Source organism: Zingiber officinale, chromosome 11B, assembly GCF_018446385.1.
Source record: "Zingiber officinale cultivar Zhangliang chromosome 11B, Zo_v1.1, whole genome shotgun sequence".
Classification (NCBI taxonomy): domain Eukaryota; kingdom Viridiplantae; phylum Streptophyta; class Magnoliopsida; order Zingiberales; family Zingiberaceae; genus Zingiber; species Zingiber officinale.
The window spans coordinates 87,533,238-87,604,341 of NC_056007.1; the positions used below are offsets into that span (position 1 = coordinate 87,533,238).

The 71,104-nt window shown below is 40.2% G+C and overlaps 6 protein-coding genes and 2 long non-coding RNA genes across 14 annotated transcripts; 4 read left to right on the top strand and 4 right to left on the bottom strand.

Annotated features, from left to right (window-relative positions):
* The first annotated feature begins 7,600 nt into the window (after positions 1-7,600).
* Positions 7,601-9,036, top strand: LOC122034302. The gene is made up of 3 exons (XR_006126677.1): positions 7,601-7,760; positions 8,381-8,470; positions 8,961-9,036. It is a non-coding gene; the product is annotated as an uncharacterized LOC122034302 (long non-coding RNA).
* Positions 9,037-11,379: 2,343 nt separating this feature from the next.
* Positions 11,380-13,792, bottom strand: LOC122034301 (RING-H2 finger protein ATL40-like). Of its 2 annotated transcripts, none has more exons than XM_042593495.1 (2): positions 13,527-13,792; positions 11,380-12,502 (listed from the first exon to the last, which is right to left on the bottom strand). In XM_042593495.1, the coding sequence occupies exon 2, from the start codon at positions 12,412-12,414 to the stop codon at positions 11,518-11,520; it is 897 nt and encodes a 298-aa protein (XP_042449429.1). In that variant the 5' UTR covers positions 12,415-12,502; positions 13,527-13,792; the 3' UTR covers positions 11,380-11,517. The 2 variants fall into 2 exon arrangements, with proteins under 2 accessions (XP_042449429.1, XP_042449428.1); XM_042593494.1 differs by having other exon boundaries at positions 11,380-13,403.
* Positions 13,793-20,750: 6,958 nt separating this feature from the next.
* Positions 20,751-29,597, top strand: LOC122034765 (protein MALE DISCOVERER 2-like). 2 transcript variants are annotated; one of them, XM_042594107.1, is made up of 14 exons: positions 20,751-20,887; positions 21,064-21,347; positions 21,420-21,552; positions 22,127-22,198; positions 22,865-23,008; positions 23,099-23,239; positions 26,682-26,777; positions 26,870-26,946; positions 27,027-27,470; positions 27,806-27,996; positions 28,094-28,226; positions 28,317-28,471; positions 28,560-28,748; positions 28,915-29,597. In XM_042594107.1, exons 2-14 carry the CDS (start codon positions 21,251-21,253, stop codon positions 29,173-29,175), a joined length of 2,133 nt encoding a protein of 710 aa, XP_042450041.1. In that variant the 5' UTR covers positions 20,751-20,887; positions 21,064-21,250; the 3' UTR covers positions 29,176-29,597. The 2 variants fall into 2 exon arrangements, with proteins under 2 accessions (XP_042450041.1, XP_042450042.1); XM_042594108.1 differs by having other exon boundaries at positions 20,768-20,887; positions 21,039-21,347.
* An 81-nt stretch (positions 29,598-29,678) lies between these two features.
* On the bottom strand, positions 29,679-31,236 carry LOC122034766 (CBL-interacting serine/threonine-protein kinase 12-like). The gene has a single exon (XM_042594109.1). It carries the CDS (start codon positions 31,191-31,193, stop codon positions 29,748-29,750), a length of 1,446 nt encoding a protein of 481 aa, XP_042450043.1. The 5' UTR covers positions 31,194-31,236; the 3' UTR covers positions 29,679-29,747.
* Positions 31,237-41,808: 10,572 nt separating this feature from the next.
* Positions 41,809-45,396, bottom strand: LOC122034811. Its single transcript, XM_042594168.1, has 5 exons — positions 45,116-45,396; positions 43,244-43,810; positions 42,521-42,827; positions 42,354-42,431; positions 41,809-41,986 (listed from the first exon to the last, which is right to left on the bottom strand). Exons 1-5 carry the CDS (start codon positions 45,151-45,153, stop codon positions 41,930-41,932), a joined length of 1,047 nt encoding a protein of 348 aa, XP_042450102.1. The 5' UTR covers positions 45,154-45,396; the 3' UTR covers positions 41,809-41,929.
* Positions 45,397-48,238: 2,842 nt separating this feature from the next.
* Positions 48,239-51,163, top strand: LOC122034181. Of its 5 annotated transcripts, XR_006126643.1 has the most exons (6): positions 48,239-48,802; positions 49,007-49,066; positions 49,333-49,421; positions 49,894-50,305; positions 50,433-50,485; positions 50,588-51,150. It is a non-coding gene; the product is annotated as an uncharacterized LOC122034181 (long non-coding RNA). The 5 variants fall into 5 exon arrangements; XR_006126644.1 differs by adding an exon at positions 48,877-48,915 and having other exon boundaries at positions 49,894-51,163; XR_006126645.1 differs by adding an exon at positions 48,888-48,915 and having other exon boundaries at positions 49,894-51,162.
* Positions 51,164-51,528: 365 nt separating this feature from the next.
* Positions 51,529-53,361, bottom strand: LOC122034180 (aspartyl protease family protein 2-like). The gene has a single exon (XM_042593313.1). It carries the CDS (start codon positions 53,320-53,322, stop codon positions 51,739-51,741), a length of 1,584 nt encoding a protein of 527 aa, XP_042449247.1. The 5' UTR covers positions 53,323-53,361; the 3' UTR covers positions 51,529-51,738.
* An 11,505-nt stretch (positions 53,362-64,866) lies between these two features.
* LOC122034159 (zinc finger CCCH domain-containing protein 37-like) lies at positions 64,867-65,835 on the top strand. The gene has a single exon (XM_042593283.1). The coding sequence runs from the start codon at positions 64,867-64,869 to the stop codon at positions 65,833-65,835; it is 969 nt and encodes a 322-aa protein (XP_042449217.1).
* The last annotated feature ends 5,269 nt before the right edge of the window (positions 65,836-71,104 follow it).

The window sequence follows — 71,104 nt, forward strand, 5'->3', positions numbered from 1 at the left end:
GGTCACTCGCAGATTCTTCAGATCGGAGGTCAGGGTAGTCAACCGACCGTCCTTTTCATCCAGTTCAACTACCAACGAACGACGCCTCTCCACCTCAGAGGCCAATATGGACTCGCTTGTCTGTAGAGCCGCTTCCAAGGTCTTTATTTTGTCAAAAGCCGCATGGGAGATGTTGCGGGCGGACTCTGCAGACTCCCCAATCAGTCAGAGATAACTCGCTAAGTCCCCAGGGGTCGGGTTGAAGGGATCGTGGGGAGTTAGCGACAGCTCCAACTCCTGAAGATGAGTTTTTAACACTTCATTCTCCCTCTGCAAACGGGAGGCGTACTGAATGGCGCTCAGGTTCGGAACAGGCCTGCGTCAGATATATGAAGAAGGGTTATAAGAGATGCCAATAGAGGAACCTTGCTAAAAGAAAACTTACGGAAACTATTTGGCGAGAAGCTTGATCTAGCCCTTCCATCAGCGGATTGTTCCAAAATTTCCGATTTCCCGAGCGCCAGGACACAGCCAAATCGCCCTGCAGCTGGACCAGGGCAACAGGGGGACGAGCCTCTTCAGCAGTTTCTTCGGCGGCGGCGGACTCAGTGGAGGAAGGCAAGCGCCAAGAGTCAGTAAAGGCATAATTCTTGTGAATTTTCCCCCGAGATCGAAAAATAGAGGCCGGAGCAGTCGCTGGAAGGGAGGCGGATAGAGTTGCAGAACTCCCGGGCTGATCCATTATAGGAAGAGGTAGCTGCCCGGGAGAGGAGACCTGAGCGGGAAGAGTAGTCTGTTCAAGAGATAAATCCCGACTGGGTGTGGGGACGGATGTTCGTGGCGACAGAAGGGGAACCTCTGGCCCCATAGTCGTCTCCCGGTCGGGAGTAACAGTCCTGGCTTCCGAAGATTGAGAGGCAGCGAATGAGCGACAGCCTGAAGGAAGCGGTGGAGGTGACGCCTGAGTCGCTGGAATAACCTTCTTCCTCTTGTGCTGAAGTTGTAAACGTTTGGCTGGAAGGGGAGACGTGGCTCGTTCTTCTTCGACCTGCTCTACAGTGATCGGGTCTTCTACAGGAGTCACATCCATGGGAAGAGCCGAGGAAGCTTCCTCCTGAGCTGGTATCGGGGGAGTAGGTTGTGAGGCGGATGGAATAGACTGTGCGGCAGAAGGGGCAGACCGGGAAGAGGCCGCTAAGCCCTACTTAAGCTCCGCACTTAAAGCTTTCAAAAGAGTGAAAGATTGGCATTTTATATCTGAAGAATAAGTCCGGAGCATGGCAGCCTCTGCAAAGTGAAAGAGAGATACCTCAGTTAGCGAAGAATAGTAAAAAAGAAAACGGGGTCTTACCTAATGGAGCCCCTATCTCCGCCTGAACTGGGCTGAGCCCGAACAAATACAAAAAGTCTTCCAACAATAATATGGACAAGTGAACGCTCACGCCTTGAAGTTTTTCTGAAGCGGCGTCGCAGGAAGGCTGATGGTGATGTACAGGAAGGTTGGAGGAAATATCAGGGTGCCAAGGGATCGGCTCGACCAAGGTTGAGGATGTGGATAATCTAATAAAGAAGAAGCGTGACTTCCACCCCTTGTTGGAAGAGGGCATGCCAGAAAAGAACTTATAGTCAGGCCTAGCTTATACTATAAACACTTCCTGTTCCAAGCGTTTGAAAGAATAAAAATGATGGAAGAGCTGAACGGTCAGGGGAATTTGGTATATGCGACATAGGATGACAGTGTCGTATACAACTCTAAAAAAGTTGGGAGCAAATTGAGAGGTGGAGATACCAAAGTAGCGGCTTAGTGAGGAGATGAATGGAGGTATAGGAAAGCAAATGCCTCCTAAAAGCTGGTATCTAAAAATAGTCATGAAGCCTTCAGGAGGGTTCGCGAGATGTTCATGGGATATAGGAACTCGAAGTTCATAAGCATTACTAAGTCGCAAGTCAAACCGAATCACAGACAGGTCATGATCATCTATGCCAGAAATGAAACACGAATACCACAGGGAGGCCTTACCGTCAGCCATTATCAAGGTGAGAAAGGTTGAAGAAGAGGTCGGTCGAAAGGAATAAGAGCACCAGGCGTAAGGAGTCGAGAGGGGGAAGGGCTGAGACACCAAGAACGGCGAAGGAACGGGAAAACGAAGGCAGTCGAAACGCTCAGGGCAACGACGGCGGACTGCTTTTAGGGTTTATAAAAGGGGTTTTCCTAGGGAATATCGAAAAGATGTGTCGAATATATTTTTAAGTAAAGCGCCCAAAGCCGTCCAATCGTAGAGGGACATGCTCTTATGGAAATCGTGTACAAAAAGGAGTGGCGTCGGCGACGTCATACTACATAAACAATAAAGGCGTGGGATAGGTGTCGATCCCCTAGGAAGCGTATTAATGATGGACGTGATAGAAATCATGAGATGAAGCGGGGGTACGGAAACGCTTACCATGCGATTTCCTCGCGAAGCGGCGAAGAAAAGTGGCGGGAAAGAAATTTGAATGTGGCGAGGCCATCAGACATCCTTTCCACAAGCTGAGCAAGATTTTAATATTTCTATCTTCGCAATACATCTAATACTAAGTATCTTTTGCTTGCAGACGAAGTAGAAGCGGTCCCTTCAAACAGTCCCTGGTCGGGAAATCACCCCTAGGTCGGCAATAGCTATCCTGGTCGGGAAGTCATCTTCAGGTCGGCAATATCTATCCTGATCGGGAAATCACCCCCAGGTCGGCAACATTTATCTCTGAACAGGTTTTCATAAGAAGTCCCGGTCGGCTGTCCCAAACTCTCGTCCCAGTGCGAGTTATAAGTGAACAAGGCTCTCAAGTCCAACGACCTTACCGGTCGGCTGTCCCATACTCTCGCCCCAGTGCGAGTTATAAGTGAGCAAGGCTCTCACGCCCAATGACCTTCCCGGTCGGTTGTCTCAGACTCTCGCCCCAGTGCGAGTTATAAGTGAGCAAGACTCTCACGCCCAACGACTTTACCGGTCGGTTGCCCCAGACTCTCGCCCCAGTGCGAGTTATAAGTGAGCAAAGCTCTCACGCCCAACGACTTTACCGGTCGGTTGCCCCAGACTCTCGCCCCGGTGCGAGTTATAAGTGAGCAAGGCTCTCACACCCAACGACCTTCCCAGTCGGTTGTCCCAGACTCTCGCCCTAGTGCGAGTTATAAGTAAGCAAGGCTCTCACGCCCAACGACCTTATCGGTCGGCTGTCCCAGACTCTCGCCCCAGTGCGAGTTATAAGTGAGTAAGGCTCTCACGCCCAACGACCTTCCCGGTCGGTTATCCCAGACTCTCGCCCCAGTGCGAGTTATAAGTGAGCAAGGCTCTCACGCCCAACGACTTTACCAGTCGGCTGTCTCAGACTCTCGCCCGAGTGCGAGTTATAAGTGAGCAAGGCTCTCACGCCCAACAACCTTCCAGGTCGGGTCCCAGACTCTCGCCCTAGTGCGAGTTATAAGTGAGCAAGGCTCTCACGCCCAACAACCTTACCGGTCGGTTGTCCCAGACTCTCGCCCCAGTGCGAGTTATAAGTGAGCAAGGCTCTCACGCCCAACGACCTTCCAGGTCGGGTCCTAAACTCTCGCTCCAGTGCGAGTTAAAAGTGAGCAAGACTCTCACGCCCAACGACCTTACCGGTTGGCTGTCCCAGACTCTCGCCCCAGTGTGAGTTATAAGTGAGCAAGACTCTCACGCCCAACGACCTTATTGGTCGGCTGCCCCAGACTCTCGCCCGAATGCGAGTTATAAGTGAGCAAGACTCTCACGCCCAACGACCTTACCGATCGGCTGTCTCAGACACTCACCCCAGTGCGAGTTATAAGTGAGCAAGACTCTCACGCCCAACGGCCTTACCGGCCGGCTATCCCAGACTCTCGCCTCAGTGCGAGTTATAAGTGAGCAAGGCTCTCACGCCCAACGACCTTCTAGGTCGGGTCCCAAACTCTCGCCCCAGTGCGAGTTATAAGTGAGCAAGGCTCTCACGCCCAACGACCTTACCGGTCGGTTGTCCCAAACTCTCGCCCCAGTGCGAGTTATAAGTGTGCAAGACTCTCACGCCCAACGACCTTATCGGTCGGATGTCCCAGACTCTCGTCCCAGCGCGAGTTATAAGTGAGCATGCTCTCTCAACTAACGACCTTCTCAGTCGGGGCAATGATTTTATCGGTCAGTACTCCCTATATTCGTCGACGCAAAAGGCAGCAAGCCAAGTTATCATGTCGGACTGGTCAGTAAGCCATATTTTAAGGTTCTTGCTAAATATGAAATCTTGCAGGCACATCCTCAAGCGTCTCATTTGCTTTGGCCAAAGGCTCATATGTTATGAGGTAAAAGGAAGATGGGGTAAGCAAGCTATCTTTATTATTTTTGTTATTTTTGCTAGAAATATTAGACAAACGTAGGTGTTCTATAAAAACATGATGATACCCGAGCAATAACCATGAGTGACGCGCAGAAAACAGGTTTTATTTCGTTAAATCAGAGGTACATTTTTCAAGGGTTTACATGACTACCAGAGCTGGAGGCTTGATCCTTTCTAGCCAGATGAGCTCGGGCTTTAGTTAGATCTTCTTTAATAAGATCGATGGCGCGCTTCAGTTGCCCGATAGTCTCATCTTTGATCTGTCCTTCCTCTTTCAGAAGAGTCACCTCGTCTTCATGCTTCATCTTCAGATAAATAATATAGTGCACCTGGCTCTGGAAGTCCGATTGAGCTTTAAGCTTGAGGGCGATTTCGGCTCGGGATCTGGATTTGGCGGCCAGCAGAGGCTTTCCATTTCATGAGTAAGGGACGCTTGAAGATCTCTGCTTGTAGTCATCTCCAGCAGGATTTCTTCTTTTTGAGCCAGTAATTCCGTCAGATCGGCAATTTGCTGAAGCGAGGCTTCCTCTTTTTTAGCCGATAACTCCGGTAGATGGGAAGTTTGCCGAAGTAAAGAAGCAAATTCGCTAGGTTTTGTCGTGGGTTCCATGAAGGCAAGATACTATATTGGTAAGCGGATAGCTTGAGGTATGAGATGCTTGGACCTTTTATAAGGGAGGGGAAGGTGAAGGGATTTTCTCAGAATTTGAGTTGATGTTCGGAGAACCGTGTAACATTTATGAGAAAATAGTACGCTCGGAAGTTGAGGAGTCAGCATACGCATAGAAGGAGTCCGTTCCTCTCCCAGGACAGAGGGGAACTTGGTAGAATACAGATGGAAGACAGGTCAGCGGGGAACGCGGAAACCAGGTCAGGTAACTCAAGGACATGGATCTAGTCAGTCGGGCTAGAGCCTCCTTCGACTAGACTTGAGGGGAAGGCTTGTGATACGGTGCATGTTCGTGGGGTCAGTGAGATGATGTGGTTAGGAGTCAAGACCGCAGGATGGTCATAAGTCAGACTTACGTGGAGGTCAGAAGTTTGGCTTACGTGGCTGGTCAGAAGTCAAGCTTACGTGGAAGTCAGAAGTTTGGTTTACGTGGCTGGTCAGAAGTTAGGCTTACGCGGAGGTCAGAAGTTTGGCCTCCGTGGTTGGTCAGAAGTCAAGCTTACATGGCCAGGGTCCAAGTCTCAGCTGATGGGGCGGTCAAAGGATGAGAGTATAAGTCAGATGAGGGCCAGCCCTGATAGCGGTCAAAGACAGGGCCCACAGGCCAAGTACAACTGAGGACTGAGCCCACAAGTCGAGTAAAGGTAAAGGAAAGAAGGCCCTAGGTGTAGAATAAACAGACCTGGCGTACGGGTCGGGACATACGAGCCACGGATAACGATAAACAGAAGTAACTCAGGAAATACACCTGACGTACAGGTCGGGATATACAAGGCAAGGATAACAGTAAACAAAAGCAGATCGGGAAATAGACCTGACGTACAGGTCGGGACATACAAGCCAAAGATAATAGTAAACAGAAGCAGGTTAGAAAATAGATCTGACGTACAGGTCGAGACATACAAGCCAAGGATAACAGTAAACAGAAGCAGATCGGGAAATAGATCGGTCGTGCAGGTCAGAATGTGCAAGCCATGGATTACAGTAGGCAAATGCAGGTCAGGAAGCAAACTGGTCGGGAAGGTCGGAATGTGCAAACCGTGGATAACATTAGGCAAATACAGTCAGGAAACAAACTAGTCGGGCAGGTCAGAACGTGCAAACCGTGGATAATAGTAGATGAATGCAGGTCAGGAAACAGACCGGTCGAGCAGGTCGGAACATGTAAGCCATGGATAGCAGTGGATCGAAGCAGGTTAGAATACAGACCTAGCGTTTAGGCACTACAGGATAAACAAGCCAAGGAATCGTAACCACTTATCAGAGAATGTCAGAGAACAATCAATATTTCAGGGAATATGCTAACAGTCAGGACTCGTTACGTCTTCGATTTTGCCGCCAGCCTATTAGGAAGAGCCACGTGTCAATCACCGCCAGACAAAGCCTGACAGCCGACATTCCCTGACAATCGTCAGGTCCCAGAGACATCTATTGCAGTATAAAAAGGGATCCTTTATCCTTTATCCCTTATGCAGAGCCACAGTGTCATCATCCTGACCACCGTCCTCCGTCAGCCGCCTGTGCGAACCTTTCCAGGGGGTGTAAGGTAGATCCGACGCTTCAGCGACTTTCCGTCAATTTCCAGTCCATCAAGCACTACAAGAAAATTGGGATTCTACAACACTTAAACGACAACGCTTTTTATAAAAAGCGTTGTCTATTTTTTTTTAACAACGCTTTTAGTGAAAAGCGTTGTCTATTTCATTGTTTTCTTATTAATAGACAACGCTTTTCTAAAAACCGTTGTCTATTAGTGATTTTTATGGGTCAAAGACAACGCTTCGTAAAAAGCGTTGTCTATTAGGCTTTTTTTTAGTGTCTACGACAACGCTTTTTAAAAAGCGTTGTCTACTATCAAGTTATCATCTCAATCTTAAGTGATCTAGACCGCTTATCTCAAGATCTGACGGTTGAATCTTCATCCATCTTCATCACAATATGGACGACCCAGATTAAAGGAGGAGAAAACTTCGTTTCTTTTACCCATGCGACGACACAGTGCTAGTGTTTCCTTTCTGTTCGCGACATCTCCTCTCGCGCGGCTAGGGCACGCGACCTCCCACCGCCAGCCGTCTCTTCTTCCTCACCACCAGCCAGCAGCTCTTTCTTCTCTTCACTGCCGCACAGACCCCTCTCAGGAATCGAGAAGTGCGGTGGTGGATTTCATCGGCGATGACGACGCCCAACAACCTTCCCAACGGCGGCCACCACCAGCGCCCACACCCTCCGCCAAACCCTCGGAGGCAGTGCCACTACCTCGGCACGCCCATCGCCACCCCTTCCTCCTCTTCCTCCGCCGCCTCCTTCAAGGGTTGTTGCTGTTGCCTCTTCCTACTCCTCACCTTCCTCGCCCTCCTCGCCGTCGCCGTCGCTCTCGTCATCGTCCTCGTCCTCAAGCCCAAGAAGCCCCAGTTCGACCTCCAACAAGTGGTCGTGCAGTACCTCCTCGTCGCCCCAGTTTCAGCTAAATCAGGATGAAAGCTGAATAGATAATGGTTGAGATGGAAAATGAAAGCTGCATGATCGGTAGCTGGCTTCCTCCAAATCCAAGCTCGAGAACCCTATTGTCAATCTCTTCAACTGAAGATTTTGGCTCTAGATCGTTACCAGCTTTCTTGGTAGAGAATGGAAATTTGGGGCTTTCATGGAACCCTAGAAACCAAACGGTGGGTGTGAGCTCAAAAACAGAAGGTGAGGTTGGAGCCATTTTCTCTACAATATGAACCTTCTTGGGCTCAAAAACGAGGTGGTTCTTTCTTCTCTTCTCTCCATTTTCTCTACAATATGAACCTTCTTCTGTTCTCGCATCTGATTGCTTTAAATTTGCATTTTAATTTCTATTTGGCTCACTTTTAGCCATCATCTGTTCAGGAGTCGAGGAAAGTCTTCAAGTATAAACAAAAAGGAACAAAAAAAAAATCATGGATTATACTTGCTCCAAAACATGTTTGTGTGTGTGTATGCATGTCAGTATTTTACAATTCTACTAATAGCTTTTGCTGATCGAACTTTGCATTGTTAATCAATCTTCTCCCATCTCAACTTCTGTGATTGCCAAAATGCCTTCAATAAGCATTTGCTATGCACTAAGCAGAGGTGTTTATTTGCTTCAATAACCTTTCCAGGCAGAAAACTACATACTTGAGGTCGTGGGAACTGATGTCTCCATTTTGATTCAGCAATTTCAATTGATAGTTGTTCATGCTTTATTTAACCATTTGCAGCAAATTTGTTGTAATAACTAAGAACTAAGATCAAATTTTGATCGTGAGTCCGTGATACAAAGAAGAATTAGGATTAACATCATGATTATATCTTTCTTTTTTATTTTCCGAGTGTAAACATGGATGAATTCTACTGTTTCAGTGTCCAATTCCAATCAAAAGTGCAATCCTACAAAGTTTGTGACAGGGGACTGTGGTGGATCTACCAGCAAATATCGCACTCTTATTGCTGGTAATTTTCCTTGTTTCTGCTAGCTTATGTAGTGTTGTGTTACTGGTTGTAGTGTTGTGTTACTGGTTGTAGGGGATGTTCATTATTTTTAAATAATATAATCTGTAGATGTATCTTACTGTTGCTTTTTCAATAGACGAGGACTACTTATTATCTTGTCAAACATTTGACAATGAGAAAGAATTTCAGTAATGCGAGAAGAATATATCTATGTGATTTATAGTATTAATATGTCTGTAAAGAAATGTAGCCAATAAAATATAAAACCAATCCAAGATATCATTCTAGGTTCTATGTATAGAATCATGTGTGGCTTTGGTTGCCTTTTTTCTTGCGCACTAATTTACTTGCCAAAGATCCATTTCTTTCTTCTGTCTTTCTCAATCCAAATTTTTTCATTGCTGTATGGTGTGAACTGTGACATTTGTTTTCAACTTTAAGAGTGAAAATTTCTTTTGCATAATACTGATGGTATTATTTTCTGTGGCAGATACACAGTGGTAGGTGTTTTGTCCAAGTCTCAAGCCAACAATCCTTTTTGATCAGTATATCTAGTAAAAGTAAGACTGCAGATAGTTGTCTTCGAGGCCGACTAGTTATTTTGTGTTTTTTTTTGTTTTAAATTCGAATGTCACTATCTACTTTGAAACAGAACTATTTAGTCTTTGTGTATAGTTGAATTCTCCTGTAAATACTAATACTTTGTAATTGAATTCTATTGTTTTGGTACGAGTTTGAAATCATTAGTTGAGCTAATTAATGTTATTTTATATGTCAAATTCAAATCTAGACATGGTAAAAGAAAATTAATAGTTTTGTAAATATAAAAAAAATGATTTTGTAAATAGATTTTTTTAAAAATTTTATTTTAAAAAGACAACGCTTTTAAAGCGTTGCACAAGTGTTGTCTTTGCCAAAAACAACAACGCTTTTAAAGCGTTGTAAAGATGATATTTTTGCAAAAAATACACAACGCTTTTAAAGCGTTGTCTTCGCTACAAACGACAACGCTTTAAAAGCGTTGTCGTTGAGCAGACTTTTAACAACAGTGCCTTTAACAACGCTTTTTCAGGCACAAAGACAACGCTTTAAAAGCGTTGTCTATTAGCTTTTTTCTTGTAGTGAAGGCCCGCCTCCATCCGACTCAGCTTACGTGGCTGGTCAGAAGTTAAACTTACGTAGCCAGGGTCCAAGTCTCAACTGATGGGGCGGTCAAAGGATGTGAGTATAAGTCAGACGAGGGCCAGTCCTGATAGCTGTCAAAGACAGGGCCCACAGGCCAAATATAGCTGAGGACTGAGCCCACAAGTCAAGTAAAGGTAAAGGAAAGAAGGCTCTGGGTGTAGAATAAACAGACCTGACGTACGGGTCGGGACATACGAGCCACGGATAACGGTAAACAGAAGTAACTCAGGAAATACACCTGACGTACAGGTCAGGATATACAAGGCAAGGATAACAATAAACAAAAGCAGATCGAGAAATAGACTTAACATACAAGTCGGGACATACAAGCAAGGATAACAGTAAACAGAAGCAGATCAGAAAATAGATCTGACGTACAGATCGAGACATACAAGCCAAGGATAACAATAAACAGAAGCAGGTCGGGAAATAGATCGGTCGTGCAGGTCGGATTGTGCAAGCCATGGATTACAGTAGGCAAATGTAGGTCAGGAAACAAACTGGTCGGGCAGGTCGGAATGTGCAAACCGTGGATAACACTAGGCAAATGCAGGTCAGGAAACAAACTAGTTGGGCAGGTCGGAACGTGCAAACCGTGGATAACAGTAGACGAATGCAAGTCAGGAAACAGACCGGTCGGGCAGGTCGGAACGTGTAAGCCATGAATAGCAGTGGATCGAAGCAGGTCAGAATGCAGACCTAGCGTTTAGGCACTACAAGACAAACAAGCCAAGGAATCGTAACCGTTTGTCAGAGAATGTCAGAGAGCAATCAATATGTCAGGGAATATGCTAACAGTCGAGGCTCGTTACGTCTTCGGTTTTGCCGTCAGCCTATTAGAAAGAGCCACGTGTCAATCACCGCCAAACAAAGTCTGACATCCGACATTCTCTAACACTCGCCAGGTCCTAGAGACATCCGTTACAGTATAAAAAGGGATGCTTTGTCCCTTATGCAGGTACGCTCACTCGTCATTTTCTCACCAGTCTTTACTTTTCGTCATTTCTCTATGTTTTCTGGGGAAAAAGTACCTGACTTGAGCGTCGGAGGACCTGATCCGGGAACTTTTTCCCTGGTTTCTGGTCTCTAACGACTGGTGGGCTCGTCTGAGTGTGCGCAAAGCCGCAATGTCATCATCCTGACCACCGTCCTCCATCAGCCGCCCGTGCGAACCTTACCAGGGGTGCCAGGTAGATCCGACGCTTCGGCGACTTTCCGTCAACTTTCAATCCATCAAGGGCCGCCTTCATCCGACTTAGCTTCCGGACGGAATCACTCTTCTTTCAACACGTGGCATTCCGTGGATGGAAATGTAGCTAACGGCCGTCGGATCTGGTCCCCTCGTTGGCCCATACGAGAATGATGGCAAGGGAATATGCAATGTCTGTGTAGAGCATGCTCTCTTAATAACTATAAAATCCTAGAGAATGTCAATACCAAGGATCCCAATTTCTAAACCTACAGTAAGTTTTCTTCTTCTCCCGCATACTACATCATGGAAATCCTAATTTGAATGTCAAAATGGCCTGCTGCCAGGGCTTCCGATGCCAACCTAACTCTCTATTTAAGTTTATTTCTAAACTTAGTAATCATCCACACCAGCCATCTCTCGAGAACACGAAGTTGGATCGTCCGTTAATTGATTGTTTGATCATGTTCTACAATATTTAACCGGAACACATGGCAAACGATATCAGCAAAATTAGATTTACAACTACGGGGAGTTGCTAAATGAAAAATAATTCTCGTTTGATTTTATGAAATTTTCTGCACAGAACAATACTAACTATTAATCTCGATATACACACACGTAATGAAACAAACTATTTGCCAGGAGCTTATTGTCCACTGCTGCAATTCAATCACAATCTCTCTAGATTAGGCGGAAGATCTTCCGTTGTCTCTTCCTGCACTTGCTGGTTCGACGAGGGCCGACTCCGGCTCACCATCCTCTTCAGCGACGCGCTCAAGTCGAAGCGAAACGACGGCGACCCGCTCTCCTCCGTCCCCGACGTCCCTTCCTGCGGCAAATCTTCCGTGGTTTCTTCCTGCACTTGCTGGCTCGAAGAGGACCGATTCCGGCTCACCATCCTCTTCAGCGACGCGCTCAAGTCGAAGCGAAACGACCCCGACCCACCCTCCTTCGTCCCCGACGGTCCTTCCTGAGATGGCCACTTCTCCGCTGTCGCTGCCGGCCGAGAAGGATCCCCTACTTCTACCACTGCGGCGTCGGGTGACGTCGGCTCCACCGTGGCGCGGCAGACAGGGCAGGTTACGTGCGACGCCAGCCACATGTCGACGCAGCCCACGTGGAACACGTGCTTGCACGCAGGTAGCCGCCGGACCATTTCTCCTTCCTCGACCACGCTAAGGCACACCGCGCACTCTGGTCCGCCGGTTCCGGAGGCCTCCTCTTCCTCCTCGCCGTTCGCCTTCCGATAGGGGAAGGACGGGAGGTTGGCGATGGCTGCGGGGTCGAGCCCCGCGGCTCCCGGGGTCTGGTCGAGGCCGGCGACGGCGGAGTCGAAACGGAACAAGTCCATGGCGGTGGTGAGGCTGCTGCGGCCGCCTCCGCGAGGGTACCGGCGGCGGAGGACGTAGCGGACGTAGAAGTGGAGGAAGACGAGTACGGCCACGACGAGCGCCAGGGAGATGAGGCCGGTGGCGAGGATGCCCGAGCTCATGTCGTAGGAGCTGCTGCGGCCCTGGTCGGAGGGCCTCGACCACCAATCCGGCGTCGGTTGTGCGGGATTGGACATGGCGGCGGCGGCGGGGATTGGACGACGAAGAGCGGATCGAGTATAATTGATGGGCAAGAATCGCCGTTTGGATTTGGGAGTTGTAAATCTAGTCGAATTAATTCACATATTTAACATTCAGTCTGAATCCGTGACTGGTCAAACATGTGGAACTTAACCGGGGAATTTACGGGAGTAGATCTTCTGCTAAAAACAAAAAACTAGAGCACGGTTGAATCGTAATCTTATTATAATTATGATTCGATCATAATTAATTATGATCTTTTTAAATTCATCATCCTCATCAGATTATACTTTAGATTAAAACTGACGATCTACTCAAAGGTCGTCTTTCACTCAACGCCTAATAACCTGATCATTTATTCACTTCTCACAATTTTAAATGAAATTTAACATGAGAGAATGATAAATTTAAAAAATCATAATAATCAATTATGATCATCCAGCTATAATGATAAGTGATTCGTTTTTTAATCTATTTGTCTGTGGACCACGAGATCAGTCTCAGAATTTAAAGACTAATACACGGTCTTAAATTCTACGGAATTGAAATATCGTGCTCGATAAATCAACGGAGCAGTTTGAATTGATCAATACAACGTGGGGTTTGCGGCACCGATTTAAGTTAGACTTGACTACTAGTCTAACCCGTGACCGATTTACACTAGATCTCACCATCGTCTACCGAGCCCCCTTCCCTGCAATCGTCCGTGGCATCTTCAAACCGGACTGCCGTAACTTGGTCGGCAGGGTAGCGAAGGTGAAAGAGACTCTCAGGAAGAGTGGTCTTCCATCACAGTTCGCATCTTCATAGTTTTATCGCCCCACTTAATTCACAATTCAGCGATTGCGGCACCGCACAATTAGGCGATCTTAGGAAAAGTGGCCTTCGAAGCGGGCAACAACGCTAGGCAACACCACACAGAGTTCCTCAGAAATGGAAGCTTCTGTGATTCCACATGGTTTTGGGGGTTTGGGGAAATCGATGCCTTACGATACGAGACAAATAATGTCAGGTTGTGGACATATCAGAGGGCAAAGAAAACAACTAACGAAATGAATCCGGCATTAGATCGAGGGAGACAAGGACAAAAAGAGGGAACTCCGTGTACCTGCTTGTGGATCAGATCGCCTCCGGCAGAATGGATGAAGAGGAGTCCGACAGAGGTGCCGAGGGCAAGGGCGAGGATGTCGTCGAAGGGACGAAGAGGACTATTGGGCGAGTGGTGGTGCGGAGGAGGGAGGGGTCCTCGAACCGCCCCCGCTCTCTCGCCGGCTCCGCCCTCGGACAGGTCGTCGCGGGCGATGCACCTGATCTCCGTCGGATGCGATCGCTGAGCCATTGTTGCTCTTCCGTCTTCCCGTGTAAAAGCGCTGGGACTTCGAAAGGGATTGGTGGGCCGGCCCGTTAAGTTTGCAAATTTCGCAAACTAAATTGCTTTATAACTTTCTCAAATAAATATTTTATTTTATTATATTATTCCAAACAGATTTATTCATCTAATTTATTGTTCCATGTCAAGGTTAATTTTCGCATTATTCCATGTTCGATTCAACGGTGGCAAAACAACATTTTGCGTTGGTGAACCGTCTTTTACTCCGCCACCGGAGCTTCAACACAGAAGCCACGCAACTGATCACCAACTTCCGTCTGTGTTTCTTCATGTGACGCACCTTTTAACTTTCCCTGTGACATTAAACAAGTAATTAATGAAGTAAAGGAGAAATTACATATTACAGGAATGTAAAGCAACATATGGTGATAATTAAATGAGGTGTTACATGGGTTAAAAAAAATGAGGTGTTACATGATACGTAGAATTCCTTCCTAGTAAACGCATCGGATAGAGGATCACTTGGTAAACTCCACGTTAAAATATTCGGCTTATTACTGAACCATGTCCATGAGTTTATAAAAGACCTATTTCACATAGAAAAATTTTAAAATGTCAAATTATGTACCTATTTTCGATTTTATTTTTATCAGTCGACTGATGTTTTGAAATAGTCAAATCGATTTAGTTCTATATCGAAACGTCTGATTTTTAATCATATCAGTCCAATCAAAATTGATTTTAGATTGAATAGCTTGATAGACCAAATGACCTTAGATTGATATGAAACTAGTTCTTATATGTTCGTCTATCTCTCTTGATTATATCCATGCCCTCAAATATCAATTTGATGTTTTGTACACCAGTCGATTTTACCAAATAGACTGATATACCATATAATTTCAGATTGACATGAAACTAGTTCCTATGTGTTTCTCTACCTCTCCTGATTATATTCATGTGCTCAAATGTCAATTTAACGCAATATATTGAGAGCAATGATTTTTTAAATACGAATATATTTAAAAAATTTAATTCATGTTCAAAAAATTATTGCTCTCAATATATTAGGTCAAATTAATGTTGAAGGCATGTATATAATTAGGAAAGGTAGACGAACATATAAGTATTTATTTCATATCAATCCGAGGTCATTTGATCCATCAACTGATTTTGGAGAAAAACGGTTGATGGACTAAATGACCTCAGATTGATATGAAATTATTTGAGCAATATGGGTACTCTAAGTTTTGATATTTAGGCAAAGATTTAAATTAGGTTTATTGTTGTATTTGATATGCATTGTGAGTATTCAGGATACAGGTACAACAAGGAAAGTCCAAGTGTGATGTTGGCAAAGGAGAAAAGTCTAAGGGTGAGTCTTGGCAGTGTAAGTCCAAGCATGTAGTCTTGGAAATATAAGTTCAAGTGTGACTTGCCAATGGATGAAGTCCCGAAGAAACAACCTCTTGGCAAAGGATGATCCGACAACAATGATAAGACTGATGGAAGCTTCAGAAGGCAAGGCGTGAAGGATGGGGAGACATATGGGAGACGCGAGACTAATGGAGGAGGCTAGAAGGCTAGGTCTAGGTTGTGTGGGCAAGTCCGAGTGCTGAGAGATTGTACTCATGGAGGGAAACCCTAGGTTTTAGGATTTACTAGTCAATTGATGATTTTGTCAGTCGACTAGTGTAGTTGACTTGGTAGTCGACTGAGAGCGAATAAAATGCCTCTGTTCGCTCGGGCAGTGTGGAGCAATCGACTGGTACTTTTACCAGTCGACTAGTATTGAATCGTTGGGTTGTAACGATCGAGTTTCCATAGAAGGCAATAGATTGGTACTTTTATCAGTCGACTGGAAGATGCATGGAGTTTTTCAACCCGTAACCTATACAACAAAGGCTTGGAAGGTTGATTAAGATTAACGAAAATAGAGGTAGTTAACCCCTATTAGAGTCTCTCAAGCCCTCGTGTGATCAGTGTGCTTGTATTTAAGTGTTTGTAGCGAGGTTTCTCCACCGATAAGGAACTTAAGCTAACCGGAGGTTTTTCCGATGAGTCATCCACCGATGGATCGGGATCATCCACCTTATGAACAGACGTGGAGTAGGAGTAAGTGATCTCCAAACCACATTACATAAACATGTTAGGTTTGTTTGTGTTTCTTGTCTTCTAGGGTCTAGTTTTTTCTTATTAGTTTTGTTTTGTATTTCTGCTACGTACTAACAAGTGCAAGAAGCGACGATTTGGGTGAGACTTTCACCCCCGCCCTCCTCTAGCCGGTGTCAAAGGTTCTAACAAGTGGTATCAAAGCTTGGTGAGTTCTTGTTGAACTAATCACCAAGAGAGCGGCTATAGGAAGAAGAAGATGGAGTCGTAAGGACCGCTAGGTTAGGATATCCAGATCCCACCTCCGTACGACTGAGACGACTTCAGTTATTGGAGGACGCAGTTGGAGGCATGTTTCTAAATGGAGTGGAACTATTGGATGACTTTGGAAGAACCATTCAAGATTCCAACAGATAAGAAGGGGAAGCGTCTCTGACCTCAGTATTAAATTGAAGAGCAAAGGGAGCAATCGGATGCGAATAAGGAGGTAATGAAAATTCTATTGAATTTATTGCCTCCTCACGTGTTGTTGAGTGCAGGTAATTATCAGAACGCAAGTGACTTTGGAAAAAGATCATTGCATTTCATGAAGATTCTACAAAACTCCAAGGAGTGACTATACATAGTGACTCCAAGTTCACGAAGCTCCCGTCAATATGAGATTCTGAGGAAGAGTTTATTATACGTAGTGACTATATCTAGTACACGAACCTATTTCCTCTAGGTTAATTTTATCGTTATGTCGAGACTTTCTTTCCTCGAAGTTAAAAATGATTGATAATTTTTTTAAAAAAATTGTAATTAAAATGCATATTAAAAGTATTACAATAATTTATTTCTTGATTCTAAATTAGTTAATATAAAACATTTTTTATTTTTTAAAATTTTATTAATAATAAAAAAAGTAAGGTTTGACATAAGATAAAGTTATTACTATGTGACTTAATTGGTCACTGCTTCTAATTGTATAAATAATCATTTTTAATATATGAAACTGTCATTTAAATTTTACTAATAAAATTAAATGTCGCTCTCCTGGGACATGGTTGAGTTGGCTAATATAGGGTAGATATTATTACAATGGGCAAGGTGTAGAATATCGACAAAGCTAAGAAAAATGCTTTCCCTGCAGTGGCCAACTGCAGCTTGGTCGTAGGGTCGATAGTATTGGGCTGCTAGGGTGATAAATTCCACCTTTTATTATAAGTAACAAAATTAAATGAATAAGATTTATTTAAAAAATATTAAATTCTTATTTTTAGCTATGGCCTCAAGATTTATTTAAAAAATATATAAAAAAAATTCGCCTAGTACCTCAAGATTTATTTAAAAAATATTAATATATTTTTTTTTTACCTAGGGCCTCAAGAATAGTTGAGGTGACCTGTAATGGGAGAAATGGGTAATGTTGTGCACTATATAAAGAGCACATTGCAGAAAGAAAAATAAGGAAGGAGAGACTTCTAACACTTTCTTCTTGAATCGCCAGACTCTGGATTGAGACGTTGTGAATCCGTGGTGATAGTTTGTTCACGATTATCGTCCTGACTACGAGTTTGGTTCGAGGAGTTTTTCGTGGTTCCTAGATCTTCGATATTCATTTACTAAGGTAAATTTTAAAAATTCAACCCTATTTATTTTTCGAAAAATTAGAAATATCATGCTTCCGCATTGTGATATAATAAATCTAACAATATATGTGCTACTGATTATTCCTGTAAAACTATCCGTAATAAATTTTTTTGATTGCCTGAAATTAATCCAGGCGTGTTGAACCATTTTTTTTTTAAGTTTTTGTTGAGGCATTTGAATTTAATCCATGCATCTAGAATTTTTAATTTTTAAAAAAAATTTTTTCTTAAATCATAAATTTGAAACATATATATATATATATATATATATATATATATATATTATATCCCGTGAATGCTTAAAATTATTTATCTTGAACACCATAATCGATGATTTATCATATATCCTATGAACGACTATGAAAGGTGTATGATATAAGCGTAGTAATTTTTTGTCACTATATATATACATATACAACTAGCCATCGTGCACACATTGCATGTATAATATAATATATGAATATGCGTAAATTATATAAAATAAATATTTATTGTCAAATAATTAAATATTATTCAATGATAATATGGTTCATTCTATAAAAATCTTAGTTTTATCGGATGGGTCTAGTGACTAGCGCATAAGGTGTAATTGCCATCATGAGGTCTGGAGTTTGAATCTCAGTAAAACCGAGATTTACCTCCTCCGTGTTGGTGGGACGGATTGACGGGAGCGAAATGAAAATAGATGAATTAATGTATTGTGATATAAAAAAGATATGAGTATTAAGGTGATAAGAAGGAGTGAGACAGATAGTATAAGTGATTTTAAAAAAATTACTTATAAAATTTAAAATTATTTTAGGTGTGAAAAACAAGATATTAAACTAACTTAATTTTAAATTTCACTAAATTAATTGATAGTTGATTACTCAACATTCAAATTGTTAATTAAATAGAAAGAGATATATAAATTGATTCCTTCCTGTATTTACTTTTTATTAGTAAATAATTATTATAAGTTATAAAAAAATTAGATGTGACTGATGAAATCCACATTGTATAAGATATTATGCAGACGTGGCAGTTGTTTTGGGTGTGGTGCAGAAGCTACATACAAATGATAGATAGGGAAAAAAAATAACAATTATTCAACAGTTAGATAATTAGGGATTAAAAAAAACGAACAGAACAAAAACACTAAGGCAATAATGTAATACAAAATGCATAAAATGGTTTATTATCCATATATGACTTTACGATTTTGTTTTTCATCTGATTAACGCCAGAACCTTAATTTTGCCACAGCAAAGCAAAGAGTTAATTATTGATGCTTAATATTTATGACTAATATGCCAACCGAATTTGCAAACTGTTTGCGCATGTCTACAAATTTCCCTAAAGATTTTGCCGGTGGCTTGAGATTTTGTTCGTCTGCAGTCCGATGGGTTTGCATCATGATTCATGACAATCGTCGAACAAGACTGATTTTTCATATTGTAAAAATAATAAAATTCAGATTTTAAAAATAATAATTAATTTTATGAAATTTATTACAGGGTTTGTGAAGGGATAAAAAGCACGTACTACTCTAATATTTATCAGGACACACTTAATTATATACTCTTCCCCTTATATCCCATATTAAATTTTTTTTTTTTCTGGTTTATTTCTCTTCTCTGCCCATCTTCTCTGTCCTTTCTCTTTGTACATCTCTCCGAAATTATGGTACCACGATAAAATATTCAGATTATCATTTAGATATTCATGATTCGAATCCCAGCTACGATGTATTTATAGAAATTTTTTCTCCAAATAGGAGGCGTAATCAAATGATGTTGGGCTCTGAGCTGGTCACCACGTGTACTTTCCGATTTACCCTGATGATCGATAGAAAACTTATATGGGATTAGATCGATCACCCTAAGGATAGTAGATTAATTAGGATTATCATTTTTTTTTCTCTTTGTGCATACATGCATAAGCATTCATATCAGATATACATTAATCCTCATATGAAAGTGAGGTCTACAATTAAAATAAATAATAAAAAATACCATTGTAAAAATTTACATAACCTAAAATATGTCTAATCAGACATGTATAGATCCGTCGTAGGTTTTAATTAAAATTAGACATGTATAAATTCATCGTAGATTTTAGTTAAAATCACTGATGAATTTAGACACGTCGGATTAAAATCATTCAAGGACTTTTAGATTTTTAAGATTATAAGGAGTTAAATAGTATTTTTCTTTACTTATTCCAACTTCTCTAGAGATATTAAAATATAATAAAAAGAATCGACTCTAAACCCTAACATAAGTCTAATATGAATCATAAGATTTATATTAGGGCCAACGTAAACCTAATATGGATATTTATGCATGAAGAGAGAAAAAAAAAGGAAGATTACGTGCATTAGAGAGAGGAAAGAAGAGAGAGAAAAAGAAAAAAAAAAGTTAAATTTGCCATAAGGAATATAACATATAATTGAATAAACTCTTTGATAAATATTAAAGTAACATGCGTCTTTTGATTAATTCAGAAAATTACGTGTTCGATTTGGTAAATTATCGAATTTATTATTACAGCCGTAAAAAGACGATTTACTCGACCCTAGCACCTCCGTTGGTTTGTTCATTGTGACAAAAGGTAAATACGCTCACCCCCAGCGCCCCCGCCAACCCGTCCTAGAGCCAATACGAAGGAGGTAAATCACGGACGGCTACTAGCCTTTGGAATAGTGACTAGCACATAAAAGAGGTATTTATCTCGGCTTTATCGAGATTTTAACCCCAGACCTCATTGTGACAATACCTCATGTGCTAGTCATCAGATCCATCTGAGGGGATAAAAAAATAATTATGAAGAAAATAACTTATGAAAAAAATAAATCACGAATGACTATTAACATTGATTAATACGAATGACTATTAACATTGAACATAACTTATGGAGAAAACAGACACTAACTCTTATACGTCATGATAACAATATTATTATTCGTCCAGAGGTGATTCAAATTTATTATTATTATTATTATTATAATAATAATAGATTTGGATGACACAGCAATAGAAATCCAATAAAAATAATTTTTTTAAAAAATAATTAATTTTTCTAAAGTATCCAGCAGCTAATTAATTGGTACAGGTGGACCCAACTTCGAACACCGTGAGGCGGAGGCACGACAAGGCCTGAGAACGATGGGTGAGCGTGACTACACTTTGCGCGTCCGCCCCATGCGGCCGTGCCCCCGGTCCCACCTCCACCCCCACGCCAAGATAATTACTCCTCGCATTTCCATTTTTATGAAATTAAATAACAATAATAAACAACTCCACAATTCCACTCCCATCGGCTTCGGAACTCAACCCTGCGTCTCGCTCCTACCTTCCCCAACTACAACGCAACGTCTCCGTTCTCTTCCGCACTTTTTGATCGTCCGGTCACCATGTGAGCATGTTCCTTCTTTTCTGATCTTTTTTGTTTTGCAATTTTCCATCTCCTTTTGCAATCGGATTCCGTGAGATCGAAGCATCATCGGATTCGTCAGGAAAGTGGGGGCTTTATTATTCTTTTTTGTTTTCCTTCCCTTTTTTCTTAGTGGGTTATTCGGATCGATAATCCAGGTGCCGACAGATGAGGGCGTTCGGTTGAGGGAGCCGGGCCTCAGCTTGTTCCTGGTGCTCTGGTTACATGGCGTGACTCTGGAGTAGTAGTTGTTTGCCGATTTATGAAACGATTCCCTCGTCGATTTCGACCTCAGGAAGTCGAAGAGGGGAACCCTTGTGGATAGGTTAACGAGCATTCAAAGGAATGGGGGGACGATGCGAGTTCCAACTGCACAAGGTATTATGCGCGGCGCTGATGATCTGTCTCCTCGGCAAGGATTGCGCGTCGATTAACCTCGAAGGTAATTGCACATCTTAGTTCTGTGGATTTTTGTGTTTTGGTTGTGGGGTCTTGAATTTGGTTTTCGGTAAAGGGTTGGCTCTATTGGAGTTTCGTTCGAGAGTGGAGTCTGATCCTTTCGGGGCATTAGAGAATTGGAGGCCCAGTGATAGCATCCCTTGCAAATGGACCGGTGTTGGTTGTGTTGACGATAAAGTCGTTGCACTGTAAGATCATCTCACCCTCTTATTCGGTTTCTCGTGTTAGTTGTTATCTTGGCATCGTGCATGTTTTTTTTAGCGTATAAGAGCAATTATTTGACTTAAAGATGTGCTCCTCAAATTTGATCTGATAGTAAAAGTCGTGTATGCATATTGACATGGAACTGCTGATCTCGCATAAGTTTTATCTTTGTTAGGGAGGCACAAGATCTGTCTCAGTCTCGGTCTTTTAGTAGCTCAAGCAATGATGCTGGGATCAGTAGCAAATCACTATAAGACTAAAAGATTACTCGAAAAGGAGCTACAGCCATCGTTTCATGGCTTCATTCTAGAAAATTTAGTTGTCAGTATGATTCTATTTAGATGCAAAGTTTACATGCAAAAAAAATAAATTATGACGTTAATGCTTCTATTAATGGAGATTTCTAAATTTATGATCTCTAAATTTTCCATCTTTTTTTGGGAGGGGGGCTAGTGTTAGTTTGCTCCAAATTCATAATCCTGAGTTCACCTTGCTGTTTCTAAATCTTTTGTACACTTTCCTTCTTCAAGAATGAAAACAAGCTCTGCATGTTCACAGGGATCTAAAAGGATTCTCTCTGCAAGGAACTTTGGCGCCTGAGATTGGGAAGCTCAGACACTTGAAAGCTCTGTAAGTTGCACCTTTTTTCCATATTCAACTCAAGATCACACTTAAATCAGCTAATTCAATTGTTATGATTTGGTTAATAGATCCTATGATTTTCCCTAAAAATTTCATGTCGTTTATTTGCATGAGTTATTTACCCCCATCTGTTCATCTTCCTTAATATGCAGTGCCCGCATTGGGTGCCATCAAAGAAATTTATAATAACTCCATGCTTCTATCATGTTTTTTTTTTCTTTATCTCTATTTGAGGCTAACACATTCTCAAATTTGTATTATTTTATTAATGCCGTCTTAATAATTATATTCACATGAAAGACAGTTTCTTTTTGAACATGAAATATATCAGCAAGTGTTAGTGGGAGGAAAGATAAAAGAAGAGTTGTATCACCAAGCTAGGTTACTGACACTTTTTTGTGATTTTTTGTTTGTGATCGTTAGATGTATAATAGATTTTCTTGGGACTTATTTTGCAAGCTCAAAGGTCTTTTTTTGTGTGCTTGCACATTGGGCAGAATTCTGAAGACTGAGTGACAATTTTTGTTTTTTCTTTTTCCATAAATTTCATTACATGCTCCTAAGCAGTTATCATCTTTGGACTTTCCTGCTATGATTATTTGTTTTACTACTTTCGGGCTTCTATTGTTACTTTAACTGATTTTCTATCAACAGTGTGCTTTATCAGAACAAATTTTCTGGAGTCATCCCTAAGGAGATTGGAAGATTGAGCATGTTAGAGGTGTTGGATTTGAGTAATAATATGCTAAATGGTACAATTCCAAGGGAGATTGGAGGAATGTTATCCCTCAAACATCTGTGAGCCTCCTGTTACATATTTACTATGTTGTGCATCAGCTAAGAAAAATGCTTATTGGGAAAAATATCATTTTATATTTCTTTCTGCAGCTTTCTCTGTGGTAACAGGTTCCAAGGAAACAGGCTGTTGATTGTAAATCGTAACACATACTTTGATCTGATGAAGGATCCAAACCTTTCTTGCAATATGGCTAATAATCTGAATCATATAAACAGGAAGGTCAAACATTGGTAAGTAAATATTTGTTTCTTTAAATGTCCCTGTAACCTAGCTAACATAAGTTGCTGGTTAGATTTTGTTTTCATTGTTGTGTTTGTTATAGCATATAAATTTACAATTTAACATACACCTTACAGCATATAGATCTGTTATGGTATATAGACTTATTTGTCAGACACATTGCATGTCCTACAGATAGGATCATCATGCAAAATCAAAAAGTACACACTGAAATAGATAACACGGGGAATGAGGCAGGATTAAAGTTCATGATCTACATTATGTGCCAAAAGGAGTCGAAGTCACTATGAACTCATGTCCTGCACATTGATACCATGTTAAGGATTTGATTATCCAGTTGCGGGGAGGAAAAACTCAAGTTTCTAGTTAAGGGCTCAATTTATTGAATATGTTTTCATCGTTCTATTATATCTGTACTAGTATAGTTCCAAGTATCTGGTTCATATGAGTTTTAAATACTCTTTGAAAGATTTGTGCCTTCTAAAATGTGTTCAAGCCTTTTAAATTAAACTAGTATGTGTCCTTAGTAATATTATAGAAATAACAAAAAAAGACAAAGCCACAAGAATGGTGGTTGGATAATTTTTAAATGACAATAAAGAAGGTAGCTGGAATTAGCTGGAATTAGCTAGAATTACTTGATCCTACAATTAGCTTCAGCTGCCTTTTTGTGACGAATATATTTCCTGCTGCAGTGAGGAAAAAAAGAAAATTGCGTAACCTGTTCCAAATTTCTTTGTTCTTTTTTTTTGTGGAATTTGCTTTGACCTTTCCTTTCATGTACTTCTTAGAAAGAACCTCCATGTTATGACAACCAAGGTTTAAAATATCGACCGTGCCGAGGTTTCGGTCCCGGACCGGAACGATACGGTTTCGGTATCATATCGTGTTGTGTCGATATAATTTCAGTATTTTTAAATATAAATATAAATATATATATATTAATATTTGATTATTAAAGATGTTTATATTTTGAGATGTTGAATTTATATTTTAATATTTTCTCATAAGATAATACAATTAAATTTTTATAAAAAAAAAGTTTAAAAAATAAGTAATTCTTAAAATTCAAAACTAAGTTTGAAATTATAAAAATAATTATAAAATTATTTGAAAATTTTAAATTATTTTTTAATGTATTTGTAAATTTTTAATTTTAAAATTTTATTTGAAATGTTTAAGAATTATATATTTGTTTAATTTTTTAGATTAATTTAAATTTATGTTTAATTTTAAAATTATTTTATAAAATATTTATTAAAATTAAAAATTTTGAAATTATTTTTAATAGTTTATAATTATTAATAATCATAGTTTATTTATAAAAAATATATATTTAAAAAATAAAAAATTAACTAAATAAAAAAAAACCAAAAAATCGCGTTTTCGGTGACCCGTAGAAACCATCGCTATATTGCGATTACTATGGAGGGTTTAGGAATATATAATATTTTAATAGAATTTTTTAGAGTTTTAAATTAATTTTTATATATTTAATGGAATAATTTAATTAGGATTTTTTTAAAAAATTATTATTTATTTAAATTAGAGATAATTTGATCATTAAAAAAATAATAACATAACTAACTAAATAAATAAAAAAAATATTTATTATATATTTTTAAAATTAAAATAAATATAATATTTAATTAATTAGATAATTTAATAAAGCCTCTTTGAATTATCCCCCTCTACCATGGGAATTGTATTAATTTTAAAAAATATTTAATTAAAAAAATTAACCATGGCGAGCCCAGGCGCAGTCGCGACCCCTCCGGCTCGGTCGCGAGGATCGCGTGACCCCTCCGACCCGGTCGGAGGGGTCGCACAACACGGCTGCGAGGGTCGCGATGCCCTTCCTGCGCAGCTGCTGGTGTCACAATGCCCTTCCTCTTCACGGCCATCGTGACACCCTTTCTGCAAGGTTGCGAGCGTTGCGACTCCTCCGCACTGCAGGACTGGTGTCGGGTTCGTGCCGGTCGGCGGGCGGAATGAAATGTTTTGCCCGTTTCGACCGGCTTGGCACGAGATCTCAAACCCTAATGACAACCCAATTGTCTGAGCAAAGATTGACCCACTATCTTTTTTGTTATTGATCACTGTTGCTTGCTCAAGTAAAAGTTCATAGTAGATTCATTTGATTTTAAGAACCCCCTTGATTAGCTATGGTTTTAATATATGACTAAGTTATGGTCTCATGATTTATCATCATTCACCCTAATGAGATACTTATTAAATTGAATACCTCGTTAAGTTACCAAACTAGGTTGTATTAATTGATTCATTTAGGTCATACAAACTTTTTTTTAGCCCATATTTCATAAGGTCAGATTGAATTGAGATACCACAATATCCTCCGATTATGAAATCCCTGCCTAGTGCATTATTTGAATCATAGCATATTTCGTAGTTGGCAATAAAAAATTCACTATCACATTTCAGGTAGCTCAAATTTCAGTCAAATCCTCTAATTAAGCTATAATTGCATTCTAATGTATAAAAAATTCACTATCACATTTCAGGTAGCTCAAATTTCAGTCAAATCCTCTAATTAAGCTATAATTGCATTCTAATCTATCCATGACTCAGCTCCAAATTGTCCTGCTAACTTGATAGCTCGAACCACATGGATAAAATGCTGAAGTGAAACTGATGAACTCTCTCAATTGGTATACAAATTTTATATGATTTAAGATAAATCTACTAGATGCCTTTTTCCTTCAAAAAAAAAATCTAATAGCATCACTGCTGTTTTTTATCACAAAGTTATAATATACTGCTCATATCAGCCATGATTTTGAATTGAAGAATCAAGGGTGGCCTTATGTACTTAAATGGCAAGAAATTTGACTAGTTTGTCAACTGTCGCAAAAGCATGAATTATTTATTTATTTATTTATTTTGTAAATAAAGAACCAATGATGAATATTCCTTGAATTTTATGATTCAATGTTCTATCACTATTCTCACCAAATTTGCTTTGAGCTGAAAAGGCTAACCATCTTTTTGCAATTGTCATTTTCTGTTATATATATGTTTATACTATTTTCCCAAAGGAACAACCTCTACACTACTGATAAAATTCTATCTAATGTTAGGGACTTCTGATCATTGATAGATAACACAATCCACTGGAATCAAGATCAATAATTTATATTGAAATTTAGTGTGCCTATTATTGGTAAAAGCTTTGTGGAAAAATAAGAAAAAAAAAAAACCAATTATTCAATCTTTTGCAAGTGATAATTTCTCAACGGAAAATGGGAAATCAAAAGGAACAGGACTATTTTCCTTACTAAGATCAATCATTTTACTTGCTTTTATATCGTTACATTGATTCTTTTTATATGTTGTGCAAGTGTTTTTATGTATAAGTTAAATGGGTGGATTGTGGACTTTACGTGCAAGGACTTACTGTGATTAATGTAACAGCTTGTGGGGGACAAGTTGGCAAAAACTGAAAAGCTCTAATTCCCTTTGGATCCCTATCAAAGAGAAGATCTTGCAAATCTTTGACTTATTGCCAAAGTAATTATTCTTTTTTCCATCTTTTATTATATCATCTTGTGAGAAATAGGTATTTGGCTGATGATGTATTCTTAAAAATATCTCAACTACAGAAGAGGTATTTTTTCAAGCTTGAGACAGGAAGGGGGTGCTTCTGATGATCAAATGGATAGAACAAGTGATGTAGCTTGTAAGTGAAAATGCAAACGCACTGTACTTTGACCAGTGCAAGATGTATAATATAGTAACCACTGTCTTTACTTTATGTAGCTGGATTTGGTGAGCAATACATTTTGACGAGTGAAGGTGTAAAAGTTGTTCGCCGTAGGTTGGCTGGAGAAACCAGGAACCTTCCTGCAGCTCCTGGAGCCAGTGGTCCTGAAGCACAAGTTGTCAGTGTCCCACCTATTCCAAGTGGTTCATTTCCAGCAGTACCCCTTAAACCTAAACCAATGCCATCTTCATCCTCAATACCTCCGAGCCCATCCGCATCTCCATTAATACCTCATCCTCAGCCAACACCAATTCCTTCTAATTCTCTTCTATCATATAAAAATTCATCAGGATGGGTGTACATACTTATTACTTCAGTTGCTGCTTTACTTCTTGCCATAGGAATATGCATGTTTATAGTGTATCGCAACAATGGGCCAACCACAATAGGTCCTTGGAAAACTGGTTTAAGTGGTCAGTTGCAGAAGGCTTTTGTGACAGGTAAATCCTTTGTATTCTATGCTTGATTGTTATTTCAATATTTGATGGACATGATAAGTACTAGTGTGCTACTATATCCGATAATAGAATAAATAATTAGTTTCACCATTTTACCTCAATAAGCCTTTCTCAAGTTGATATTGTTTTGTGAAGCCTATTAGTGATCTTAGCCATGAATGAAGGGAAGCTTTGAAGCATATTAACCTTCGAATTAAAATTTTAGATTGGAATTACATTCAAAATGGCTCTCTGACTAAGCAGTTTTGAACTAGGCATAGGTGCTTGTTGTCATGTAAATTAATGCATGACCTATTTCTTCTTGTTAACGTAAACAGGGGTACCAAAATTGAATCGCCCAGAACTGCTAGCTGCTTGCGAGGATTTTAGTAATATTGTTGTCAGCTTTCCAGAGGTTACTATCTTTAAGGGAACATTATCAAGTGGGGTTGAGATAGCAGTCGCCTCAACGACAATCACATCTGCAAATGATTGGTCGCAGCATGCAGAAATATGTTTCAGGAAAAAGGTTTTAATTCTTGCTATCTTTATTATCATTGCCTTCTCTCTACACTGTCATGTTGATTGTCGGTGTATTGACACCTTTTGTTATCTTGGGCATTCAGATAGATACTCTGTCTCGTATAAACCACAAGAATTTTGTTAATCTCCTTGGTTATTGTGAGGAAAATGAACCATTTATGAGAATGATGGTCCTTGAATATGCACCCAATGGTACACTTTTTGAGCATCTTCACTGTAAGTAGAAAACCATTAATTTGATTGGATATTAGTTGATGATTTATAAGTTAATGACCATCCATAATAATGATGTTGAACTTTCTGCAGTGGAAGAATTTGAGCATTTGGACTGGAATGCTAGAATGAGGATAATCATGGGAACAGCCTACTGTCTGCAGTACATGCATGAGTTGAACCCACCCATATCTCATCCAAATCTCTCATCAAGCTCTATCCTTGTATCAGAGGATTCTGCTGCTAAGGTAATGATTCTTTGTTAGATTATAACATGGCTGATTATGTTATCTAAAAATACATGGATGAATAGATGCTGATATACATTAAATGCAGGTAGTGGATGTTAATGTTTGGAATGAAATTTTTGCCAAGGGAAAGACAAACGGTGACAAGGACTTTGATCAGTCTGGAAACCATTCTGCTGATCCTGCAAGTAATGTTTATAATTTTGGACTACTGGTATTGGAAGTAATTTCTGGAAAGGTTCCATATTCTGAAGAACATACGCAACTTCTTAATGCGGTGAGTTGAGACAGCACTAACTGTATCTTGTATCTTTGTTCTTCTTTTTGATATTTTTTTTCTCATCATTTCTTTAGCCTTTTGAGAAGTTTTAGTGGAAATATCATCATTTTGGATGGTTAGATATGCACTGTTGTCTAAGGTGTCAACATTTTTGTAATAACAGGTTGCAGAGTACCTTAGTGGCAATGACACTGCTAACTCTTTGATTCAATCCACTTTAAAATTGCACAAAGACAAGGACCTAGATATCCTTTGTAAGGTAATCCAACATTGCATCAATCCTGATCCAAGCAAGAGGCCAAGTATGAAGGAAGTCACTAACATATTACGGGAGGTGATTACAATTTCACCTGAAGCAGCTACTCCAAGACTTTCTCCCCTTTGGTGGGCTGAACTTGAGATCCTGTCAGTTGAAGCGAGTTGATCTGAAATCCGTGACATGCTCCAAACACGAATCCTTTTGTCCACTTATTCACCAGCCTTATGATACATTCATAGCCCTTTGTAGTAGGTGGTTGAATGTGCATATTCTTAAGGAGATGCATCGTCCTACTTCTTTTTAGCCATTACTTATGGTTATGAACAAGGGAAGTTCTGCTGCAATCTGCGAGTTTTGTGAGAAACTAAGGTGTGTCCAAGTAGATCTCATAAGAACTAAAATATGTATAATCTTCGTGTTCAATTACTGCAGTATGGCGCATTCAGGACCAAGATTTTATGGCCGGAGTGTATATTCTTAAATTCCCTTATGAACTCGATCTTTAATTTGTAAAGACTATTAGAGTGTTGTGCTTGTGGCAAACTGAATTCTTGTTGAAGGCTACTAAAGCCCACCCGTTTGCTTGAGTAGGGTATTCTTTTGACATGAATGCTGATTTTGTTCTTGAAGCTTTGATTTCAAATGGAATTGCAGAATTTCTCTATCCAAGTCAAAACTATTGTTTTATGTAAAAGTTTTTTAATGGTATCGAATCTGGAAAATAACACAAAGTATCCCTATCCGATGCTGGCCGTGGTTTTCGATATAGGAGGCGACTCGCACATGAGATGTTTTAATCCAGGCTTCAGCTCGTTGATGCAGAATTCTTCGTACTCCTTTTCATCCCCAGCCTTCTTTTTCACCTCAACCACCACCATTGAAGGGGTTAACTCATATATCTCCACGCAAATCGTCAAGGGGCCCTTCTCCCCCTCCCTCGTCCCTTCCAAGAAGACCCTGCAATCCTTCCCTCTAACCTTGAAGCCTGCGACATTCGCAATCTCCTCTAGTTTCGCTACGATCTTCGGCGCAGGCTCCTTGGACAAAAACCTGGTCATCTCCCCGGTTTCTTCAAACAATCCAGAGAGGTCGAATCCCTCGGAGAAAGAAATGATATCGAATGCCGTAAGGCTCGGCGGCCTCGGCAGACCTAGCGGCTCTCGATGATCGTCTGAAAAGGAAGCCGGACAGGAAGCGACTGAGCAGTCGGACTCGGACCCTGATTCGTGGTCATTTTGCGATCGGCCGTCTTCTTCCGGTTCGGCTATGCTGTGCAGTTCGTTGTCTTCGATATAGAATCGGATGTGGCGGAACCCTTTCTTGAACCAGGAATTCTCCATTATCTCGGGGATGGTGATCCGGGTTTGGGGATTAACATCGAGAAGGCGGTGTAAGAGATCGGTGAGTTCCTGCGAGAACCATCGGGGGCACCTGAAGACGCCCCTGTAGATCTTGCGGTACATGGCCACGACGCTTCGGTCGTAGAAGGGTAGGTGGCCGGCCATTAGCAGGAAGAGAATGACGCCGCACGACCAAATGTCAACTCTGGCACCGTCGTAGCCTCGCTGGGAGAGGACCTCGGGCGCGACGTATGCCGGGGTTCCGCAGAAGGTGTGGAAAAGGCCGTCGCTCCGAATCTGGTTGGCGACGGCGGAGAGCCCGAAGTCGGAGACTTTTAGGTCACCTTTCTCGTCCAGGAGGAGGTTTTCCGGCTTGAGGTCGCGGTGGTAGACACCGCGAGCGTGGCAAAAGGCCACGGCGGAGATGAGCTGCTGGAAGTAGCGGCGGCCGGTGTCCTCGCAAAGGCGGCCCTTGGAGACCACGGAGAAGAGCTCGCCGCCGCCGACGAACTCCATGATGAAGTAAATCTTGGTCTTAGTAGCCATGACCTCGAAGAGCTCGACGATGTAGGGGTGGCGCACGCGGCGGAGGATGGAGATCTCGCGCTTGATGTGCGCCACGAGTCCTCCCTTGAGGATCGACTCCTTGTCCAGGGCCTTGATGGCGACGAGCTCGTCGGTGCGCACGTTGCGGCCGACATAGACCTTGGCGAAGGTTCCAGAACCTAGGAGCTTCCCGACTTCGAACCGCCCAAGGAGGAGCCGTTTGCCTCTTCCGCCGCCACCTTTCTCGCCCAACGCCTCCCGCTCGTTCGCCGCCTTCGTTGCGGCCGGCTCCGCCATCGGGGACGGGAGAGATTCCAATCACATTTCTTTCCAATCCTTCGCCCCGAAGCATTAAATTTGGTGATCGCTCAATTGGAAAGATTTGCGCGTCTGCGGGCGTCGCGACGGCAGTCTGTCGCTTTCTCACGGTTCCTTCTTCCCCGTTTCCCACCGTGTTTGTCCTGTCACTATTTTTCTTTTTTTTTTCTTTATATATATATATCAAATAAATTCGAAGAATTAATAAAACAAAGTCGCTGCCCCGTCAACAAAACTCTGTATTCTACTACCCACGCGCCAAAAAACAAAAACAAAAACAAAAAAACATGTGTAATAAATAATCTGAGAGCGCGAAAATGACGACGTTTTCAATTGTGTGAGGATCTAACTGTAGTCGGTCAAACAAGGCCGCCCGTTTCTTCTGAGCGGAATAATCAATGATTCGTGTCGGCTTTATGCCACGCGTAATACGTAAGCGATATAATTTTGGACGGTGATTTTTTGTTACGAATAAATTTGGGAAATGCATTCATTGGGACAATAGCGTCAAAGTTTTGCAGAACAATACAATTTGCAGAACAATAGCGTCGAAGTTTTGCAGAACAATACAATTTGCTCCTAAGTAATATGATGAAATTCTCCCGAGCAATATAACTAGGTTCATTGCAGAATAACATATGGAGTTTTCTACATAGCAATAATGATAGAGTTTCGCATGACAATATTACTAAAAGTCAGTCGAACAATAACGCTAAGTCTCGTAGAATAATGTTATGGAGGTTTTCACATAACAATAATCCTGAAAGTCTATCAAGCAATATCGTTAAGCTCCCCTTAGCAATATAGTATTGCATATTGGTACTTGAGGGAATCTTCCACTTGGCAAGGATGATATCTTCCTTTGTTAAAGCGACTCTTTCATCATGTACCAAGTGTTACGAAGCTTCTTATTATCAATACGTGGTGATGATTGAATGGAGAGGTGTCAAAAGTAACTCATTTGATTCCTTTCTTATCTTATGTGGCGAGCAATCAATGAGGAAGCAAGTAGTAGGTGTCAAAGATGGATCCTCTGATTCCTTTCTTATCTTACGTTCCTTTCTTATCTTACGTGACGATCGATCAATTGAGAAACAAGTAGTGAGTGTTAGAGACGGTTCTATTGATTCCTTCCTCATCTTACATGGAGATCGGTGAATGGAGAAACGGTATATAATGGATTACTAGAAACCTCATCCTCACTTGGGCGGAAAAAGATAAAAGGGCGCAAAGGTGGATGACGTGTAGATTCCTTTCAGAGGTCTATTTAAGCACAGGTACGGTATAAGGTATGTCGGTCTTCTTATTCTCGCAAGTGGAGACGACTTTTCTCCACCCAACTCTTTCTTCTTTGTCAGTAACTGATTTGAACGTTGAAGGAACTGTGTTAGCAAACTAGTCCAAGCTTTAATATGTGTTACATCGCAGGGTGTTAAATCTCACGAGTTGGAATGTGAATCTAAGGGCATCTCCAATATAATGTTTGTAAAAAGTTTATAAAATTCAAAAAAGTTGAATAAAAGAACTTGTACCATTTTAGAGATGAGATTTAAGATTTGTTATTTAAAAGTAATAGTGAAAATTCAAACAAGTTTTTTTATTTTGAAATTAATATAATTAATATGTATGAAATCATGCAACTATATGATATGAATTGGATTAAAAAAAATTTTTAGAGCTTTAATTATTATTGATGTTTCAGTAAATTTTTATAACGTTGATGTGATATATTAAAATTATTAAAGAAAAATCATTTAAAACTCTAAAATTGGAAATACTCTAAAATCTCATTTAGTGCTCTAAAAATTAGAAATGCTCTCAGCTTTATGTAAAGAAGATATCTGGGAGTGGGAAAAGAGACCATTATATATAATTAAATAAATAAATAAATAAATTTAAACATGTAAAGTTCATAAATAATATTCATGGATATAGTTTAAGAGTTTTGCACGTGAATAACGTTCATTAGTTTTGTTGACAAATATTATTCACGATATTCATAAATAAATAATTTTTTATAAAATGAGCAAATAAGGTCACTCGCTTAAAATTATAAAAATTTTCAGCAAACAAATAAATTTAATATGAGAGTTTGAACCAATATCCAGTCATATTTGAATAATTTTAAGTTACCCCGGATTGTAACATAGTCGATAGACATCTTTGACATAATGATCAAGAATAGATTTTTAGAAATTGATGATTTGAAATTTATTTTATCATGCACTTGACGTCTATGTACTTATATATATCTTCTTCTATATCCATATGATCAACACTAAATAATTATTAATATAACGGGCCTATATTGAATAATCTTAAGTTAGTAAAAAAACAACTCAAACTTGAAGAACCAGTTCCCATGCTGGATTAATTTTAAACTTAATTCAATTTAATTACTTTATTAAACATATAGAAATTGACACTAAAGTAAAACTCGCCATCTTAATTTGATAAATCCAACAAATAATTAAAAATAAAGAGTACAAAGTCTATACGTAAGTAATTACAAGAAAAATCTAAATTCTAAATTTAAAAGGTAAAAGATTAAATTAAACTAAAGGTTATAAATAATAATTCTATTAAAATTATATAATTTAACATTCCCTCAAACTTACGATGTTACAGTCACAAGAATTGAAAGTTTATCAGACAAAAATCGAAAGCGCGAAGCTAAATGAGCCTTGGTAAATATACCTGTTATTTATAATGAGGAAGGAACAAAAGATAGTGTGATAATGTTAAGTTATAGATGATGACGAGTGAATGACAATCTATCTCAATATGCTTCGTTCTCTCATGAAAAATTATATTGCGTACAATCTGAATGATTATCACAATGAAGAATAGTAGGTTTCTGAAAAAAAATTCCATATCTACAAGTAACTAACATAGCTAAACAATCTCACAATTGATGACAGTCATGACATGATACTCAGCTTCTTATTGTTTCAAGGGATAAGAGAATCTCTAACAAAAAACACAAAAGCCGGTGGTCGACTTATAATCCGTAAGGTCACTCGCCCAATCAATATCATAGTATGCACAAAACTTTAACGAGAAAGTAGAAGAAAATAAGAGACTCTGAAACTGAGTTATCTAAAGATACTGAAGAATGCGAAGAACAGTAGCCCAATGAACTGTGGTCGATGCAGTGACAAACTGACTAACTGTTGGGGTTCAATCAGAATCTCACATTAGAAAGATTCGGTGAAGAGCATAGGTTTAAAAGGATGAGGTCTTTTGAGGAGAGCCCAAGAACAAAGTCATGAGGGCCTAGGCCCAAAGTGGACAATATCATGTCATTGTGGAGATATGTGGATATTCTTTTGGGTACAACACTAACCACATGTAAAGCATACACAATATCAAGACGAATCACAGTGAGATAAACCAAGATTCCGATAACTGTACGATTGAGGTTAGGATCTGGCAAAGAAGAACCATTTGATGGAAAATACCTAACAATAGTCTCAAGGGGAGTATCCGAGTATCAACTACCCTGTTGTTAGTAAGACGTATATGCTCAAATAGATCAGCTATGTACTTTGACTGAGATAAAAGATAACCTTTATGTGAAGAGGCAATCTCGATCCCTAGAAAATAGTATAGCAAACCTAAGTCTTTCATAGCGAAACAATGAGCTAATTCAAACTTCAAAGACTTAATTCCATCAAAATTATCATCAGTAATTATTATGTCATTCATATATAACGATAAAAGTATACGATCTGCACGCGTACTCTTGACAAATAAAGCTGAATTATGATTACTGGTACGAAAGCCAAGCGAGGTAATCACCATGGAGAACTTTGCAAACCAAACACGTGGTGCTTGTTTGAGTCCATAGAAAGCTTTGTGAATCCTACAAACTTCACCAAATCGATGAGTAACTCAAGGGGGAGGCACCATATACATTTCTTCTTGAAGATCACCATTTAAGAAAGCATTCTTGACATCCATCTGAGATATTTTCCATCGATGAACAAAGGCAATGACAATTAACATATAACAGTGGTCATTTTAATAACAGGGGCAAAAGTTTCCTCATAATTCATGTCATACTCCTGAGAATAACCTTTAGAAATAAGACGAGTTTTGTACCTTTCGATAGAACTATTAGATTTAGTTTTAATTTTAGAGATCCAACGAGAACCAATGCCGTGTTTTCCTGGTGACAGAGGTACCAAATCCTAAGTATGAGTATGATGCAGAGCAATTAATTCCTCGTCTATAATAGTCTGCCAAAGAGGATTACCAACAACTTCTTTATATGACAAAAGCTCAGAAAGAGGATAAACAGAGGCAATAAAAGAAGCAAATGAAGTAGAATAATAAGAATAAGTAAAATTAGATTGCTTAGTAGACTTACGAGGATATATCGACCGACGAATAGGATTGTACGCAATCTCTAGAGGTGATGGAACAGTCGCAGGAGGGGGAGGTGGAGATGTCTCGAGAATACCAGATTCAGTGAAGCAGTCATGTGGAAGAGTAGTCATGGGGGAGGCTTCGTCGGTGTTGGTACTGAAGGGATCAATGCGAATAAGAGCTGCATGAGTCATGTCATGTGGTAGAAGATGTATGGAGAAGAAAGTAATATGTTCAAGAAACATAACATGATGAGATACATACAATTTTTTACTAACTGGATCAAAACAACAATATCCCTTTTGACCAAGACCATAACCAAGAAAGACATATAAAGCAGATTTAGAGGACAACTTATCATGCTTGACGTGTGGTCTGAGAACAAAATATATACAACTAAAGACATGTAAAGAGGAATAGTCAGGAGCATGACCATACAATTTTTAAAAAGGAGACAAACCTGAATTGTGAGAAGTTGGAATCTTATTAATTATATGAGTAGCAGTAAGAACTGCTTCTCCCCAAAAAATACTAGGAACATCTGCAGACAATAAGAATAAACGGGTTGTCTCAACAAGATATCTATGCTTTCTCTCTGCAACCCCATTCTATTCACGTATTTCTGGACATGAGGTTTGATGTATAGTACATTCTGATGCAAGTAAATAAGAAAAACTATTGGAAGTGTCTTCACCCCTTAAATCACAATGAACCAAGTTGATAGATGCTCCCTTGACAAATGCCTACAAGACACGAAAGATAGACATTTTAGGTACCCAAATCTTGGGACCTAATGCATCTACAATGAAAGACCTAGGAACCCATGCCTTGGTCACACCCTTCCTAGTCTCATGAACCCTAGAAGCATGTGATATATGAAATTGGGTTCTAGACACTAGTGAAATGAAACTAGACTCCTTAGGTTGATATCCTAACCCAGCCTTGTTGTAGACCGTCCTTTGGGCATTTAAAATCATATCTAAGGTCTTAGAGCTAGTTGAGAATTTTTCAATAATTTTCTTGAGTTTCTCAACTTCACCCTTTAAGGCTTTGTTTTCATCCTCAAGGAGCTCTTGATGTAGGTCATCAACCTCATCTTCCCTAAGAGCCTTCAAGTGCTTTACTTCATCTTTTAATGATTTAACTTCAGTTTTTGATTTCTTAAGCAAAGTAGATAAATGTGTAATAGTTTTATAACATTTCTCTAAATGCGGAGAGGTTACCTCTTCATCATCCGAAGACGATGAAGCCACGGTTGAGGTGTCACTTGTGTCACCATCACTCCCGGAATCCAGTTCCTCCCTTGCCATGAACGCTAATTGACGTGTGCTTTTCTCCTTCTTCTCTTCCTCCGATGAGCTTGAGGAGGATTCATCCCAAGTAGCCTTGAGAGCTTTCTTCTTCTTGGCCCTTTCCTCCTTCTTCTTGAGTTTTGGACACTCGCTCCGATAGTGTCCTTTCTTGCTACACTCATAACAAGTAACATTAGTTTTATCAACATTTTGATCGATAGGTTTACCTTTCCCTTTGTATCTCCGGCTTCTTCTCATGATTCTCCTTACAAAGTTGGCAATCTCGCTTGATGATGATCCACCTTCATCATCGGACTCGGAGGAGGATGAGGATGAAGGAATCTCTTTTTCCTTCTTCCTTCTTCCATCCTTGCTCTTTTCTTCTGCAACTAAGGCAATACCTTTCTCTTTTTGACCCTTGTTAGCAAGTTCATGAAGTTTCATTTCACAAAAGAATTCATCTAATTTAACAATTGAAAGGTCCTTGGAGACCTTGTAGGCATCTACCATCGATGACCACAAGGCATTCCTCGGAAAGGCTTTGAGAGCATACCTTACAAGATCGCGATTCTCTACGCGTTCATCTACGGAATGGATACCATTGATGATTTCTTTGAACCTTCCGTGTAGTTCACTTACCGTCTCGTTCTCCTTCATGGTGAGGTTTTGTAGTTGGTTTAGGAACAAGTCTCTCTTGGCGATCCGAGAGTCTCGGGTTCCTTCTTGGAGCTCGATGAGCTTGTTCCACAAATCTTTTGCACTCGTGAATGGACCTACCTTGACGAGTTGATCCTTGGCTATCCCACATTGTAGAGTGACCACCGCCTTGGCATCGGCTTGTCCTTTACGAGTTTGCTCGGTGGACCACCTTGATGAGTCAAGTTCCTTACCTTCTTCGTCCTTCGGAGGTGTAAACCCTTCCTTGACAGAGAACCACATGGAGATGTCGGTCTTGAGATAATATTTCATGCGGCTCTTCCAATATTGAAAGTCCGCTCCGTCAAAGTAGGGTGGACGATTGGTGCTAAACCCTTCCTTCATAGCCATCTTCTTGCTCTTTAGGGTGTTAATCCGGATGAAGAGCACCAAGCTCTGATACCACTTGTTAGGACCTTCGGATGGCTAGAGAGGGGGGGTGTGAATAACCTCCTCTAAAACTTAAACAATCTTCTCACAAAAGTTTGTTAGCACAGCGGAAATATGCAAAAGAAAAACTAATACAAGGAAAAGAAACAACCCACAACTAACACAAGTATGTACGAGGTTCGGGGATAACTTGCCCCTACTCCTCGGCGTGTCTGTAAGGTAGACAATCCCTTGATCTTTCCGTAGATCACACCCCGGATAGATTCCGGCTAAGAATTTCTCCTTCTTGGTGGAGTAACCTCTCCACAAAGTCACAGAAAATATTTAAATGAAGCACAAGACTTACAGGGATCAGTGGCTAAAGGGAATGAAAAATAAGCTTACAGCCACGATGAAAGCAGAGCGCAAAACCAGAAGAAGTTCCTTAGCCAAGAGCTCAAAAACACACAGCACTCTAGCTTGATCGACCGAGAGAGCTTTTCTTTTTCTTTTTCTTTTTTTTGGTTGTTCGATCGAACATCTCATACTCCTTCTTCTTATGCCTCAGCCTTTTCCATTGCGTTTGCCTGTATCGAATCACTGCAACTTGCACCGAATCGCTGCTGCCAACTCAGGCATCGCCAATCACTTTTCCTCCTCATCTGGTTCTCTGAACTCACACCAATACCATCCATGGTCTTCATTGGTGTCTCTGAGCTCGAACCAATAGCCAAGAGTCAAGCTGATTGCAACCAGAACACAGCCAGATCGCCAGTAACCGTTGATGCTCCAATTACACCATTTGCAGCCAAACACAGTAGAAAAACCACTTTGTCTTATTCCTCTGATAGACCTTAATTTGAACTTAAGCACTGGCATGATACCTGCAACCTGCAACGTAAAAAACTCACACCAGATGGTTAAATCAGACGAATCAGAAGTTGCAGGCAAATAGACAGTGTTGTGAATCGGTCAGCAGACCGATCCATAGTCCTCTGGACCGATCAGGACATACCTTGATCGGTCTGGGAGGCTTCTGATCGGTCTGTGGACCGATCAGCCTATAGGTGGATCGGTCCACAGACCGATCCCCTTATTGTCCTCTGAATCTCATCGCTTCCTGATCGGTCTACAGACCGATCAGATAACTTATAGTGAACTACTGTTTGGTTACTGATCGGTCACCATACCGATCAGATAACCCACAGAAAGCTACTGTTTGGTTACTGATCGATCACCAGACCGATCAGATAACCACAGTATCACTGGATCGGTCTGTTGAGCGATCAGATATCCATAGTATCACTGGATCGGTCAGCAGACCGATCCAATGCCTATGTAAGGTAGGTTTAGAGAACGAGCTACCGAGTCCTCTCTGACCTAGTCCGGAGAACGAGCTACCGAGCCCTCTCCAACTTCGTCCGGTCCAGAGAACGAGCTACCGAGCCCTCTTTGACCTAGTCCGGAGAACGAGCTACCGAGCCCTCTCCGACTTCGTCCGGTCCAGAGAACGAGCTACCGAGCCCTCTCTGACCTAGTCCGGAGAACGAGCTACCGAGCCCTCTCCGACTTCGTCCGGTCCAGAGAACGAGCTACCGAGCCCTCTCCGACTTCGTCCGGTCCAGAGAACGAGCTACCGAGCCCTCTCTGACTTCGCGTGCCAAGTTTCCATACTTGCATAAGATAAACCCAAGTACAATAAGTACAATAATTAATAAAAGAAACATAATATCTTGATCCCCCTTTGTAGTAACAAGAGAAGACCCCTACACATCAAAAGAAACAAGATCAAAAGGATTATGAGAAAAAGATAGTCTTTTATTGAAAGGTAATGTAGAAAATTTTACTAGTTTACAATCATTACAATCTGAAATATTATGACTTTTTAAAGTTCCTAATACTCTAGACGAAGCTAAAATTGTAACCGAGATGCTAAAACATGATCTAGTAAAATCAGAAGAAGAATGACTCAATCGAAAGATAAGAAATTGACACTAGAAGCTGTAATATTTGGTACTTGAAACTTATCCATGATATAGAGGCCTTCTTTTCTACAACCTATCCCAATCACCTTATGAGATTGCGAGTCTTGCACATAACAATTGGATGAAGAAAAAGAAATTGAATCCAGACTCAGACAATTGATTAACAGAAACAAGATTAATTGTAAGACTAGGAATATAATAAACATCAAGAAAAGATAAGTAAGTTGTAACATCAGAACCAACACCTAATAATGACATCGAAGTACCATCAGACGTTATAATTGATAAAGATGAATCAGAAGATCAAAGATGACAAGTTAGGTGACATGTGATTAGAGGCTCCAGAATCTTAGATCTACAAAAAGGAAGATATACCTGATGTTCTAGAGGATGATAAACCTATATGAGAAGAATTAAACATAGCAGAGGGCTGTAAAGCAAGGAATTGTTGAAACTGCTCAAGTATATGTGGATCTAAAAAGGGGACAGCCACTGCATTACTAGACTGAGATAGTCCATTTAGCAATTGTTGTGATTGATTATCAGATTTCTATGAAACATTCTGATGTAGCAATGGTGGCTGTTGAGGTCGTGGTTGCTAATATTGCTGTTGTGGCGGTCATTTTTGCTGTTGCGATAGTTTACCTTTGTTAAATAATAATGGACACTGAGACTTTTAATATCCTTTTTCTTTGTAATAAGCACACGCATCACTAGAAACCTTCGAAGTCAACCTATTTTGATTATACGACATAGATCGCTATGGTGCTGCAAAAATAAATGGCGTAGATGGTGCAATATAGTCCTCTTATCAACCTGAGACTTGAGACGAATCTTCTCAACTAGCAATTCATGTACTACTGAATCAACGGAAGGGAGAGGACTACGATGTGAAATTATTTCACACAATCCTTCAAAGTCATTATGACGAGCCATCAAGAATTGGACCGGATGTTCTTCTCTATGAGTGACATAAGCCCGGAATGCTCGTAATTTTGAGAATTTTGTGAGTGCTAATTAGTCTCATAGTTCTGACATGGTAGAATAAAATTCTTGGATGCCTATATCTTACTGTCAAAGTGCACAGAAATCTGCTTCCAATTAATATTGTTTGACAAAATTAGTTTGAGTGTATAATCTTGCCAGATGATGTCAAACCTTTTTGGTTGCCTCGTACTTTGCCAACTGAATACCAATAGAATGTGAAATAGAATTATTGATCCACGTAATAATCTTCGTATTATCGATCTCCCAAACATCCAACGACTTTATATAATCATCAACATTGATGTTCGTTGGTTAAATTCGCATACTTAAAATATATTCCCAATACGAATAATTTTTTCCATCCAATCAGACACTGATCGATTAAAATAAATCTTCTGTGCGACCACTCATGATGATAGAACAAATTATGCTCATAAATAACCTAACACCAAATAAAATCAAATATTACGTAAATAAAAGAAACCGAATCCAAACTGTACGGTTGCACTAAAAAAAACTTATAAGAAAAATCTAAGCCGTAAATTGAAAAGGTAAAATATCAAATTACCTTAAAAATTATAAACATATTATTTTAATGAAATCATATAATCTAACAAAAACAAACTTGAACATCCTAAAATTTACCTAGACTCGCTCATATACTGCCATAAGTACATCGTTTAGCCAGCTACAATCTCACAAGAAGCTTCAAATCTTTCATTTTATTGTTTAATTGCCGCGCTTCAATTTCTTTGTTGGCGTTCGAGTTGGATGCCGAAACGAGTTGGAGAACGTGGACCAGACTGAAACAGGAGGGCGCTCTATCTCTGCAAGTAAGCTGGGCCCTAACCCTTTTTGGTTATGAACTCAATTGAATGGTTGGGTCATGGAAGATTCAGGCAACAAAAATTCATTAACACGCAGCATCTTCAATTAATTCCTTTATAAAAGAAAGAAACAAGGAAAAAACAATTTAAAAAAAAAAAAAAGGCAAAATGAGACTGGCACTTCAACTTCACTCGGAATCACTGTCCAGACTCTCCATTCCCTTCAATCCCCTTCGCTTCTGCTTCTGCACAAATCAATCGATAGCAAGCAGGAAATTAATAATAATAATAATAATAGTTATTTTTATTAAAATATTAATTAAGAGATATAAATGAAAGCATCGAGATCCTGATTGAGGAAAAAGGCGAACAATAAAAGCGTAAGAGAGGGAGCCACGCCGCACATACGTGGCGTCACGTGAAGGGGCCAACAAAGTCATACCCATACTGAAAATTAATAATAAGGAAATAAAATAAAAGCTACTGCCAATTAAAATCATTTATTATGCATCAGTAAGAATGAAAATAGCAAGGCTACAAAAGGTCAAAATTCAGGCGAAGTAAAACAGAGAAGAAAGAAGAAGAAGAAGAAGCCATCAGAATCATACATACCTTCTTCGCGCATTTCTTTTCCCTTACTTCGTACCTCCCCCTCGTCAAATCCGAAAGCCACATCCCTGGGAAGCAATACTGATTTCCAACCACCGAAAAAAAAAGACAAAAATCAAATTTTGAGACAAAAAAAAAAAGCATTTTATTTATTTATTTATTTATTATACCTGCAAGGTTCTATCGATGTTCTTGGCCCTCTTCTTGGGGCGCTGGGGGAGCTTGGTGCCCTTCATGGCCAGGAAATCGTCCTCTTTCTCCTTCCTCGAGAGGCAGAGTTGGATCCTCGGCCACTCGAAATGATCCAGATTGATTCTTTCCTTCGCCATGCTTGGGTTCGGATCCGATGGCGGTGGCTGCTTTTGGTCCGGATCTGCAGCGTCGCTGACGCTGGCGTTGGGCGGCGATCTGAGGGCCTTCTCCGCCGGGGATCGCTTCTCGGGTCGTGCTCGGCCTTCCGATCTCTCTTCGACGATCCTGATCATGGCAAGGGGTGGAGGTGAGACGTCAGTGGGTGAGACTCGGAGACAAACAAAGATACTGAGATGGACCTCTCTATTCTACCAAAAATAAAGTAGTCCAAGGGCTTTATATATATATATATATATATCAACCAAACAGGAGAAAAATAAACACAATTACAGCATCAAAAACAAAAAAAAGAGCAATTTTTAGGAAAAAAACGAGAATTAATTGTAAATCTATTCAACTACTGACTGACGAGTAGATCTTCCCAGGAAGCATGATGGAAATGACCACGGATCGAAGATCCTTCGTCTATTCATCTTCTCATCCAAAGAAAAGATGGGGAAAATGAAAATAAATAAATAAATAAATTCGGATGAACCAGTTGCTGAGAAGCGATACGAGGAACAAAGGAAGAAACTTGTTACCTGTTGCCGACGGATGCCCTCGATTCGCGGCCGGGCAAGCATAGCCTCGTTCTGGTAGCGTACGGGCCGCAGGGGGGAGGCAAGGCAGCGGCCGGGGCCTCCGAGGACTTCCGCGGGAGCTTGACCACCTGCCTCGAGTGAGCCGGTGAGTCGTCCCCTTCCGTTACCGCCGGTGCTGCGACCGGCGACGCCCGGGCTTCGGCCCTCACCCCGCGGGACCGCTTCCGGTGCCCCCATTGGAAGAGGACGTCGCCGTGGCTTGGCCCATTGATCTGGTGGTGGCCGTGATCCTTTGCCTGCGTTCGGAGTGTGGAAGTGCGGGAGGAGGAAGGTATGGCGAAGGAGTGCGCCGCCTCCGAGGCGGAAACGTTGAAGAAGGGAGGGTCGCGACTCGGGGACCGATAGTCCGATCCGGCGTTGGATTTCACCGTCAATGGTTTTGGTTCCAACGGCGAGCAGTTAGGGAATCCGTTGTTGTCCTCGGCGTCGTATTCCTCCGAAGCTCTCAGACCGGTCTTCCTACCATTGCTGAGGACGACGACATCTGGGCTGTTTAATCTCTGGAATCTGGCGATTGCAACACACGGATAAATTAAAATCTTCAACATCCAAGAGATGACTCGAGTCCAAGAAAGGTAAAATTCTAAAATTTTCAGCCGAAGAAAAAAATGTGAAATGGATGATGAAGAACAAGAACACGAAGAGATTTTAGCTCAAATTAATGCGAGAGTAAACCGTAAAAGGACTTGAATCTTACTATGCATCCATTTGGGACAACAAGGATCGTATTCGTCGATCCGCAGTGAGTAACAATCGCAGGAAATAGAGTGGAAATCAAAGATCAAAAAATAAAATAAAAACACTCCTTTTGGTACAAAACGGAGAAGGAATTGGATGGATCCAAAGCAGCTATCTAAGAACTATAGAAAAGAAGAAAAACAGCCGGTAGCTACCTCAAGGAACTCTGTACCTTTATTTTAGCCAAAATTGACTCTAAAATCTGAGAATGGTACACAAGAAAAACAAGGCAGGCCTGAAATCAACAAGCGAGAAGCAACAACGCGTTCACAAAAAACCACCGCCTAGATGATTAGGCCATTGATCGACAAAAGACGATTGATCCTTCAATTGGAGATAGAAAGAGCTCCAAACGAAAACTAGGCGACAACGAAACAGGCGGATGCTTCTTCAATGAAGGCGGAAGGGCGGAGTGGCGTGGGAGGGCGCCGGCGCGGCACTTTGCATTCACTACAATATCTCTCGCCTTAGAAACGCAGAAGATGTGATCGCCATTTCCTCACTGGAAATATTCTGAATGATAGAAACAAAAAAAAAACCTCTGATCTGGATATCTTCAAAATGAGAACTAGCCGATTTGGCTATCAAACCATGAAAACCAGGATTTGGAACCTCGGGAAGTCGATTTGAAAACCACAGCAGGATGGGGAAATCCTGCTCCTTCTCAAGGAAAAAAAGACCAAAAACACGGATAGAACAAAAGACGTATTCCTCGAACAAGAAAAATCAAGTCGCCAATGAAGACATCATCTAAAATCAAAGCTTCTGTTGCTCAACCGAGAAAAAGCTCCATAATCGAGTCGTAGTTTTCGAGAACGGGGAAAGCTTGCCTAAATCATCGCAACCTACTATCCTGATGACCAACCAAGGTCATTGCGAAATAGAAGAAGAAAACAAGTACCATCTACAGAACCACTCAACGGCTGCATCCTCTTCAAAACACGATCTTTTCAAAACAAAAGACAGGAGAGAACAGAAACCGATCCCTGGCCACAGGGTCTCTTGAAAACAAGCGCAAAAAGCATCAATTGGAATCCATCAAAAGCAAACAGATTCGTGAAAGATCTAGGCAACCTCATCTTGTTAGACGGAAGAAGGATTTCATGACCCATTTTCCCCCATTCTTTGCAGTTCAATTCGTACAGCAGATCGTGTAGATTACAGACTTTTCACGACAAGAGCCGCGATTTCTTCACTATTTCGTTCTCCAGGCGCACGAATTGAAGGAAGCCAAAGCAATCAGATTTAGGCAGAGATAGACAGCGCCCGGGTATCAGTTTGGAGGTAGAGGAGACAGGAACGAGAGAGAGAGGAGAAGCAACAGCCAACAGGCGAGACGAGAAGGCGGAACGGGTTAACAATGGACTATAGTAGTTCCGTCGAATTTGATGTTACCAAAATACCCCTACTCGGCTCACGGCGACGAGCGTCGATTTGTAAATTGAAAAATAACAATAGGCCAAAATGCAAAAAACACAAGCGAAGGATGCGACGCCGGTTACAGTGCGGGGGAAGCATTTGGTCATTTCCCGGGACCGCAATTTACTACCGTACACATAAAGCAAATCTATGCGGTCGAACGAATCGGCCGTCCAATGTATCTTCTTTTCAGGATGCAGGCGCGCGGAAGGTATTAATGCTTTAAGATGCGCACAAACCGCGAAATCATCGATTTATACGGGAAAATTTTAATGATATTATTTTTAAACTTTAATGTATCTTCTTTTTAAAAATTTTTACATAAAATGTCCTTTTATAGCATTCTTTTTTTTCCCTATTTATAAAATAGATAAAAAAAAATAGTTTATGTCAGATTAAATGTCTCACTATCAACCCATTTATTCAATTGTATTTTTCATTTATTTTTATTAAAAAATATAAGTTAATATTTTGATTATTCTTAGGATAGAAAGTTAATTGTCACAACTATTTAAGGCCAAACTATATAAATTTACTTCATACTAAAATACAAAATAATATCATTTAAAACAGCAATAATAGTCAAAATGTATATTGATTAATATCTTTATATAATTTTAACCTTTGATTTTTTAGGTGATAGTAAATATTCAACTAACTGAATTTTAAAAGATAACGATGACCCCCGTAAACTTAACATATTATTAGCATTGGTTATAATTTTTCCGGATCAAATTTGAGTTTTGATATTTGAATTTTAATTTTTGATAATGTATAAAGATTATAGGTGTAATTGTATATTTGAAAAGATTATTAGTATAATTCTCCTCTAATCAAGGATTGATCAATTTGGTACGAAGAAGAATCAAATAGATCAAGGTTGATGAGATATTTGACTAGGAAGTCCTAACTGAAAATTAGATAAAGGCAAGTCCAACAAGAAAGTTGATAGAAGATGAAAATCTAAGTGGATTAGTGTTGATTGAATACTTGGCGTAGAAAGCCCTTATGAGTGAAGCGGGGCAGATGTAAAATCTTAGTAAGTGAAACTAGGTGTTGGAAAGTTATGGTGAGTGAAGCCAGACAGTTGAAAAAACCTGGTAAGTGAAGTTAGGTGAAAATCCTAGTGAGTGAAACTAAGTGTTGAAAATCCTGGTGAGTGAAGCCATGTGAAAAGTCTTAGTAAGTGAAGCTAAACGGTAGAAATCCATGTGGGTCAAGGTTGATTGGACACCTAGTGTTTGGAAGTCCAAGTGGATCATGGAGGACAGGACACTTGACACGAGACAATAAGTCCAAGTGAGTCAAGGTTAACCGGACACTTGGCATGAAGAGAAAAGTCCAAGTGGGTTAAAGAATTGACTGGATATTTGGTGACGAAGTTCCAGCAAATCAAGGTTGACTAGATACTAGGCATAAGGGGGTCTCAACAGGTCACGCTTGACTAGATGTTGAGATTCGAAACCCTAACTTGAGTTTAGGATTGATCAATCGATTAATCGATCGATTCAACTAGAACTCAATCGATTAGTTGATCGATTGGGAGGTTTGCGTTAGCAATAATAGCCAAATCGATCAACTGATCGATTGGTGGCCGTTCGCGTAAAGAATACAATGTGCTTCCCAATCGATTAGCCGATCGATTGGGCTATTCCAATTGATCAGTCGATTTATTGGGGCTGATTTTCTTGTGACAATGTGAGAAAATTGGAATCGATTGGTCAATCGATTCCGGGGTCTTTTGTGAGAACACATAAGTGCACTAGATCTTTCAGCCGATCGATTCAGATGTTTCTAATCGATCAGTCGATCGATTGAGAGATACCGTTACACAGATTGTGACTTTTGGATGACTGAGATTGCTCAGATCTTACACGGCAATCGATTGAAAGTAAGACCAATTGATTAGGAATCATAGATCATAGAGTATAGGGTGAAATGTTGTTGCACTTCCAAATCAATAAGGAGTGACTCAAAGCAATAAAAAGATAACAAGCTAAGTAAAAAATTTATTGTAAAGTGTTTTTACTTCTATTTGTGCTTGTATTCTTGTTGTACTTCTCCACGTGAGATTGTATGATGTTTCTCTATCTCCGATTATCTCGAGAAGGAATATTTTGATAATAGATATGTATATGAGAGTATGAATTCTTAGATTAGTTATCTCTTTTTAACGTGGATATATAAATCTTTATGTTAATATTAAGATTTAACCCTTTACATCATCATCATTGAAGTAAAGTGAAATATTCAACCCCTTCCTCCCTCTGAAGTATCTCAATATTTAAATAAATTATTTATTAAAAAAATCATCAATTAATTTGTAAACATTAAGAGCTCCATTTCACTGCACTTTGCCCATCAAAATAAATTGGAAGGGGCTCGCAGGCTCACAGCGATCAATCACCTATTTTTTTTTTCAAAAAAATTATCTATTAATTTAACAAATCAGACTCAATTTTTAATATGAAATTGAGAAGGCGTCATTGTATTATTACCCGGGCTACTTTACCCTTTACCCTTTAACTTTAATCATTCATATGAGTTGTAGTGATAATTGATAAATGAGCAATGATATGCTCAAGGGAAAAAATTTAAGGAAAAATTCAAGAATAGACACATAAAATCATGGCCTACTATTTTATTTTTTGTGGGACTCATTATTTTATGAATTTATCCTTATATTTTTCCTTGAGTTTTTTTCTTGAACATATAATTTTTCTTGATAAATTTTTAATGAATGCTATAAAAAAAAATAATTAGCTTAAATATGGACATTAATTTTCCTGCCAAATCTCGACGTTGCCCCGCCGCCGCCCTCCACCAATCGCCACCGACCTCTCTCCCCCCTCCAGTCACGCTTCCGTTCCTTCCACCCGTGGAGGACAACACTCGATGATTTCGGACTCACCGTTCTCTGGTGGTCTCCCAGCAGCTCGACGTCAGTCGGAATGGAGGCGCTGGTATCGAGGAGGAGGATTTTGTTACTGAGGTTTTTTGAAGGAGAACCCTAGCTATCTGGACGCCCCAATTCTCGGTGCGCGATTGGTTTGTTACGCTGAGGGAGAAGTAAATTCCGGAGAAAGGTTCCAATTCTAGGTTATTTCAGCTTGGTAAAGACTGCTAGGGTAGTCCGCCATTATTAAGGAGGAGAGGGAGGGCGGTGGTGGGAAGAAAGGCGAGTCTGAGAATCCAGTGCATCTCAAAGCCCTTCTTAGGGAGTTCAAGGGTAAACTTCATGCTCCTGAAGAGGTGTTCAAGGATAATTTGTTTGAAGAGGAAGAGTTCGAGAGGAACTCAGAGGAGCTTCCATGGATGAGCTTCAAGGATTTTCAGAAACAGGTTAGTGCTGGAAAAGTAAAATTGTTGATGACTCTTCTGAACTTCGGTATAGATATTTTATTGTTGATTTGAAGGATTATTCCAGATGACAAACACATACAAAAATCAAAATGGTAGGATCATCGTAGTACTTCTTGTGTTTGCCCCCCAACATTTTGAATGTATTTATTGCAAATGGTTTAGACCCTTCTATTCGTTATGCAGGGTGATTTGATTAGATCAAGATGAAGCATTGGTTCCATTGGAGGAATTCAGAGGACCAAGGTATGAAATTGAGAAACATACCACGTCAGCTATCAGTCTCCTCTGGTTTTTCTCCAATGACACAAATCAAACAAATCTGGTTGTTCATATGCACCCTTTATTATCTATGATTCTGAATAGAGTTCTGAATTAATTTTTCTTCATTTTCTTGCAGAGTAGATGATTTATTTATAAAATATGAATTTCTAGACAAATTCAGTTAGTATACATTTCCTATGTTTCTCCACGTTACTATTGAAACATTAACTAACTTTGATTTTTTTCAGTTGAATCATGAGTTCAAATCACACAGCCCAATCTAAAAGATGATGGGTAGTTGATAGAATCAAGAACCGAATAAGAAACCAAATTTCAGGTCAGTAGTATTTTTTTCAAGCTAACTACCTCACTGCATGCACTCAACAATGCTATGACAATCTATTTTTTGGCAACAACAATGGCTAAATACAAAAAAAAAAGGTAAAAATGAAAGGCACTCACTGTCTATGAGAATCTAGTTCTATCTTTAATGGAAGAATTAAATGAGAAAATAAACTAATATTGGCAAATCTATTGCATAGTTAACAATTTCAATCATTTTGAGCTGAAGGTGAGAGGAGCAAAGGGAGACTGAAGAAAATTCTAACGTAAAGAAAAAACAATTTAAAACTTCTGGATATTAGTTTGTTAAAAATATAGCCACATATAAGGATAAAATCCATTTATTGGGTTCCAAATAGTTGGGATTCAAGACAGGTTGTTGTTTGGCAACAATGGCTAATCGTGCATAAATTTTAAAAGCATGTAGTTTTGTACATTTTTTGTTGACCATTTAATTTCATTGGCAGTCCTACATCAGCAAGTTATATGACTACCCCACATTGTAGCATCTCCAGTATCAAGCAGATTTTTGGTTGAACATTGGATGGTGACAGAAGTAATGTCTGCTGCTGTTGCTGCTTCGGTGATTGCAGGTTTCGCAGCATCTGCTGCTTTTGCTGCAACCAGTTTTCTGTATGCTGCTACTGCATATGTTGTCTGGCCTCTATCTAGGAAGCTTGTGTTGGACTTGGGTATAATCTCCAGTATTGCAGAACCAATATGGGAAATGTCCTAAATTTGTTCACTGAAGGAGGGTTTTTCTCCAGAATATATGGATTTTACACTTATGGTGGTGTCTGCTAGCTTTCAAATGCTAAAACCCACTATGCTGGTTCTTATCACAATGGTTCTTCTTGTTCGGTTTACTCTTTCAAGAAGGTCAGAGAATTACAGTCAATGGGCGATTACTTTCTCTCCCAGCATCTTTTTGTACAATTATTTCACTATCATTTTGTTTTGGATGCTTCAATGGCATTCCTTGGCTTGACTAACATGCTTTGGACAGGATTTAGGCAAGGGATTGAATTTGAAAACTCCAACCCACAGGCCTGAGTAAATGTGAGTTCGTATGGGTGGATATGCTTTGTTTCCCATACACCATTGCAATAAACTCAGACATGCATCCACAAAAATTACTGCCATTCTTTCTTCCATTGACAGGGTTCTACTGGAATCAAATTCCATTAGATATCCATTGACAGTGATGTGGCAGGATAGATGATGCGGTAGAAGAATTGCAGGAGGTTAGTGTTTGTGCCAATTGATGCTAGGAAAATGCCAATTGTTTCTTAGATATTTGCTATCTGCATAAGCCTTGTGAAATTTTATAGCATCTCATATGGAAGAAGAAACGTTGATTAAATTTAATTGTCCTTCATTTAGCGGAACTATTTAGCAGACTAAAATGTTGCCATTAGTATGTAGATGTCTTTAATAATGTCTTTGCTTTCAACAAATATCTATGATAATGTCGAAAGGTCCATCACAAAGTCTATGGACCACTCTGTGTAAAATGTTTTTGTCAACTTCTGTGTAAAAAATTTCATGAATTGCTCTGGTTTTCGACTATAGAGTTTAAATTGCTTCTTGAATACGAATTCAATAGTACAGACTTTTTTTTTAATGGATCTCAAATAGCCTGCAATCTGTTGATTCAGTTCAGTGGAACAATTTTATCCCCCTTTGTTTATATTTTGTTCATCTAGAATTTTTATATTTTGTTCCTCAAGGATGACATAAGAGTCAAAAGAGCATGTTGGATTAGCATTTTACTGTTCTTATATGTCTTCATCCTTTAATACCAATAATCTCTAATATGGCTCATCGCTGAGATCTTGCAACACTTCGACCTGGTCGCATTCACCTCAAGGCTTTCTTCCAGGCCAAATGAATGTCGCTTGTCAAACTACATTAGGTTGAGCTAAAATCTTCAATTACCATGCACCTTGTTGGTTTCTTTAATTTTAAAGTAATATTTCAGTCTATTCTCATTTAACTATCAGCTAATGCTTGCTATTTCACTTCCTTTTAGATAGAATTCATCCATCTGGGCAAAGGAACGACTTGATACTTGAATGTTCATGCTCGCGAATAAGCAGAGATTAAGATGAAACCAGTGCAGAGTTGCATTAACAGGGGAAACAGCAGAGAGACAAGTGTGTGGAAGAGGAGGCATGCTTTACGGGTGGTGGATGCATACAACGGCTACTAAAAAGGGCAAGGGTGAGGGTAGGGGAGAGTTAATTCGACCTCCCATGTGCGCGCTGCACTCTGCCGCAGGTTGGGCCGGTGGCCTGTGTCGGCAGCCGCCGTCAACATCCTCGCGGCATGAGCCCTACCCTCGACCTATCTCTGTCGAACACCACACGGTACCCTTGCTGCTGTATGTTGCCGATGATGGACACGCCGCTGTCTGTCCCGGCGAACGCGAAGCAGAACGTGCCCCTGGTGTCCACCGGGATGAGGTAGTTCTCCGCCGGCAGCGACACAGCCGAACCGCTGGCGAGGTGCAGCGACACCGTGGGAACCTTCACCTCCGTCCGCCCGGAGAGGTCGTAGCATGTGTCGAAGAGGGAGAAACCGCCAGGCGCCAGCTTCAGGCCTGTCGTCCCGGCCCTGAAGGCATCGCGCAGCGCTTGGTATGCCGACCGCGCCAGCCGCGTCACTGACGTTCCTGAGTCGATGATCACGCCTCCCCTTCCGGTCGAGGGATCTAGGCGGAGGTCGGACGCCAGGACGCCGGGCACGCGCGTGCCGCCGACGCTCACTCCTGTGAGCTCGATGTAGTAGAAAGAGTCCACCTTGGGATTTCGCACCATGGGAGTGTAGGCCACTCGCGAAGAGGCCCTGGGCACGGCGGAGTTCCCGAACACCACCGTGGATGACCGGTTTGGAGCACCGGCAGAGGTGCGATCTACCAGGCAGTATGAAAACATCCGGCCGAACCGTCGGCCAGCCTGGGACGGAAAAGAGAGGCTTCCACGACCAAGGCCGAGGAGACCCGCAGCGGCAACGAAGAGGCCCTCGTTGTCATGGCCGCACCCAAGAGCGACGCGCGGGACACGGACACTTCGCCGGAAAGTGAGTGTCTCGGTCGAGAACTCACCCATGGTGATGGATCCGTCACCGTACGAGACCTGATACTGGCAGCTCCGGCGGCGCGTGTCGCAGCCGGCCACGTCCAGGCGGCGGCATAGCGGGGTTCCGCAGGGTACGGCCGCGTAAGTGTGGGATCTTCGAGGGTCGAAGATCGGGTCGGACTGGGAGTAGCAGCGCCTGCACGGGGCGCACTGCAGCCAGACGATGTCACTGCCGGTATCGAGCACCATGTAGACGTACCTCGGCGGCGTGCCGATCCCGATCCTGGCGAAGTACTCGCCGCTGCCCTGCGCGAGGCCGGACACCACCTTACTGCTGAACCCCCGCCGTCCAGTGACGTTACGAGGAAGCGGGGCAGCCACCTCCGCGAGCATTTGCCGGAGGGATTCGACCCGCTCAGCGTCACGGTCGAGGCGGAGGCTGAAGACCTGCTCGGGAGAGGCAGTCGCGGCAAGGAGGGAATCACGGTGTGAGAGCTCGAAGTGGAAGGACGAAGGCGAAAGGGTCCCCTCGGACTCGGAGTCCACCCCCGTAGCTAGGCTTTGGGCCTCGTCCTCCTCTGGAACGACGGTTGCAGGGCTTCTAAGAGGAGTAACGAAGAGGGTTTGACGCTGCAGGGGCTTGGAAGTTCCATTACCTGCTACTACGAGGAGGAGGAGTAGTAGAGAGTAGAGGAGGGAAAGAGGAGGAGCGGTGGACGCCATGGATGAGTGAGTGAGTTCGCTCCATGCTGTTGGCATATAAAAAAAAGAAGGGGGGACAAAGGAGGAAGACGAACCGGTCGGTACGGAATTCATGGAGGATGATTCGTTTGTGGGTGGCGGTGAGCCGGAATTAGCATTTTAGAATCAATCCGGTCCAACTTTTTCCATTTCCTCCTCGATCATATTTTATTTAGTATTATTTTTATCAGCTATTTTCGCTATTTATTATTAAATTGAAATGTATTTAGGCGAATTATATATTTAAAAACAATAAAATAATGCGGCGCAAGTAAGCTCAAGGACATGTCTCTAGCAGCAGGCACCAAGAGCAGCTCAGAGTAAGTACAAACCACGTGTCGGGTGGCAGCGGACGTCACTTCCCTTCCACGCTAGCAAAACTAGTTAACTTACTTGTCGGTTTTAAAATTAAAATTTAAAACTCGTATTGAAAATGTGAATTGTTTATGACTTTGCATGAATTTGAATGATAGTTGATTATTCTGTTCGAAAACTGAATTAATGGAGGTTGGATATGTGGTGTTTTTTAAGAGGTTGATGTAGATCTCTTGATTTTCCGTATGGGCCTCCGATAAATCTGTACAGAAGTCGAGTCGGGAAGGGATTCTCAGCGACGATCCTCCGACGCTCAAGTCAGGTAAGTGGACAACGAAGAAGTGGCCCCAAGTCTCCTAGAATGCGTATCTCCGGTGAAGTGCAAGGCTCCTTATATAGAGCTGGGAAGGAGCTCATGCACACATGTCGAGGCGAGTACGTGTCCTCAGCCCATACCTCGGTAAGGGCTTGTCAGAAGGCTTACCTGACACCATACTGTCATAGTCCAAACATGTCTTCGATGGGACAACAGAACCCCTTGTCGCCAGATTTGGAGTATGGCCTAGTCATAAAGCATGACAGCTGTCAGAAGATGTTCCTTGTCCTTCTCTCCTTACTCTCACGTCCGACCGGCCGGCACTCACATCACGTCTGACCATCCATATGCACTGGCAAGCTTAGGAGATTCTCGATAATGTGCTCTGTGGGGATTATTCGCAGTATATCACCTTATGTCTTCGACCGAGCGTATCATTCACTCGGCCCTATGATCCTGTTCAGCGAGCGTCAGAACCCCGACTCCCATCGGGGCGCCTTTTGCCATCAGTTGGACACCGGTAGGTCGGCCGGGCGGTCGGCCCACCCTTCTCCAGTCGGCCTATTGATCAAATCTTTTCTCGGGTGTCCGGTTGGTTCATCCTTCGCCTATCGATCAAATTAATCCTTTGACTTTCACATGGCGTTGACTTCCCAGAACGAAGGTCCCCTGTTCTTACCGTCGGATCAACTATCTTTATTAGCGTATCAGAAATTAATGTCCTGATTTAAGTAGTGAACCCCTCCATATTTACTATAGCTCAAATGATCAACGAATTTATAACTAAATTTGTGGTGAAGATTTTTTTTCCCTTTTTAATGGTTTATTTGCTTATTTAAATGTTTTTTAGAGCAGTTGGAGTTCATATTTGGATTAAAATCATCGATGGGCCCATCGATAGAGCTAATAAATGATCAGAAGCTCACTAAATTAGACGCTTGAAGAATTTGCATTACAGCAGCGTAAAGTTACCGGCACTACTACACGCATACATCCATCAAGAAGCCCGCACTCAAATAAATGCCATTTTTGTTGGCATTTATGATGCGTGGTACGAATTTGATTGCCCTAAAACAATGTCCCCACATGTCCTTAATATGCTTGCACTGCAAACACCCACAGAGAGTACAGTTGTGGTCATCAGTTTTCAGTTCCTTGGATTGTTTAGACAGACATTGCTCTTTGTTTTTTTTATCTGCATGTTAGCTGGAAAGCAGCGAGGATAAGCGTCCAACTGACGAAAGAAGATTAAATGCTTTTAAGTGATGGGCATAGAAGTACTGTTTGGTGTATCTTCACTTGTTTCATTTGAACGGACATGTGATGAGCCTGATGGGGAGAGTTCATGGGTTGAATCCCAGCTAAATGTTTCGACAAGATTCCACTTTTGATCAGGTGTAACAGACAATCAAACTTTGTTGGGATTCTGTTTTTTTCAAGCTAAATATAAATTACATAGCAACAAACAATGCGAGTTAACTGTGTCCTCATGCAATCCCTCGACCCAAAACTAAGATCAGAATAGGAGATATCAAGGCGAGGAAGATGAAATTCTACTTTGCTCTCACTTCCCACTGAGGGTGGGGAATTCTCCAGGATCCTCAATCGCGGGAGCAGATGTAGGGCTTGAAGATCCATCATCAAAATTACCTCCAAATTGTTGCCCTCTACCACCTCTCAGTCTACCACTCCCGCGGCCTCCCGGAGTAGTCGGTTTAAAGAACTCAGTGATGCTCATCGGCTACAAACAAAGGATTCTCGTCCGTCATAAAACATGAGAACACCAGTACCCTGCAAGTAGACATTGCATCGACTAACATCAGGCTTGTAATAAAATAGGCATAAATTTGTTTTTAAAAAATTTGTAATCAAGCGAAGATCTCTAGTCTTAGAGCGTCTAAATCAAGCCCCTGTGGAAACTTCAAGCGGCACTTCATATTCATCATCGGGAAGTTGTGTTGGTTCATCAGATGCTTCTCTTGATTTCTAATCCAGCCCAAGCCAAGGATCAACTGACATGCTTCTCTTGACATTATCTGAACCCCTTTCGCTTCAGATTTTACAAAGCGTCGTCTGGACTCGGGGAAAAAAATCACCTCATCATGTGGCAACTATAATTTTGCTTCCGAAAGGATTTGGGGGACACAGACTTCAATATACACCTCTTTGGTCTCTCCACTTGATTCCTGACGAAGTTGACATCAGATATAGTTTTCCATTGTGAACTGATCCAATGTTCTGAATGTTGGACATAAAAAAAAAAATTTAATGTCGAAGATTTATGGATATTAATTGAATTTAAGTTACATTAAATTAAATTTAATTTACAGTCGAAATCACCTGAACGGATAATCTCAGACTATCAGCAGGGGTTGATTTATGTAAAGTGCAGAGCGAAAGACCAAGTCTGCAGAGCGGATGACCAGCAGAGCGGAAGACCAGGTCAGCAGAGCAGAAGACCAGGGCAGGTCTGCAGAGCGGTAGACCAGAACTGCAGTGCTGCAGACCAGAACTGCAGTGCTGAAGACCAGAGCAGCAGGGCAGATCTGCAGAGCGGCAGACCAGAGCAGCAGATCAGAGAGGCAGCGCAGGTCTGCAGAGCGAAAGACCAGAGCTGCAGGGCAAGTCTACAGAGCGGCATACCAGAGCATCAATGCAAGTCTGCAGAGCGGAAGACCAGAGAGGTAGAGCAGGTCTACAGAGCGTCAGACCAGATCTGCAGAGCGGAAGACCAGGTCTACAGAACGGAACGACAGGGCTGGTCTGCAGAGCGGAAGACCAGGTCTGCACTTGATCTGGCAAAAGACAGATTAGGCGAGGAGACTGGCCGACCGGGAAAACTGACCGAGGCCTGCGAGAGTCGCAGTTTCCTTGAAACAGATTCGCTCACCTCCGGCTGTGCTTCGAGGCTTACAAGGGTCGTCTGTTTCCCAGAATACAACGGTAGACCGTGAATCCGACCAAGCACCGGTAGTCACGGTGAACTGAGTGGCACCCGATTGCTATCACGGGCACTCCACCGAGCAGGAGTTGCATGACAGAGGAAGAGGAAGAAAATGGAGAGCCTTTACTATGATGTGTGTGTAAGTCTTTTGCCTGTAGTCACAGCCTCCTTTTATAGGAGCTCAAATGAACGGCAAAATTAATGATCGATTAATGATCATTACTCACCAAGCTACGAAACGTCAGCGTTTCTCTCGGCCATTTTGATTTTGCATTAATCTTCCTTCAATGCATCCACTATACAAGCAGCAAAAAGGTTTACGTGGCAAAATATTAGCTGTTCCACTTGGGCGAATTTTGCCCCGACCGATCTGACATTCGTGTGCGCAGGTCGCACTCTCACACGAGTCAACTTGGTTCAGTGTAAATCCGGGCTCTAGATTTGCACCCCCTTGCGCACCCACGTGTGAGAGAGAGCCTCTCCCCATGCATTTGTTCACAACCTCAATGTATGTAAATCAATATAAATCAACAAAAGTGTCTTGAAACTTCCAATATGGGACTAAAGTCTCATTCACAATGTAGCCCCTTTCCTATTCCATTTCTTCTCCATTCACTTATTCAACAATTCCCCACATGAATGGAGATAGGGTAAGTGATAACATTCAGCAGTTGAGTCAAGTATAGGATTGGTAGGTTTTACCCTTTGAACCTTCCCTTGTGAAGATTTGGTTGCTTACTGGCTGATAGTAGACACGATGTTCTTGAACTATACTGTCATCTGTGTAAGCAGTGACAAATCTCACCCAAGACTCTCCCTGATACAACTCAGTTCTCATGAGTGTGTTCGTTCTTGGTCATGAACACACCTGGTTCTATGAGAAACTCTAAGAATTGTGCTTCCAATTCTCATCGAAGCGGTCCCACTTCTTTCTCACATAGGTGATCTCTCAAGAGTTGTCATCTACTCTTCTTGATCATTAAAAGCACATTGGCTTACCCTGGTCTAGTCAGTGCAGATTAGTTGTCCCTTTGAACCTAGTTCTTGGGATCTCCAGTCAGTATAGGTTGGGTATCCTCTGCACTGATCGCTGACAACGACATCAAGCCCATTCCTCTTGATGAGCTTGCAACTAACTCTCGATTTAACCCCTTGGTTAGCGGATCCGCTAGGTTATCTTTTGACTTCACATAGTCAACATTGATAACTCTCATTAAGAGTAGTTGTCTAATGGTATTATGTCTGCGACGTATATGTCTAGACTTACCATTATATAGATGACTTTGTGCCCGACCAATTGCTGATTGACTATCGCAATGTATGCAAATCACCGACACTTGTTTCGACCATCGTGGAATATCTTCTAAGAATTGTCGTAGCCATTCAGCCTTTTCACCACATTTGTCAAGAGCTACAAACTCAGATTCCATCGTGGATCTGGTTATTACGGTTTGCTTAGAAGATTTCCAGGAAATGACTGCACCTGCTAGAGTGAAGACATATCTACTCGTAGACTTAGAGTCTTTTATATCAGATATCCAACTTGCATCGCTATATTCTTCGATCACGGCAGGATATCTTGTATAGTGTCGTCCATATTCACGAGTATACCTCAAGTACCTCAGTACTCTTGTTATCCCTTTCCAGTGCTCAACACCGGGATTAATCGTGTATCTACTTAGTTTGCTTATTGCGTAGGCCAAATCTGGTCGTGTACAACTCATCAAGTACATCAAACTTCCAATTACTCGAGAGTACTCTATCTGAGAGATACTTTCACCTCGATTTTTCGATAGATGTTGACTCGTATCTATCAGCGCTCGTGCCAATGCAGTATCACCCTTGGTGAATTTCTCAAGAATCTTGTCTACGTAATGGGACTAACTAAGAATTTAAACTTTTTTCGCAGGAGATGTAACAAAAAATAAATATTGAGAAATACATGTCTAATTATAAATCTGAACGATGGCATAGACTTGAGCAACACTTCAGTGACAATTAAATAAGCATCAACAAGGGACTAACCGGCCTGAGCAGGAGGGAGCGGTTTACTCGGCAAGTTCGTCGGCACCTGAGTAACAGCGGCAACTGCTAAGGCAATGAGCTTTTTGGAGGCAATCTTCTATTGCTGCGAAGCAAGGAGCTGCCACATAAAAGAGATAAAATAGAATTATCAAAATTGATCGGATCAAATTATCAAATTAAATCATATTAGTATTTAGATTATTCTAATAATTCTGTTATAATTATTCTCAGGATTATTCTTAGGATAATTTTGTTATTTATTAATTAGTTAATTGACCAAGTATTTTTTGAACATTATATATTATATTGTCCTTAGGGCAAATATCAACGAATAATAAATTTTATTATTTTCATATTATTTCTTGTTCTCTCCGTATTCTTCTTCTTACATGGTATCAGAGCCATCGTTTTTTTTTATCTTCCCTCAATTCCTTGAGGCGGAGATCCTATAAAAGGCGAATTTTAAATTTTTCCCTCAAGCCTCTCCTTTTCTCCTACGTGTTTTAATTTTCTTATTCTTCTCTATTTTTCATAACAAAGGAAAAATACATATTTTCTTCCGCTGCCAACCCCTTTTCTTCTCTTTCCTTTTCCTTAATTTCTATTTTTTTTCTGTCTCTGTGGTTTTTCTCCACTGCCACCGGACAAGTTATTTTTTACTTTAGATGTCAAATACTCAACGACATCAAAAAGGCCAAAAGCAAAGTTCAGACCGATGTCAGACTTGTCACATCGTTGGTCATACTAGAAATATATGCCCTAAAAGACTTGATTGGTCACGAGTAAAATGTCAAATTTGTCTTGGAATTGGACATTTTGGTATTCAATGTCCTAGTCCATTTGACTCAAATTTCATTGGTAGTTTTATAGCCTCAAGACAACCATTTATTCCACAAGTATATCCTAAAGTTCTTTCGTCTATGCCTACTTGTGGTAAAACCTCAGAGTTTTCATCTACTATTGGTATATTGACACTGGAGCAACTCATCATGTCACATCAGATTACAATATCCTTACAGACGTAATGCCATATTATGGCTCAGATACGGTGCAAGTAGGCGATGGTTCAGGTTTACAAATTGTTAATCTTGGAAACACATATGTTCATTTATCTTATCAAACTTTTGACATGCGTGATCTTGTCTGAGAACAGGATCAATGCACAATGTCTTTTATGTTCCATCTATCACTAAAAATTTACTTTCTACACGTCAGTTCTGTCTTGATAACAATGTCATTTTTGAGTTTCATCATAATCATTATCTTATAAAGGATAAAAGAACAAATGTTATTGTATTTTATGGGAGAATCAAAAATGGTCTCTATTGTCTTCAGAGTTCTTCAATCAAAGCTTTTGTTGGTGAACGCACAAATAAACCAGCTTAACATGCTCGACTTGGTCATCCTTCCCTTCGTATTGTTCAGTCAATCATCATTAGATATGGTTTACCTACTTCTATTACCTCCTCTCCATCTCATTCATATAGGGTCTGCATGGAATCTAAAAGTCATAAGCTACCTTTCTCTTCATCTGATCATGTTTCTAATTTTCCACTTGAAATAATCCAGTCTGATGTTTGGGGCCCTGCACCTATTTTGTCTAATCAAGGTTTCCAATATTATGTTACATTCATTGATCATTTTAGGTAATATACTTGGCTCTATCCTATGAGAAGGAAATATGATTTATTTGATATATTCTGTAATTTTCAAATTCAAGTTGAACGATATTTTAATTGTAAAATACTCTCTTTTCATTCTGATTGGGGAGGCGAATATCAAGCTCTCCATCGTCATCTTGTCTCTTGTGGAATTGTTCATCGGGTTTCTTGTCCTCACACTCCAAAACAAAATGGCTCTGCTGAGAGAAAACATAGACATATAGTTGAAATTACCTTAGCTCTTCTTCATCATGCATCAGTTCCACGCAAATTTTGGGATGAAGCTGTTAGCACTGCAATATATCTCATAAATCGACTTCCTACTCCATTGCTCAATCATAAATGTCCTTTTGAAAAACTTTATAATCAAACCCCTGATTACACTTTCCTTCGAATTTTTGGTTGCGCATGTTATCCGTGGTTACACCCCTATTCTAAACACAAACTTGACTCTCGTTCACTACAATGTGTTTTTCTTGGTTATAGCAATTTGCACCATGATTATCGTTGCTTGCATATACCAACAGGACGGATTCATATTTCACGACATGTTACTTTTGATGAGTCTTTATTCCCTTTTTCGGTAGCTTCTTCAATCTCTCCTCCAGATACAAGTGGCACCTTCTTAATGCCACATAATATTATCAGAAGTGATGGCATCCTAGATCCTACTCCGGAGCTCTCTAATAACTCTCCTATACCATCAGAATCACCTCAGGTTGCTGCTCCAATCTTAGAAGCCTCGCCGATCGAAGATAATATACTCTCTGGTTCTGGATCCTCGGATAATGCAAGTCTCTCATCTACATTACCATGTCAGTCTACATCACCATGTCAGCCTACTTTCTCGTCGTCATCAATAAGTGATTCAGATGATAATACTCCTCGTCGCATGTTTCCCATTAGTGATATTTATGAGCGTTGCCCACCAAATGCAACTTGATATCCCCTTCCACGAGCTCTAGTGGTCTCTTCAAAATCTATTGAACCAACCTATATTACACAAGTAAACAAGGATCCAAATTGGCGTAGTGCAATGACTACAGAATTTGATGCACTTCTTCGCAATGGAACATGGACTCTAGTTCTGCACACTCCCTCAATGAATGTTGTAGGCTCTAAATGAGTATTCCGTCTTAAGCATCGAGCTGATGGTTCTCTTGAAAGATACAAAGCTCGACTTGTAGCTAAAGGATTTAGTCAACAACCAGGTATTGACTTTAATGACACTTTTAGCCCAGTCATCAAAATTACATCTGTCAGACTATTATTATCAATATTTGTTAGTTCTAATTGGCTTGTACAACAATTGGACATTTCAAATGCATTTCTCCATGGTCATCTTGAAGAAACTGTATTTATGGAGCAACTATCTGGGTTCATTCATCCACAATTTCCATCTCATGTTTGCCAACTCAAGAAATTCTTATATGGTCTTCGACAAGCTCCTCGTGCATGGTTTCATCGACTATCTAATTGGTTGCATGCATAATGATTTTCTGGATCAAAGACTGACTCGTCTCTATTTCACAAATATATTGATGGAAATATGATATTTTTTTCTTATTTATGTGGATGACATTCTGATAACCGACAATGATCACAAGGGTATCACAACTTTATTAAGTCTTCTCAATCAAGAATTTCGTACTCGAGATTTGGGTATTGCTCATTTTTTTCTTGGTATTGAGCTTATTCCACATGAGGATGACTATCTTCTCTCTCAGAGCAAATATATTAATGGACTTCTTCAAAGAGCCAAAATGGATGGAGCACGTCTGGTCTCTACACCAATTGCTATAAACAACTCTCCAACTTCATCCTCTCTTGTTCTATCTGATCCACAAATTTATCGAAATATTATTGGGGCCTTACAATATGTCATTATCACATGCCCTGATATTACTTTTGCGGTAAATCGTGCTTGTCAATTCATGCATGCTCCAACTGAACAAAATTAGGATAATGTAAAAAGAATACTTCGCTATCTCAAAGGTACTATTCTACATGGTCTTCTTCTATATTGTCAATCGTCTCGAGATTTACATGCATATAGTGATGCGGATTGGGCAAGTTCTCCTAAAGATAGACGCTCTACCAGTGGATATGCAATATTTCTTAGACAAAACCTTATCTCATGGAATTCGAAAAAGCAACCTACGGTATCTCGTTCAAGAACTGAGGCAGAATATAAAGCTATAGCAAATACAACGTCAGAAATTATTTGGCTTCAATCACTTCTCTCTAAACTTCATCTTGCATCAAATATTGCACCAAAAATTTGGTGCGACAATATTGGAGCAACATATCTTACAGCAAATCCAATCTTTCATGCTCGTACAAAACATGTGGAAATTGATTTTCATTTTGTTCGTGAACGTGTGATAACTCAGCAGTTATCCGTCTCTTATATTTTTGTTGAAGATCCAATCGCTGACATCTTTACTAAGTCACTATCCAGATAACGTTTCAACAAGTTAGCAAGTAAACTCAACGTCAGATATCTCCCGTTGAGTTTGTCGGGAGGTAAAAGAAATAAAACAGAATTATTAAAATTGACCAGATCAAATTACCAAATTAAATCATATTAGTATTTGTATTATTCTAATAATTCTGTTATAATTATTCTCAGAATTATTCTTAGAATAATTCTGTTATTTATTAATTAATTAATTGACCAAGTACTTTTTGAACATTATATATTGAATTGTCCTTAGGGCAAATATCAATGAACAATAGATTTTATTGCTTTCATATTATTTCTTATTCTCTCCCTATTCTTCTTCTTACACCACAGATCCTTGTTGTCGTCGTCTCGAAGTAGATCGAAGGGGTTGATGGCGGCCATCTCCGCCAAATAGAAATCTCAAGCACAAGGCTCGGAATAGTTCAAGGGATGCTTGGTACTATAATAATGCCCGCCTCCACGGTTCAATCGCCATCGTCCCTGGATTGGATACGGCTCGATCAGACGACGAGGCCATGGAGGAAGTAAATCACGACTACTAACTTCTAGAATAGTGACTAATACATAAGGGAGACATTTACCTCGACTTTACCGAGATTCGAATCTCAGATCTCATGATGATAACACCTCATGTGTTAACCATCCTATCATTAGATCCATCCGAGGGGACTGTCTTCAGTATTAATCATGATATATATGGAAATGTTTAAAGTATATTAATCATGAAGAATCTGTTTAGGCTAATCACATGATCAAGTCGTAGAATCTTGGCTGTTAGATTAAGATCTAGGGGTTGAGATTCGTATCATCGACCGTGTTCACTTCATTACATCGCTGGGCTCAACGAAAAGCCCCAGATAGGCCCATTAATGTAGCGGGGTCCGATCCAACTACAAACTCCGTATTCGAGTTGAAACGGGTTTGCATTCCATCATCCAAAATCCGAATGGAAGACGAGAAAATCTATTGAACGTTGATGCAATGCTAATCTATGCCCTAGATAGACCCGTTAATGTAGCGGGGTCCGATCTGACTACAAACTCCGTATTCGAGTTGAAACGGGTTTACATTCCATCATCCAAAACCCGAATGGAAGACGAGAAAATCTACTGAACGTTGGTGCAATGCTAATCTATGCCGGAATCAAGATAAGAATGCCACTATGTAATTCAAATTATGATATTTAGATACACTGATAATAGTAAATTATACTTTTAGCATAATGCTTTTACAAATAAGATCGACGAAAAGACTAGAACAAAAATTAGTTGATCAATCGAAATCTCTCTTTGTCAGAAGCAATCAAATCAGGAGAGACTTAATAAAATGGAATTTGAATGCTGAGAACAAATTTAAATTTTGCTGGATTTTTTTTTAAAAAAATATATTTCTAGAAGAATACAAATTTTGAATAATTCGGAAGTTTTACTTATTATTCGGCGGAAACTATGGACAAAACATCGACCCACCTGTAAAAGGGCCCACAGTAAGTAGCCGGTCTACGTCTGGCGCATCTATCCACGTCCTGCACCCATCCCTTCACTTGGCTCCACGTGTCCTCGGCTTCAGCCTGCAGCCTCACGAGATAACGAGATCTCCCCGCCGCTCACACCTCGCAACGTACTGCCACGCCTGCATCGGCGGTAATTGCAAAGCCCAGCTACGACTTCAGGCGCGACTGAAGAAAGTGAGCACAATCCTGTGGGTGCTTAAACCTTCTTGTGGGTTCCATTACTTTTTCGCGGATAGACTCGTGATATAAGTGGCGCCCCCCCTCCCCCGCCGCTAATCGACGTCGGTTTCCTGCGTCACTATAAAACGAGGTATCCTTCTCTGCGCTCTTTCCCTGTTCCCTTCAGCCGTCGTCGAATCGCTAATCTTAGTCCCATAAATGGTGCCCTGCGAGCAAGTCCGCCGCGCCCCGGCTGCTCAGGTCCTTCCTTGGTCCCTCTCCGACCACCATGTGTCTGCGATGCAGCCCTACATAGCGCTCCCTGTCAGTGGCGTCGCCGGCCTTTCCGGCGATCTGCCCCCTCACCTCCTTGGCGAGGTCGCACTCGCACTCCAGCTCTTCATCCCCTGCGACGAAGACTCCTCCCCTGACTTCTCGGCGGCCGACGTGTTCGGCTGCGACGATTTCCGTATGTACGAGTTCAAGGTCCGGCGGTGCCCCAGCAGGCGGCCGCACGACTGGACCAAGTGCCCCTACGCTCACTCGGGCGAGAAGGCCCTTCGTCGCGACCCGCGGAGGTTCCATTACACCGGCACCCCCTGCCCTGACTTTCGCCGAGGCGGAGGTTGTCGCCGCGGCGAGGACTGCGAGTACGCCCATGGCGTGTTCGAGACCTGGCTCCACCCGTCGCGTTACCGGACGCGACCCTGCAAGGACGGCGCCGCGTGCCCCCGCCGCGTTTGCTTCTTCGCACACTCCCAGGAGGAGCTTCGCATCGTCCTGCCCACGAGTCCAACATCGCCTGGCAAGGGTGACGCCGTAACTCTGCTGTCTGCGTCTCCGAAATCTACTTTGGCGCCTCTCCCCATGTCGCCACGGTCTGATGGCTCTTCGCCGCCCCTGTCGCCCATGGCGATGGACGAGGTGATGGGGGCGATGACCAAGCTGAGGCTGAGCAATCCGAGATCTGTGACGCAGTTTGGAACGAGGAGAAGGGCGCCGAGGTTCTCAGCGTCCCCTGCGAGGACTCTTCCCGCGGCAGAAACCCGAGACGTAGCAGAGGAAGCAGTAGGAGCTCCTTGGCGTTTGACGGCGAAGCTTCTTGAGTGCCGGAGGAGGCAGGAGGAGGAGGAAGCAGCGGAGACGGTGCCGGACTTGGGATGGGTATCAGAACTGGTAAAGGATTGAAGTATCAAGCTCTGCATTGACGACGTCGTCGATTGGTTCATAAATAAAGCAGAGGAGATTGTGAATATTTTGAATCTGGACATTTTTGGGTTGAAAAAAACCCTTTTTTTAAGGAACTACGAAACAACAATGATCTGTTACTCCATGTAAACAAGTTCTCTAAACCTGAAGTATCAATCCAACTCTTTGCTGTAAAGAGTTCTTCAATCAGAATTGTTGCATCTTATTTCATGTATGGAGTTTCTGCATATGGAATTTTGTGTCGAATGTTGAATCAGAAAACAGCCTTCCGTGAAGAACTGTTGTCACATCAATTCATCCCTTTCGTGCAGACCTTTCTGTGTATCTTCAATTTTCGAAGCAACTCGTTGCTGTAAACAAGTGTTCTGTCACAAAAAGTAGTAATCAATCTATTATACAATATCGTATAGGGATAATTTTACCTGCAGTCTCTATTAGTAAATAAATCTTTACATGTAATCTTCATCCATGAAAATTTTTATTTTCTCTTCAGTCAAACATCTTTACCTAATTACTCATTATTTTCTAAGTATAAAAAATTTAAAATTCAGTATAAATCCTCTTAAATTAAGTATATTAACTTAGAATTTAGTATATTTTCTATCAAATTGAGTATGATTCTTTTTTTATCTCAAAATATACTTAATTTTAGTTTAATGTACTGAATTTAATAGGAATTATACTCATTTTTAGACTATTTATACCGAAAAATATGAGGGTTAATTTCGATAGAAAATATACTCGATCCTAATATAGAGTACTAGATTATAGTGTAAAGTGCTGAATTTAACATGAATTATACTTATTTTTAGACTTTTTATATCTAAAAAATAAGAGGGACAATTTTGATAGAAAATATATTCGATTTTTAATATAAAGTACTTACTTTAAAAAGAATTATACTGATTTTTAGATTTTTTGTATTCAATTTTGAAATTTTGGTATCTAAAAAATTTTAGGACAATTTAGGTATCAGTATTTGTATGAAGGAGTTGAAAGAAGTAATACTTTACATGCAGGGAGTGGAAATAAAGTTTTTTGGACATGAGAATTACATATAAAGTCAATATTGTGATTGAAGATTTTTCTCTAATTTACCGATCGTATAGTATGTAATATAAATAATCTATTACACAATAATTAAAAAAAAAAAAACAAGTGTGCTGGTAATAAAATACCAGGAATCGTAGGTTGCTTGGCTATGGCGAGACGGCCTTTGCTTTTGAGCTTCTCTTGGAGTAGGAACATTAATCTACTTCAGACAGTGACATTTGGTATTTAATAATTAAATATCGCTTTCCTCTTTCACTTTTTGCAGATGAACGTAGAAGAATATGAACATGTTCGGCCAAAAGATAAACATTCCAGAATTCATTTTCTCTGGTTAATTTTGATGATACCGCCGGAAAGTCTGAATCAGGTAACGCTAACCATGGGCGAAACATAATGACAATTAGTGCTTAAAATATTAATCCAAATCTGCATCAGGTACAATTGAGCGGTCCGAGATAAGGATGAGGGAACCATAAATGTGGAGGTTGGTGATGGGTCGGAGATTTCAGAGGCAAATCTCTTGTCAAAATTAGAATTTAGAAGGGAGCAAAATAAAATATAAATAAAATATGAAACTACTAATGTTGTAAAATTTTCTATTTCAATTCAAATGACTATTTTAGCTACAAACTCATTAAAAAATACTAATATTTTTAAAAATATATCAATGTTGCATTTCTTAATAATGCCTTTGAAGCTTCCAAAATGTACTAAATTTCAAAATATAAAATTGTTATAGTTATTGCTTCAAGATATTCCTTGAGCTATTATAAATTAAAACTAGTTTTAAATTAATATCAAATAATTATTTCATTAGTTTGAGGGGAACAACTATTTTTTATATTTTATTTTCCTAGTTTTAAATTGTTATATTTTTATATTTTATATTTTAAATTAATATTAATTGAAACTTGAGTTCCAAGCTTTTTTATTATATTTTAATCAAGTTGCAATTAGAATAGCTGCAAATTAGTAATATAATTAACCTCGTTGCCGTATAAACAATTGGTATTGCCAACAAATTTATATACTTATACAAAGCATGTCCATGTCAAATCAATTAATTACTTTGCTTAGCATTTAGTTTTAATAAAGTAGCAGCCAACAGATTAGGCCAAGTCAAGGAGATCAGTATCAACACTTGCAAGTGCACTTAATTAAATACAACAAACTTGTGCTAAAATAACAGAAATATGAAACTCAAATTTATTTGATGGTTATGTTCCATCAAATTTTGATAGCAAGCACCCAAATACAAAATTAGTCACTTCAATGACAATTTATTAATTTTCTAAGAGAGTCAATTGATATATCAATTAATATTAGATTGTGACGTTAGATAAGGTAGTGATTATCATGCGGTTGATAAAAATATACAATTGAGGAGAAGATTTTGTCATTTAAAAAAAATTATGAAACTTTATTAATAATAGAAGATAAATCCTCATACAGATTAAATAAGTGTTTATATAAACTTTAAACTTTAAGATAAATAATGGAAAAAAAAATTTAATTTAGGGACCTCAATTTTTATCTTTTTAAAAAAATATTATCAGAAAAAAAATTTTCTTCACAAAAATTAAAATTAATAAAACAGGACACTGATATTGACGAACCCTAACCCATGAGTTAGTAATTTAGGATTTGCTCTCTCTATCTTGCGAGCGTTGTATTTGTTCCCACCACGCTGATTTCGTCCCTTGAGTCTAATGGCAATCAACTCCACCTTCATTCGATCTAGAACTTACTTATGGTCGAAAATCCGCTCCACTTCATTGATCCAATCGACGAAGTCCTCTGCTTGGAACATATCAAAATATTCGGGCAATTCAATCCAAAACCAAGGTCTCTATAGGATTCTTCCTGTCCACGATGCTCTTGGTATGTAACCCGTCGATGATATGAGTTCTCGAATGTAGACTCAGGATCCACAATCTGAGAACTCACGCTCTTCGAGATCTCTCACCGCTAGACGTTAAGTTAAATCTATAACTTGCCTCTATAAATCCTCCATCGTCAACTCATGAACACTACGATCATGATGTGAAGCTTCCTCTATAGGAATTGCGACCATGACCATGTCCACGACGCCCTTCCATTGGATTTGCATCTTGCTCTGATATCAACTTACCTCGGGTAAAATAATGATTATCCTATGGGCTGACGAATAGACAAAACTGAGGAGAAGGCAAGAAGAGGAACCTCTAAAAACAAAAAGAAACTCACCGTTTACCAAAAAAAAAAAAAAAACCTTTGTTAATAATAGAGGATGAATTCTCATACAACTAAATATGCATTTATATAGACTCTAGATCCTAAGATAAAAAAAGGGGGAAAAAATCCCAATTTAAGGATCTCAATTTCTATCTGGTAAAAAATGAAAATTTCTTACTAGAAAAAAAAATTTGACAGAAATTGAAATTAATAAAACAAGATGCTGATATAGACAAACCATAATCCATGAGTCAGTAATTTGGGATTTGTCTTGTCTGTCTTGTCAGCGTTGCATCTATTTCCACCACGTCGATGCTCGCCCCTTGAGTCTGATGGCAATCAACTCCACCTTCATCCAATTTGGAACTTGCTTATAGTCGAAGATTCACTTCACTTCAGTGATTCAATCAATGAAGCTCTCTACTTGCAACACACTAGAATATTCAGGTAGTTCAACTCAAAACCGCGGTCTCCATAGAGTTCCTCCTGTCCATGATGTTTCTAGTATGTAGCCCACTGGCCATATGAGTTCTCGAAGGTAGACTCAAATCCACAATCTGAGAACTCACGCTCTTCAACATCTCATGCCGCTAGACACTAGATTAAATATGCAATTTGCTTATGAAAATTCTCCATCATGGACTCATGAACACTACGATCACGATGCGAAGCTTGGAACATGCCTGTTGTTGTGACCGCGACCACATCCACGACATCATTCCATTGGATTTGCACCTTGCCCCAATATCAACTGACGTCGGGCAGGATAATGATTATCCTGTGAGTTGACAAAGAATATTTCTGAAGAGAAGACAAGAAAAGAAACCTCCAAAAGTAAAGAGAAATTGGTTGTTTTTTTAAAAAGAAATTTTGTTAATAATAGAGGCATATAACTAAATATGTGTTATATACACTCAACACTTAAGACAAAGAAAGGAAAAAAAATCTTTAATTTATGGCTCTCAATTTCTATCTTATAAAGAAAAGGTTTTTTTATTAAAAAAGTAAATTAATAAAACAAAAATATAGACAAACTCTAATCCATGAATACTAAAAATACCCTAAATACTATAAAAATAAAATTATTAAAAAATAATAAAATCTTCGGAGGCTTGGACGAGAGCCTAAACATTACTTTTTCGACCCTAAACTTGGTAGTTATGGTTCTTAGTAACAAATATAGATATCTGAATTCTGTATGACCTTTTTAAGTTTAAAAGATTATGTTGGGTATGTGTAAATCACTTAATATTTAATGACTATCTGTTATCGGATAAGATAACGATTATCCTACAAGCCAAAGTTAAAGAGAAATTGTAAAGAAAACAAAAAGAGAAATAACAAATGAACAGAAATCATGTCTCTAGGTTTTATTGAAAATAGATGTTTTTTCAAAACAAAAGATAATTTTTAAACAGGACGACTATATAGACCAAAATACTTAATTGCAAGACTAGAATACCAGCAATATGAAAATAAAAAATATTAAAAATAATAAAAAAGATATTTGGAGTCTGAGAAATTCCTAATAATATTTTTCAAATCCGAAACTTAGCCGGTTACAAATTTTACTCGGTAACAAATCTAAGTTTCTAAACGAACTTCAATTTAAAAAAACTATACCTTATTTTAATATCCGATTAAAAAATTATAATCATTAAAATTCCGATCCTCTCAAAACCGTCCTTTATCACTATTTTACCGAACCACGCTATTTGCATTTATTTTTTTAATTATACATTTTTATATTCTAGATTTCCTTTTATTTTCCGGCCAAGTTTTTTTCAAATCTAAATTTAAGCTGATGGTTAGAATTTTTCTAATCTATGCATACTATTAAGGGATCTATTACACCTTAGCTTCATTTTGCTTGATTGTGAAAAATGAACTAACAGACTTATGTACTCATCAATTGGTATTTTAGAAATGAATCAATGATAATAGTTAATTTCAAAGTTAATTAAACATACAAAATGCAAAA

Coding starts and splice junctions, on each gene's coding strand:
- LOC122034180 (XM_042593313.1), bottom strand. CDS start 53,322: ATGAATTCCGTACCGACCGGTTCGTCTTCCTCCTTTGTCCCCCCTTCT.
- LOC122034811 (XM_042594168.1), bottom strand. CDS start 45,153: ATGGGTCATGAAATCCTTCTTCCGTCTAACAAGATGAG. Junction 43,811..45,115: donor CTTCCGTCTAACAAGATGAG/GTTGCCTAGATC, acceptor TGCAATCGCCAG/ATTCCAGAGATTAAACAGCC. Junction 42,828..43,243: donor AGGGCATCCGTCGGCAACAG/GTAACAAGTTTC, acceptor TGCCATGATCAG/GATCGTCGAAGAGAGATCGG.
- LOC122034765 (XM_042594107.1), top strand. CDS start 21,251: ATGGGGGGACGATGCGAGTTCCAACTGCACAAGGTATTATGCGCGGCG. Junction 22,199..22,864: donor CTCAGACACTTGAAAGCTCT/GTAAGTTGCACC, acceptor TTCTATCAACAG/TGTGCTTTATCAGAACAAAT. Junction 27,997..28,093: donor AAATATGTTTCAGGAAAAAG/GTTTTAATTCTT, acceptor TTGGGCATTCAG/ATAGATACTCTGTCTCGTAT.
- LOC122034766 (XM_042594109.1), bottom strand. CDS start 31,193: ATGGCGGAGCCGGCCGCAACGAAGGCGGCGAACGAGCGGGAGGCGTTG.
- LOC122034301 (XM_042593495.1), bottom strand. CDS start 12,414: ATGTCCAATCCCGCACAACCGACGCCGGATTGGTGGTCGAGGCCCTCC.
- LOC122034159 (XM_042593283.1), top strand. CDS start 64,867: ATGGTGCCCTGCGAGCAAGTCCGCCGCGCCCCGGCTGCTCAGGTCCTT.